At 47.8% G+C, this 71,140-nt stretch overlaps 2 protein-coding genes across 4 annotated transcripts; one reads left to right on the top strand and one right to left on the bottom strand.

The window, feature by feature from the left end:
• Positions 1 to 8,761: 8,761 nt before the first annotated feature.
• On the top strand, positions 8,762 to 20,510 carry AGT (angiotensinogen). The gene is made up of 5 exons (XM_068981729.1): positions 8,762 to 8,865; positions 13,576 to 14,432; positions 17,304 to 17,571; positions 18,971 to 19,115; positions 19,848 to 20,510. Exons 2-5 carry the CDS (start codon positions 13,604 to 13,606, stop codon positions 20,034 to 20,036), a joined length of 1,431 nt encoding a protein of 476 aa, XP_068837830.1. The 5' UTR covers positions 8,762 to 8,865; positions 13,576 to 13,603; the 3' UTR covers positions 20,037 to 20,510.
• Positions 20,511 to 24,029: 3,519 nt separating this feature from the next.
• Positions 24,030 to 67,273, bottom strand: COG2 (component of oligomeric golgi complex 2). 3 transcript variants are annotated; one of them, XM_068982041.1, is made up of 18 exons: positions 67,107 to 67,273; positions 57,395 to 57,556; positions 56,241 to 56,306; positions 52,320 to 52,400; positions 50,437 to 50,540; positions 48,821 to 48,929; positions 47,628 to 47,807; positions 45,853 to 45,977; positions 42,209 to 42,335; positions 38,158 to 38,297; positions 33,837 to 33,898; positions 32,485 to 32,636; positions 30,706 to 30,903; positions 29,842 to 29,914; positions 29,441 to 29,583; positions 27,797 to 27,936; positions 26,432 to 26,615; positions 24,030 to 24,669 (listed from the first exon to the last, which is right to left on the bottom strand). In XM_068982041.1, exons 1-18 carry the CDS (start codon positions 67,176 to 67,178, stop codon positions 24,568 to 24,570), a joined length of 2,220 nt encoding a protein of 739 aa, XP_068838142.1. In that variant the 5' UTR covers positions 67,179 to 67,273; the 3' UTR covers positions 24,030 to 24,567. The 3 variants fall into 3 exon arrangements, with proteins under 3 accessions (XP_068838142.1, XP_068838143.1, XP_068838144.1); XM_068982042.1 differs by having other exon boundaries at positions 29,441 to 29,580; XM_068982043.1 differs by lacking the exons at positions 24,030 to 24,669; positions 26,432 to 26,615; positions 27,797 to 27,936 and adding an exon at positions 27,955 to 28,798.
• Positions 67,274 to 71,140: the final 3,867 nt, after the last annotated feature.

Genomic DNA, 71,140 nt, shown 5'->3' with positions numbered 1-71,140 from the left:
CCAAGGATAATTTACATTCTTGATAAAATGCTGATAAGGTGCTCTAGCGGCTTTCTGACTTATTTTAATGAGTTTAAAAGCCTCGCATAGGAAACCCATCCAGCTGATAGTCACCCTTAAAAGCTGACCGAGGAACTTGGACCAATCCTGCAGAAAATGTGAGCAAATACAGTTTACTCTGTTCTACCTGACAGCGACATCTCCTTATTTTTCCCCGAGAACATATCGTCACCAAGACAGAAACTTCTTCATTGGTTTAGAGCCTCTCTCGTCACGACGAAGCTGAAATGAACTTTGGTATGAGTTGCGATCCCTGAGAAGCTGCTTCAAATATACTAAAAGATGTATGATCGTGGGCAGGCTCCCTCCCAGCTGAGAGTGAGCGGGACTCTCCAAGGAGAATTACGCAAGCGTAGGGTTTGCAGAAGCTCCCAGAGGAGGTGGAGGAAAGCTGGGTCTGGTGAACATGGACAAGGCTAGAGATGGGAGGAGAGCCTTTGAGCTGAGCCCAGAAAGGAGCGGCCATCCAGCAGAGTCAGGGGCTAACCTGGGCATGAACTGGGGAACCACTGAGTCCCCAGGAAGATGGGTAGAAGAGGTCAGGACCAGCAATTCCTGGGCTCAGGGAAAGACTGGAGGACAGAGGAAGGAACTGGATATTTATTGGGAGTAAACATGGTGTTTCTTCCCCTCCAGTTTACAGAGTGCTGGGGGAAAAGCCAGGAGCCAAACACCTGGGTGAGGCATCCGGGGAGGAGTGGGCTCACAGAAGAGCCGCGTGATGTTCGTGTGGGTGGGGAACTATCAGTCCACACGCCCAGCTCCCCACCCCTGCACAGAGCCCACCACATGCATACAGACACACACCAGAGCACACACAAACCCTTTACTGCGGATGTACATCCATACACCACATCACACACACACACACTGCCCACCACACATGTACAAACACACAAAAACATACACACACATATACAACACAAACAAGCACACTGCCTGCCACACATAAACACACGCAGAACACACCACAGACACACACACACATACAACAGAAACAAGCACACTGCCCGCCACACACGTACAAACACACAAACACACACACACACACACAACAGAAACAAGCACACTGCCCGCCACACATAAACACACACAGAACACACCACACACACACACACACATACAACAGAAACAAGCACGCTGCCCGCCACACATAAACACACACAGACCACACCACAGACACACACACCCTAGCACACCCTGCAGGGCTTCCCTCACAGCTCAGGCGGTACAGAATCTGCCTGCAGTGAGGGGACCTGTTCGATCGTTTGATCCCTGGGTCAGGAAGATCCCCTGGAGAAGGAAATGGCAATCCACTCCAGTATTCTTGCCTGGAGAATCCCATGTATACAGGAGCCTGGCAGGCTACAGTCCATGAGGTCGCAAGAGTCGGACATGACCTGGTGACATAACCGCCACCACCGCCACCGCATACATAGATATATTACACACGTGCACACACATGCCACCACACACACATGTACACACACCCCATATGAATATGCATATGCCCTGTGCACACACATACATGCCGCACACACACATCACACCCTACCACACAATTACACACACAGACCATCAGTCAGTAAGTTCAGTTGCTCAGCTGTGCACCGCATACCCTCTCTGCAATCCCATAGACTGCAGCACACCAGGCTTCCTTGTCCATCACCAAATCCCGGAGCTTGCTCAAATTGATGTCCATTGAGTTGGTGATGCCATCCAACCATCTCATCCCCTGTCATCCCCTTCTCCTACTGCCTTCAATCTTTCCCAGCATCAAGGTCTTTTCCAATGAGCCAGTTCTTCTCACCAGGTGGTCAAAGTATTGGAGCTTCAGCTTTAGCATCAATCCTTCCAGTGGATATTCAGGACTGATTTCCTTCAGGATTCACTGGTTTGATCTCCTTGCAGTCCAAGGGACTCTCAAGAGTCCAACACCACAGTTTAAAAGCATCAGTTCTTCAGCGCTCAGCCTCCTCTACAGGCCAACTCTCACATCCATACATGACTACTGGAAAAACCATAGCTTTGACTACATAGACATTTGTCAGCAAAGTAATGTCTCTACTTTTTAATATGCTGTCTAGGTTGGTCATAGCTTTTCTTCCAAGGAGCAAGCATCTTTTAATTTCATGGCTGCAGTCACCATCTGCAGTGATTTTGGAGGCCCCCCCCAAATTAAATCTCTGACTGTTTCCATTATTTCCGCATCTATCTGTCATGAAGTGATGGGACAGGATGCCATGATCTTAATTTTCTGAATGTTGAGTTCTAAGCCAGCTTTCTCACTCTCTCTCCTCTTTCACTTTCATCAAGAGTGTCTTTAATTCTTCTTCACTTTCTGTCATCTGGGTGGTGTCACCTGCCTATCATAGGTTATTGATATTTCTCCCTGCAATCTTGATTTCAGCTTGTGCTTCAACCAGCCGAGCGTTTCACTTGATGTCCTCTGCATAGAAGTTACATAAGCAGTGTAATAATATACAGCCTTGACATACTCCTTCGCCAATTTGGAACCAGTCCATTGTTCCACGTCTGGTTCTAACTGTTGCTTCTTGACCTGCATACAGATTTCTCAGGAGACAGGTAAGGTGCTCTCATATTCCCATCTCTTTAAGAATTTCCCACGATTTGTTGTGATCCACGCAGTCAAAGACTTTGGCACAGACAATAGAGCATCAGTAGATGTTTTTCTGAAAATCTCTTGCTTTTTCTATGATCTGACAGATGTCGGCAATTTGATCTCTGGTTCCTCTGCCTTTTCTAAATCCAGTTTGAATATCTGGAAGTTCACAGTTCACGTACTGTTGAAGCTGAGCTTGGAGAATTTTCAGCATTATTTTGCAAGCATGTGAGATGAATGCAATTGTGCAGTAGTTTGAACATTTCTTGGCATTGCCTTTCTTTGGGATTGGAATGAAAACTGACCTTTTCCAGGCTGTGGCCACTGTAGAGTTTTCCAAATTTGCTGGCATATTGAATGCAGCACTTTCACAGCATCCTCTTTTAGAATTTGAAACAGCTTAACTGGAATTCTGTCACCTCCACTAGCTTTGTTCGTAGTGATGCTTTGTAAGGCCCACTTGACTTCTCATTCCAGAATGTCTGGCTCTAGGTGAGTGATCACGCCATCGAGGTTATCTGGGTCATGAAGATCTTTTCTGTACAGTCCTTCTGTTTATTCTCGCCACCTCTTCCTAATATCGTCTGCTTCTACACATCCCATACCACACACATATACACATGCACACCACGCCACACGGACATACACGTGCCATGGACACATGGGCGCATACCACACACATATACACATGCACACCACGCCACACGGACATACACGTGCCATGGACACATGGGCACACACCACACACATATACACATGCACACCACGCCACACGGACATACACGTGCCATGGACACATGGGCACACACCACACACATATACACATGCACACCACGCCACACGGACATACACGTGCCATGGACACATGGGCACACACCACACACATATACACATGCACACCATGCCACACGGACATACACGTGCCATGGACACATGGGCACACACCACACACATATACACATGCACACCATGCCACACGGACATACACGTGCCATGGACACATGGGCACATACCACACACATATACACATGCACACCACACCACACGGACATACATGTGCCATGAACACATGGGCACATACCACACACACGGCACTTCCCCTCACACACACAGATGCACACACCATGTCATGCCATACACACACACACACACACCACATACACACACCCACCTCATCACTCATATCACACACCACATCACACACATAAACCATCGCACACCACACTACACCCACACCCAAACATGAATACACGCATCACACCATACATACCACTCGTCTGTACACACACCACGGAAGTCTGCACACACACACGCATCCCACATCCTGCTACACACAGACAGTGAAACCAATCTTGCGCCAGCCAGCCAGAGTGATCTCATTAGTAGACAGCCTCCCTCTAACTGAAATGCTCTATAGGCACAAGTCTCAGAGCTACTTGGACATGTGACCAATCCCCGGCACCATCTGAAGAGTGAGTGCCCTGCAGGGGAGAAACGGGAACCAGGGACGAGACAGGCTATGGTCCACCCACTCCACTGGTCCCAGGAGTCAGAGAACGTAGAACATTTAGAGGAACGTGCCTGGAGAGTGGCTTGTGGGATCCAAGGGTGGAACTTTCGGGAGGCCTTTTCTAGTTCTGGTCCCAAGATTCCAGTCTGCGGGACTCAGTTTCCCCACTGCTGCTGAGCCAGTTTGAAATGATGCAGCAAAATCTGGTTACAAGCATATTTGGGGTTCAAGGCAGTTCCCCGAATTCACTAGTTCAATAAACGTGCACATTATGACTCGTCTAGATGGCAGATATCCCCCCACAACTCAATACTGTCATTTTGGTGAAACATTCTGGTGCTTTTGAGAGCTAGGCTAAGACCCATTTATTTCAATTCTACATTGATGAGCACAATCTACATTTTATTTGTGATGCCGAAACCAAGTGCCTGAAGGGAAAGCGGACTGCCAAGGGGGAGAGCACCTTTCTCAGCCAAGACCCTCCCCTGGGCTGAGCGCATCTTTTTCTTGGTGCCCCTGCAGGGCCAGGTGAGTTTACTAAACAGATAGTAAGCGAGTCCTAGGGCTAGAAGGGCGCTCCTGGTCACTCAGGGCAGAGAGAGGATGAGAAAACACTCACAGCCCAGCAGGATAGAGACCAGCCCAGGCTGGTGTGGGACTATGTCATCCCTTAGTCTGTCCCATCTCTGCAAGAATCACAGACTGTTACCGCAGACTTGGAGAACAAACTGATGGTTCCAGGGCGGGAAGGACGGGGGAGGGGTAGTTGAGGAGTTTGGATAAGTATACAGTGCTGTATTTAAAATGGGTGACCAACAAGGACCTATCATTTAGCACATGGGACTCTGCTCAATGTTATGCGGCAGCCTGAATGGGAGGAGGGTACGGGGGAGAATGGGTACACGTGCACGAATGGCTGAGTCCCTTCACTGTTCACCTGAAACTGTCACAGCATTGTTAACCGACTATACCCCAATACAAAGCAAAACCTTAAAACCAATCATTGACTGTTAGATGTGGGTCCAGGTTGACCTGGGCAGTGTGGGCCCAGCCCCAGCAGCCCTGCTCCTGGGACCACTCCACTCATCCTCAAGGTCTTGTCCTGACTGTACGGGCTAGACCAGGCTTACTGTTACATCCTCAGGCTGCTCGCGATTCTTTTTCTTCCTAACATTTATCCAAGCTGCAAATAAGTCATTATTTATGTGACAATTGATTAATCTTGACACCTTGCCAAACTGTAGGTTTCATGAGGGTGGTGATCATCCCTGGTTTGCCTCCAGCTGTCACCCCAGAGGTGAATTCCAATCTTGGCATGTCACGGGTTTTCAATAAACGGTGGATGGACAAATGCACAAAAGTGCTATGAAAAGAATGGGTGTTGGTTTCGGATAAACCTGTCACTCATTTAGGGTGACATTTAGAAAATAGCTGAGCCTTTTTGGATCTCAGTTTTCTCTCCCTGGAAAGTGGGTATGTTGCAGGAAGGGGGACCCCCTTCCAGGGCCCGAAAGTGGGCTCTTGCCTAACACTCAGAAATGAATTGTTGGAGGAGACACACGTGCTGACAAAGCAAGAGAGTTTATTGGGAAAGGGCACCCGGGTGGAGAGCAGGAGGGGAAGGGAACCAGGAGAACAGCTCTGTCACGTGGCTCGCAGTCTTGGGTTTTATGGTAATAGGGTTGGTTTCCGGGTTGTCCTTAGCCAATCATTCTGACTCAGAGTCCTTTCTGGTGGTGCAAGCCTTGTTCAGCCAAGATGGACGCCAGCAGGAAGGGTTCTGGGAGGTGGCAGTGTTAGACACACAGTGTTAGACCTTTCCTGAACTCCCCTGGTGGGTGGTGGCTTATTAGTTCCCTTATCAGGACCTCCTGTCGTAAAACAACTCATGCAAACGGTTACTATGGTGTCTGGCCAGGGTGGGCGGTTTCCATCAGCGTGCTTCCCCTGAGAGGTTAGTAAGATCTCTATCGTAGCCACGTTGAAAGATCTATATACCCAGCATGTAGCAACCGCTGAATAAATGTTAATCCCTTCATCCTTCTACTTTAAAGTTGAAAATGTGGAATAATCCTCTTCTTTCATGATCCCATTTCAATAAAGAGCAGCTCACTGTTCAATCTACCTGCTTCTCTTCGAGGTCTTATCAACCCGTCTCAGCCTGGTCCCTCCCTAACCCTTCCCTGAGGCTGCCTTCCAACTTGCCCGTGATCTCCACTCACCTCCTCCTGGCCTTTGCTGAGCAATAAAATGTTAGTAAATGATGGATCAAAAACAGTTTGGGAGGAGACATCTCAGTAGTAATGACTCTGCCCGAGAGGCCTCTTTCAGGCCCCAAGTCCTCGCCTACCCCAACTGCCCCCGGCCCCTTGAGCACCGCCCCCTGTGCCTGTCGCTGCCCCCTGGGCCCCCCCTGCGGTGGCCGACCCCTCCCCATCCCTCTCTCACTAGGTTTCCCCCTCCCCTCTCCTGTCCTCCCCTTGCTCTGACTCTCCCTGGGTAAAACACCTCCTCCCACAGGCCTCGGGTTGCATGATGGTGCCTTTGCCTTCCACATCTGTGGCCCCAGCCTGGATCTCCCTCTTGAGCATCGGAACCATCCAAGCAAGTATTCAGCACCGAGTTCCAATAGACACCTCGAGAGGATACCGTCCGAACTCAGCTTCGCACGGCCCTTCGCCAGAGCTCTCGTGCCTCCTGTGTCCCCTCGGGGCTCTTGGTTTCCTCACTCTCTCAGGAGCCTGAACTGGGCAATGTGGTGCCCGGGCCCCTCCATCTTTCCTCATGACAGTATCGCTTTCAGAGAACATTTCTTACAGCAGAAGTCAGGCGTCATGCGCCTCGCCTCACCCAGGCGTCTTCAGTCCCTTCCTCAGCAGCGTCTCTCCCCTCCCGCGTGGTGTCTGGCACTAATCAGCGTCCTTGCTTCCCTCACTCACTTTACGCGGCCCAGGCCCAGCCTGACATCTTGTGCAGAAGCTCGACTTCCCTGGGGTCCTCGCTCACCACTGGGGAGGGCGGGGAAGCCCAGAAGCAGGAGCAGCTTCGCTGCTGCCGCCGCACCTCCCTCTCAGCCCCGGGCCTGCTGGCGGCCCCGAGACAAGCCCCATGCTCTCCCACCTCTGTTACTGCCTCATCAGCCTCTACCTCTGAAAAGCCCTTCTTTAACCTCAAAGAAACGAAGATCATTCAGAAAACGAAGATCATGGCATCTGGTTCCATCACTTCATGGGAAATAGATGGGGAAACAGTGGAAACAGTGTCAGACTTTATTTTTGGGGGGCTCCAAAATCACTGCAGATGGTGACTGCAGCCATGAAATTAAAAGACGCTTACTCCTTGGAAGAAAAGTTATGACCAACCTAATTAGCATATTCGAAACCAGAGACATTACTTTGCCGACTAAGGTCCGTGTAGTCAAGGCTGTGGTTTTCCCTGTGGTCATGTATGGATGTGAGAGTTGGACTGTGAAGAAGGCTGAGCGCTGAAGAATTTGATGCTTTTGAACTGTGGTGTTGGAGAAGACTCTTGAGAGTCCCTTGGACTGCAAGGAGATCCAACCAGTCCATTCTGAAGGAGATCAGCCTGGGATTTCTTTGGAAGGATTGATGCTGAAGCTGAAGCTCCAGTACTTTGGCCACCTCGTGAGAAGAGTGGACTCATTGGAAAAGACTCTGATGCTGGGAGCGATTGGGGGCAGGAGGAGAAGGGGACGACCGAGGATGAGATGGCTGGATGGCATCACTGACTCGATGGACGTGAGTCTGAGTGAACTCTGGGAGATGGTGATGGACAGGGAGGCCTGGCGTGCTGCGTTTCATGGGGTCGCAAAGGGTCAGACACGACTGAACGACTGAACTGAAGTGAACCTCAAAGAACCAACTTATTTATCCTTCAAGGTGTGACTCAAATGACAGAGAGAACTTTGAAAGCTTCTCCAGCTCTAACAGACTAAACTGTCTCAGAATCTGAAAGCTCTTGTGAGCACCTTCCCGTCTCCCTACTGTTGGTGTCTAGTGGTGTCCCCAGATAAATCTCTGTTCTCTAGAGTGTGCTTTGCTGGGTTGTGTGTGTCTCCATCAGAGACCTCTCCATGGAGTGGGTACCCAATGGCTATTTGGACAACCGCTGAGCCACTCAAGGCCATGGGGTCAGGTGACCCCCAGGCTACCTGAACAGGGCTTTCTGCTTCCCACTGGGCCCATGAGCCCACATGTTCTTGGGGCCTCTCAGAATCACACCCCAAGGGGGCTCAGTCTCAAGGCTTGGGTGGCTGACCTCAGGCCATCACACCCAGGGGCAGAGATGCATCACAACCCACATGGGATTCTCCTGTGTCCCATAACAGGAGCCCCAGGCCGAGCAAACTTCAGTAAATGTGTAACTTGACTGTGCACCAGTTCACTGTCAGCAGCAACAGTGCATCGATTCCCCTGGATTCCTGGAAGGAGGCCCATCCTGAGAGTTGCCTGGCCTGGCATTTGTCCCTCTAGTTGGGAGGCTGCTGAGGCCCCCACCCCCACGGCCTGGCCAAGTCATGTAAACACCCTCCCCCTGGCCTGAGCACAGGCTGGTCTGGGAACCGCTCCATCCCCACCCCTCAGACATAAATAGGGCCTCGGTGGCCCAGCCAGAGGAAGAGGCCACCCTGTCTTGAGGACAAGAGCGGAAGGTGAGTGGGGGCCCTCTCCACACACACCCCTCCCCAGCTCTCTTCGCACAGCTGTCTTGTTTGCTGGTAAGAGAAATCTGGGCGCTCTGGTGGACAGGTATGGGGGAGAGCTGCTGGAAGCCTGTGGCTAAACTGCACCCAGGAACCAGGGGACAGCGCTGACCCGGGCTGCAGGTGGCATTACCAGACTCGGAGGGTGCCTCTGCCCGAGGCACAGGCTGGCCCTCCCCCGAGCGCCCCGAGGCACAGGCTGGCCCTCCCCCGAGCGCATCATGGGTCTCACCAGAGGAACTGACCCTTTGAGCAGCAGGCAGGCTGGCGGGGTCCTCTGCTCCCCCTGAGCAGGGCTGGGTCCTAGGGGGCTGGCACAGAAGGAGTCCCCTGGGTCCTCCTCCAGCCCAAGGATGAGCAAGGCTTGTGCAGGCAGTGGAGCTGGGGAGAAGGGCAGGCTCAGTGAGCCTGGGGCTGCGCCCCCACAGGGCTCAGGGGAGCAGTGGTCTACTTCCCTGCCACTCTTTGGAGGCAGTGCTGGCTCTGGTCCTGGGTTCAAGGCCCGGGTCTGAGCAGTCAGGCTCGTCACTCTGCCTCCTGAGCCTCGGTTTGCTTGTCTATAAAATGGAACCAGCGGCAATACCTGGTCTCCCTTTCTCCGGAACTATGCTACAAATTAAGAGTGCTAATACCTGATAGTGCTTTCTAAACTTGAGAATAAACTAAAAAGATACAGTCTTGTTCAGAAGCAGTATAGATCAGTGCCTAAGTGTATGGAGTATGGAGTCAGGGGCTCTGGGCTCGACCACTAGCTCTGTCTCTTACCAGCTGTGTGAACTTGAGCAGGTCTCCAAACCTGTCTCTTCATCTGCAGGACAGCATCCTTTAGCCACCACTTGTTGTATTTTTGGGAATGTGGAACACATCAGTAAGCAACACAGAGCAAGAACCTCAGTCCTACAGGTTTTGCATCCGTGTGGGAGGAGACGGCGATACACGCTGACCATAAGACACACATGAGTGACGCAGTGATCAGAGCTGCAGGGGACTAGCGCCATGGGCGGAGGAGGCCCTGGCGCCGCTCCAGGGCTCTTGCCTGGAGCATCCCAGGGACGCGGAGCCTGGTGGGCTGCCGTCTGTGGGGTCGCACAGAGTCGGACACGACTGAGCAACTTCACTTTCACTTTTCACTTTCCTGCATTGGAGAAGGAAATGGCACCCACTCCAGGGCTCTTGCCTGGAGCATCCCAGGGACGCGGAGCCTGGTGGGCTGCCGTCTGTGGGGTCACACAGAGTCGGACACGACTGAGCAACTTCACTTTCACTTTTCACTTTCCTGCATTGGAGAAGGAAATGGCACCCACTCCAGGGCTCTTGCCTGGAGCATCCCAGGGACGGCGGAGCCTGGTGGGCTGCCGTCTGTGGGGTCACACAGAGTTGGACACGACTGAAGTGACTTAGCAGCAGCAGCGCCACAGGGTGAGGAGAGGCGGGCGGGGGGGGGGGGGTGAGTTCTGAGTGCCAGGCGTGGAGGGTCAGTCGAAGGGTGAAATCGGTGGTGGGGAGGCCCAGACCAGAAGGTAGGCTGCTGTGAGGGTTCAGGCTTGGCCCCTGAAGTCACTGAAGCTGTGAGCAGCCTTGCACTTGTGTTTGCTACCATCCTCATCAGCCTTGAGCACAAGCCCTGAGATGTAGGAAGCCGTGCAGGAGAGGCTGGTCAAGGGGGAGGCCAGGTGTAGGCAGGTGGAAGAGAAAAACCCAAGGCGCGGCTGTCAGGCTGGGAAGCTGTGCGCTAACTTGGCACCCAGGCCAGTGAGACAGACCACAACCGAGAGCAAACAACAGCCTCTGTGCTACCTGGTAAATCACCTGAAACGGGGCCTGTGCCTGAAGGAAGCTGGGAGGCGGCTGCAATCACCTGCACGGCCCCAGCCCAGGACCCTTAGGCCTGTTCCTGAAGGATTCTCCACACTCAGGCCCCGCCAGTTTCCCCTGGAGAGGTGTCAATGGGCAACTTAGGCCTGCCTGACAGGAAGGCCTATAAAGAGAGAAGTTTCTGTCCTTTTTTTCCGTGTTGTGTGACTCCTTGTGGGAACAGTGGGTGGAGTCAAACCGCTTGGAAGGAGAGTAGGTGGGAGTTAAGGTCAGAGGTCAGAGTTCCCTTGGCAATTTGACACTTAGAGCAGAGAGGGTGCGCAGCGCATGCCAGCCCTCACCCAGCGGCTGCCGTCGCCGCACCTGCCCAGGCACGCGTGGGTGTGCAGGAACCAGCTAGGCTTCGAGGCGACCTGGAGTTGGTGGTGATGGACCATAGCTCCAAGGAGGCCCAGGCCAGCTCTGGGAGGGCAGGGGAGAGTGAGGGGGGAATGGGAAGGCTGGGCGGCTACCTGGTAGTACAGCACTCGCCTTCCCTCAAAATGAAGGCGGTGTCATATAGAAGCCGCTAGAGCGGAATGAACCCGTAAAGGAATATTCATTCTCTCAGTGAGACCCATCGCGGAGAAAGCCAGCAGAGCCGACCCTGGAGCCTTTCCTCCCAGGAGCTCAGCCCACGCCCATTCTCTTGGCTAGAAGTGAGGCCGAGGCAGAGGTGCTGAGCTCTGTCCCACCTCCCCTGCCCCAGGTGAGGCAGGGAGAGCTGCACTGTGGGGGCACGTCCGCGCCTCCTGGGAGACCTGGGCCCAGACCGGTGAAATCCGGCTGCTGATGAATGGGCTCGGGCACAGACGACTCGGAGCCCCTCGGGGATCTACTCTGCAGGGCGGGTGCGCGCTAGGGAGGGGGTTGAGACAGGCAGGGATGTCTGGGATCCCCAGGTTGAGTCTATGGTGCTTAATTCCAGCTGCAGCTTAGGACTACCGGGAGACTAAAACCCCTTTCTCAGACCCTTCCCAGGGTCACTTAATTAGCATCTCTGGAAGTGAGACCCAGGTTGTAATAGTTTCTCAGGCTTTCTGGGTGAGTCCTGTGGGCACCGGGGTGGAGGATAACCTGTGAGAGTAATGTAGGTTGGAATCGGATCTCTGTTACATCCTGGCTGTAACATGAGCTTGGGGATGTTTCTCTGTATCCCAGAACCCCCCTTTCTGTGTCTGCAAAGAAGTGGAACAATCTTAGCTCACGTGACACGTTAGATTGGATAATCTATGGGAAAGAGCCAAACAAATACGAGATCTCCATTCTAAATTACACAACTTGGCTGGGGAAATAGGGGAACATTTCCCACAGAGCTGGATTATTTTCTTGTCAGGCTAATTTGTAACACAGGAGAAACCTCTGGTGAGTGGGTCTTGTATTCCAAAATGGTTCACCACCTACCCTAGGGCTTGGAGCCCCACAAAGACCCTTGCTGCCACACATTTTGTTCTTGGGGGAAAATTTATAGCCTTGAACAGGTGGGCATATGGGCGTTATAGGCTGCCACCGCAGAGCCACAGACTGGAGTCTTACACAGAAGAAATCTGTATTCTCTTGATTCTGGAGGCCGGGAGTTGACAGGGTTGATTTCTTCCGAGGCTTCTTTTCTGGGCTTGCAGGTGGTCTCCTGGCCATCTGCCCCTAATGTTTTCATGTGGTTCTCCCTGTGTCCTGATCTCTTATAGGGACACCGGTCAGACCAGATTAATGCCCACCCTAAAGGCCTCATTAAACCTAAATTACCTCTTTAAAGACTGTCTCCAAATACAGTCGCATTTTGAGGCACTAGGGATCAGGACTTTGTTAACAAAAATAATCAATAAATAATCTATAATAAGAATAGACAACTGTTCTATTTGAGCCAAACTGAGGCCTATCGCAGAGAGACACAGATTCAGGCAGCACTTGAGTTGTGTTCTACCAGACGAAAAAACAGAGGAGGCTTATAAAGGCAGGAACTGCAAAATTACGTACGTTGTTGTCAAGAGTTAGGACTGGAACTGGCAAGTAAGGGTATTTGTTAAGCAAGGATTGTTTGGGATTCAAAATGGTTGCATAGTCACAAGGGGAGACCTTGAGACCAGAAGGTTGCAGCTGGCAGCTACGGCTATGGTCTGTTATCGTTCAGAAAACTCAAGTTCTCAGTGATATATGAACATGTCTGAGACAACATCCACAATGGCCACCAGCTCCATTTTGGATAAACCAGAATGACTTCTCCATACTTCAGTATGTAAAAATTTCTTCCATCAACTTTGACATATGAATTTTTAAATTTTTGCATAACAACTATCATGATACTTTTTTCACTCAAAGTATTCCTTTAAAAATAAATTAAGATGCTTCCATATTATTCTTTTGTTAAACATGTAATTATTGACTGAAGCATCATACCACTAATTAACAAAGGTAAAAATATATCAGCCGCTTACATATTCTTGACAAAAAATACCTGCAGTACTTTGTGAAAACATGTGTTTACATTAAAAATAACCCCATTTCGTATTTTTCTTTAAAATCCACAAATGTCTTAATATTCAGACATGCTTACCACTTTAAAATTTAAACAAAACAAAACCCAAACCCACCCCTGAAATAAAGCCCCACAAAAGCACAGCTCAGCCCACGATAGCGTGCTTGCAGCTGGAGCGCCTCTGCAGATGTCTTTCAGAGAGCCTTGAGCCACTCCTTCTCCTTGAAATGTATGAGACAGGGATAGGTGTCTCATGTGCTGACTGGCTGCAGGGAATATTGCTGGAAGACACGTAATAATCCCCTTTAACTCTTCACAAAATATTTCAGGATAGCAGAAGCAAGTGCCCGGTCAGAGATGGCTCCCGCTGGCCTGAGCCTAGGAGCCGCCGTCCTTTGCCTCTTGGCCTGGGCTGGCCTGGCTGCTGGTGACCGGGTGTATATACACCCCTTCCACCTCCTCGTCCATAGCAAGAGCAACTGTGACCAGCTGGAGAAGCCTGATGTGGAGACACCTGCAGACCCGACTTTCACACCTGTGCCCATTCAGACCAAGTCATCCCCAGTGGATGAAGAGGCCCTGTGGGAACAGCTGGTTCGAGCCACTGAGAAGCTAGAGGCTGAAGACCGGCTGCGGGCCTCCGAGGTGGGGCTGCTGCTCAACTTCATGGGCTTCCACGTGTACAAGACACTGAGCGAGACATGGAGCGTGGCCAGTGGGCTTGTGTTCTCCCCAGTGGCCCTCTTCAGCACCCTGACCTCTTTCTACATGGGGGCCTTAGACCCCACGGCCAGCAGACTACAGGCATTCCTGGGTGTCCCTGGGGAGGGTCAGGGCTGCACCTCCCGGCTGGACGGCCGCAAGGTCCTGTCCTCCCTGCAGACCATCCAGGGCCTTCTGGTCGCCCCGGGTGGGGCCGGCAGTCAGGCCAGGCTGCTCCTGTCCACGGTGGTTGGCCTGTTCACAGCCCCTGGCCTGCACCTGAAGCAGCCCTTTGTGCAGGGCCTCTCTTCCTTCGCCCCCATCACTCTCCCACGCTCACTAGACTTGTCCACGGACCCAAATCTCGCTGCTGAGAAGATCAACAGGTTCATGCAGGCAGCGACGGGGTGGAATATGGGCAGGCCCCTGGCAGCGGCCAGCCCAGACAGCACCCTGCTCTTCAACGCCTATGTCCACTTCCAAGGTAAGGCCGGCCCTCGGCAGGGCTCTGCCCCTGGCCAGCGCAGGAGGGTGGAAGTCTTCTTTCTGTGTGAACTCAGTGTCCAGCATCTCAGTTCCACTGAGCAGGGCCACGCCTAAAGATGGGCACGGGGGCAGATGAGCAAGTACCAAGTGGCTGCCCCACGGGGCTCCTTGGACGAGCATCATCTGAGCATTGGCCTCCCCATCTGCCACCCTACTCTGTGCCCCTGCCGTGCGGAACCCTTTTACTTTCGTCATCGGACCCCCTAGAGATGTGGTGAGGAGGTATGACTGCCTTTGTTTATCAGTGACGAAGAAGACTCAGCAGACAAAGTGACCGCTCCTGATGCCACACCCACAAGCACGGGCCTAGTTTCTAAACACATAGCTCGTGGCCCAGCTCCACACACAGAAGGGCTGGGCTCATGTCTGTTGAGGTCAAGGGATCTTGTCCTTGAGAAGTTCACTGTCCCATGCAAAAATACCCAGTTTGTTTGCTGGGATCATTTTCATATTGGGAGAAGGTTATTACCAAAATAATGCGTCACACACAAATTGTTCATTCGGAAATGATGATTGGGGAAGTATTACTTGCAAGAGTCTGAGCTGGTGTTTCAGAGGGGAGAACAGGGTGACAGCACAAGCCCCGACTCAGCTTGCTGACTGTGGTTAACCAGAAGGCTGGATCCCACAGGCCAATGCCTCAGCCCCAGAGCTGAAGGTAAGGTGCTTTGTGCAGGTGCCCGGGGCTCAGGGTGCTCGGGGAAGGCTGTCGCCTGGGAGAGGACAGAAGGAAGGCTGGGAAATGGTGCAAGACTGCAAAGGGCAGCGCGAGGAACCAGAACAGGCGCGATTTTGTTTGGCCTGAGCTCAGAGGAAGAGAATGGGATCAGTGTTAGGCAAGGCCAGAGAGATGGGTCAAGGCCAGATTTTGAGACTTTGAATGTGCTAATGGGAGGTTGGAGTTGTGGGTGGCTGGGAGCTGGGCGCCAGGCATTCTGCTCAGAGGTCCCTGGCCTGTGCTATGGGGACTGGAGGCAGGGAGAGTGCTTGGAAGGTTATGCAATTGCTCAGCAAACGGTTCCAGGAACAAGACTCTGAAGCTCTGTGAATGGATGAGTGGGCCAGGGAAGCTGTGTGTGAGGTCCCATCAATATATGCAACAAGTAGGACTGAGAGACAAGGACGTCGGCGGCCGGAAGGCAGAACTGTGGGGACGGAGGAAGGTTGACCAAAACACCGTTGTTTTCTTACTCTGACAATAACCTGGAAGTCTGAAAAGCTGCCGAGAAGAGGCAGCAGGCTGCCCCCGGGAGCAGGAGGAAGGTGACAGCCCAGGATGGTACAGATCCCGGCACTGACAGGTCTTGGGAGCAGCGTCCAGTCAGGGACCACATAGCTGAGGGTGGCTGCACCCCATGTAGGACCGAGGGGGCCCCTGGGCTGAGCCAAGAGTCGCTAACAGGTGCCCAGCAGGAGAGCTCATTGAGAAAGGCCTGCTTCCCAAAAGGCAAAGTCAGAGAGAGCCACTGGCCCAGAAACGGGCCACACCTGTTGTCCTAACCTGGCGAGATGTTCTTAATCTCTGGACGAGGACAGGATGCTGCCCGATGGGATGAGCAGAGGAGGCAGCAGCCACCCTCGTTTCAGACACCCGTATCTTTTTGGAGGTAGTGTCCTTTTTCCCCCATAAACTAACTAACAAGCCTCCTCTCAGTCCCATGGGCCAGCTTCTTGTGTGCAACCCCCCTGCAAGCTGAACTTGCCTGAAGACACAGGGATCCCAGGCTAGAGGACAAGGCAGGGCTGGGGACCCTGCCACTCCTGTCTCACAACACCTGGGCGCCCCCCCCAGCTCCCTACTCCCGCTCCTCCGAGGACTCACAGCCCTGACTTATTTAGTCACCTCTGTTCAGACCTCCAAGTGCCAGACATCCGGGGCCACTCCATGATGGGCTCATCCTCAGCTTCACAGTGTTCTCCCAGGAACCACCACAAAACTGGACCTTTCAAGGGGCTAGGAAGACTGCAGAGGGAGGGCTGTGCTGGTGTGCCCAGCTGCTGCTACGGAGACAGCCCAAGTGTCAGTGCTTTCAACAGTTTGCTCAACAGCAGCTGAGTCAGCTGGCAGCTCAGCTCCTCAAGCCCAAGGCCACAGCCTACTGGCAGGGGTGCTAGCAGAGGGCTTGCCCGTCCCCTCTGGGCCCAGCACAAAGGTTTACACAGCTCACATCCACTGGTCATCCTGGGTCTCTAGCAGCAAGCGGTACCAAGAAATGTGAAGGAATTCTGTACAACGGCACAATGGTGGATACGTCATTGTGTGTCTGTCTAAACCTGTGAAATGTCCAAGAGTGACCTCTGATGTGAACCATGGACTCTGGGTGATGATGATGTTCGTCAGTGTTAACAAACGTACCATCTAATGGGGCTGGTCGGGGGGGGACGCTGTGTGTTGCTGGGGAGTAGGGGGTATACGGGAAATATCTGCACTTTCCTCCTAATTTTGCTGTGAATCTAAAGCTTCTCTAAAAAATAGTGGTTTTGTTTTCTAAAGTGAGCAGGGCAGAGCCCAGGCTTGGGGCCAGGACAGCTCTGGGCCTGAGTTTACCTGGTCTGTGAATAGCGGGGTAGGATTTTCCTCTGTGGGCCTCAGGTTGGGGTCTGGCGTGCTCCACGTTTTCAACACTGGCCGCCGGTGGATTTTGCAGGAGGAAGGCTTTGCTGGGTGCCCTGGGGCTGGTGAAGCTGTGGGGCCAGGAAGGAGGCTTTGGCGGTGCTGGAGGCTTTAGAGGCATCCCTGCCCCTCTGCTCCACCGGAGCCCCGTGCTCTCCCTTACTCTCCCCTTCCTGTCTCCTGCTGGGTCCCCAGGAAAGATGAAGGGGTTCTCCCTGCTGCCAGGGCTCACGGAGTTCTGGGTGGACAACACCACCTCAGTGTCAGTGCCCATGCTCTCCGGCACCGGCACCTTCCACTACTGGAGCGACAACCAGAACCACCTCTCCATGACCCGCGTGCCCCTGAGTGCCAACGGCTACCTGCTGCTCATCCAGCCGCACCACACCGTCGACCTGCGAAAGGTGGAGGCCCTCATCTTCCAGCACAACTTCCTGACCCGAATGAAGAATCTCTCTCCTCGGTATGGCTCCAGAAACTGCTTGGACCCTCCTGGGCTGCCCCCCAACCCCGGAGAATGGGGATCTGCGTGGGCTATTCTGCCCAGGGAGTCGGGGGGCATGGGTGGGCAAGGGCATGGTGTCGGCTGAGTCTTGGGGGCCCAGCAGGCAAGGGGTGGGGGCGGGTGCGAAAGGTGAGTAGAGGCCTGGGCACCCCCACACAAGCACCCTCTCCAGGCACAGACTCAGCTCTTCTCATCTTCTCTCTCTGGGCACAGAAGAGGCAGGGGAGGAGGAATCCCCTTCCCCGTGTGCTGACACTTAGCTGCAGGGTTGGGAGGCCCACATCCAACAGGCCCTCTGCTCTGAGACAGGCACTAAGGGGCACAGGGGGCCTCCTGTGGTCAACACTTTCTAAGTCATTTTAAAAAACTGTGAAAGACACTAACATAAAACCGATCACCTGAGCAATTTCTAAGTGTTTATCAACATGACATCAGTGCCTTCACGTTTTTGTGCTACATCCGCCATCTTCAGAAACGTTTGCTCTTCCCAGACGGGAACTCTGTGCCCAGTGAGCACTGACTCCTATTTCCCCTCCCCCAGCCCGACAACCGCCCTTCTGCTCCCTGTCTCCGTGTGCCAACTCCTCTGTGTGCCTCCAGCAAGTGGCACGCCATGTAGTGTTTGGCCTCTCGTGTTGGGTTGTTTCTCTTAGCACTGCGTCCTCAAGGCTCATCCATATTGCATCATGTGTCAGCGTTCCCTTCCTTTTAAGGCTCGACAGTACTCCATTGTGTGTATCGCCACCTTCCGTGTGTCCATCTGTCCCCTGCGGGGACACTTGGGTCCCGTCTAGCTCTTGGCTCCTGTGGATAGACTGCTACAGACACGGCGTGCTGACGGCCATGTACAGTCCCTGGAGACTTCGATGGGCTCTCAGGGACGCCCAAGGAGGCAGGGCTTCTGTGTGGGGGCGAACTGGCCTAAGTGACATGCCCACACAGAGGCTGGCCTTGTGCCTGCCCCTCCCCTTTCCCTCCCACAGGGAGCTCACCACTGCACCGGAAGGTAATGAGACATGGCACTATTTTAGAGGACACCATTTGAGAATTATCCACTGAGCACACTTTCAATGCAGCCAACCGAGAGAAGGGACAGAAGACAGAAGTGACAACTGTGCACACCAGTCCCTCAGAGAGCCCACCGCTGAATTCAGTGCCTCCCTTTCGCAGTGTTTCAAAGAACATGGAAGCTTGCCAGTGTACTTACTGCTGAGCGTTTTCCCGAGACACCCTAGCTGAGTGAGCATGGCGACACTTCCTCGTTTGGGAGCACACGCTTCCGGGTCTTCTGTGAGCCCAGCGTGCCCAGGGCCTCACGCTGTGAGACACCCTTGGTAACCATGTGTCGTCTCCCCAGGGCCATCCACCTGACCGTGCCCCAGCTGACACTGAAAGCATCCTATGACCTGCAGGACCTGCTTGCCCAGGCCAAGCTGCCTACCCTGCTGGGCGCCGAGGCAAACCTGGGCAAAATCAGCGATGCCAACCTTAGAGTTGGAAAGGTACTGGGCGGGTGGCATCCATGCCTGCCGTAGGCTGTGTGCTCGTGGAGTGGGAGGCACCCGCGAGAGGGACACAGCGGAGGCTTCAGCGAGGGGGTGGGGTGCGGGGTTGGGTAGGGGCAGTTGGGATGGAGAGGAGTGAGCAGGTGGCCAGGAGGCTGTTGGCCCAGGGTGGGGAAGTGGCCAGCACTCTCTGGGTCTCCCCAAGGACAGCTGCAGAGCAGGGCACCCCTCCCCTGCATGTGTTCATGGCTCTGCCCAGCCAGGCCTCACCTTGGGTCCTCTCCAGATCCCACAGCAGGGTCAGGATTAGGGCCTGGAGAGCAGAGCCTTTAGGCTGGCCGCCGGCCCTGGCACTCAGCTCCTGGCTTCAGGGAAGCACACAGCAGTGGACGGACTGTCCCAGGAGCACAGGGGTGATGCAACCCCATAGCTGAGAAGTGCCTTAATGCGGTGAGGGTGAGACGTGGGGGTGGCTCACAGTCCTGGCCTCGGAGCTCTCTGTGGTGTTAGCAGAGAGGGGAAGCAAGCCCTGGCACGCCAGGGGCCAGGGGCCAGACTCCACCTGCCCGGGACAGCAGGGCAGAGTGGAGATGGGTGGGTTTGAGGGACACTTTGGAGAGGAGCCGCCATGTCCCGTGAGTTGGGTCAAGTGAAGGTGGGCAGGCTGGAGAATGGGCCCCCCTGGGGCCCAGGCCTTCGGGAGTGACGCCTAGGCTCACTGCTTTGCAGGTGCTGAACAGCGTTCTTTTCGAACTGAAAGCAGATGGAGAGCAGGCCCCAGGGTCCGTCCCACAGCCGGCCGGGCCAGAGGCCTTGGAGGTGACCTTGAACAGCCCGTTCCTGTTGGCTGTCCTGGAGAGAAGCTCGGCCGCCCTGCACTTCCTGGGCCGCGTGTCCCGCCCGCTGAGCGCTGAGTGAGGTCGCCACCCGTGTCGGTGCACGCCCCTGCTCGCTTCCACGCGTCCACCTGGAGCTGAGAGCAGCCGCTCCTCAGGAAACGCACACTGTGTACAGTGAGCAGCCTTCGGGTGGTGGTGGTGGACACCGGGCCTCGAGCCCACGTTTTGCACGGGCCATTGCTTCTGATAGAGTTGGATCATGTCAGCTTGACTGTGAAACCAAAAATGGTTTCCTTTTTCACTGATAATAAAATTGGGCATTAAAATTAAAACACCCCTTTCTCATTGCCGCAGGCTTACCTTTGGCTTATTGACGGTGACGATGACCTGCAAGTGGTCCCCCAATGCCTTCCTTTCTCTGGGTTTCTGTTTTCCCTTCCCCTGATACTTGCGGTTTCTGAAAAACACATTATGAAAACAACACAAGTGTCTGCATGTATGTTAATCCGTAATCCCTGGCTGATTATCCCTGTGTTACTAATAAATGTCTTGCAACAATAAACAAAAAAGAAAAATCCTTTCACTTGGCGGCAGCAGGACAAATATGTGTGGCAGTAGCAGGCTGTAGTGTAGCAACATAAGGGCTTTTTAGGGCCTGGGGCCCTGTTGCATGGGGCTTTCATGAGGCACAGGCTGTCCTCAGCCTTGTCTGGAGAAGTTCTTGGCGGTGGTGAGCAGCTGCACAGAACTCGCTTGGCAAAACTGGGCAGGGGACAGCTGTCACTCGTCCTCCTGGACCCCGCTGGAGTGCTGTTCACCCTGTGCCTGGAATCGGAAGATGGAGAAAGAAATCTTCACCCATGAACATGGGCGCATGTCCCCCTCAGCGGGGTCCCCACCTTCTAAATCCTGGGAAGGAGGTGGGCCCATGCTGTTTCCCCCTAACTGTGAAATGGACAGAAAGCACATTCTCTCCCTCGCATCCATGAATACTCGGAGGACCAAGTGGGCTTGCAGTGTAGCCACTATCCCAGGGGTCAAGGAGCAGGGTGGGGGACAGGGGAGCTGGGAGGCTGCAGGGTGGAAATGGGTGGTGTCTGCGGTCTGCTTGTAGGAGCTGCCCAGTCTGCCCTGGCTGGGCCATGGCAGCTATTCCAAGGGTCTGGCTCACCCAGAGGGAGCTGTGAGGATGGAGGCAGGGTCTGCACCTGGTCCAAGGCCAGCACAGGCCAGCATCTCAGGCTCTCCACCCACACACCCAAGTGCCCCTTCTGCAGCTGAAAACCCTCTGCCTAGTTGCGACATCAGGGGAGATGGCTGTCCTTCCCAGCTCTGTGGGCCTCAGAGGCTTCTACTCTGCTGTGCCGGGCACACGAGGCACCATGCGATTGCTTAGGAGCAGGGGTTCCAGAGACAGCGGCTGGCAGCAGTCCAGATACTAACCCAGAGCCACTTATTTCAGCTCTCTGGGCCTCCCCATCCTTATTTGTAAAATGGGAAACGCTTGGGTGAATAAATGAATAATAATCAACTTAGTCCATACAGAGTTCATGACCTCCACCCTGTCTAGAAGCCCTGTTCCACAGAACTACAGCGGGGATTGGGGCGCCTACCTGTGGGCAGCTGTAGCAAGCTGAGTAATGGCACCCAGAGCCAGCCAGGTCCCAGTCCCTAGCATCCATGAGCATGAGCTTAGATGGCAAAGGGGGCTCTGCAGACGTGATTAAAGGTCTTGAGATGAGGTAACCCGGGATTGCTGGTGAGCTCTCAGCGCTGTCACAGCTATCACTGTCAGAGGGAGGAACAGAGAGACTGGAAGAGAAGAAAGCATACGTGACTCGGGGCCACAGTGCAAGTTGGGAGCACAGCCCCAAGAAGCTTGAAAGGCAAGGACAGGACCCTCCCATAGAGCCTCGTGGGAGCACTGCCCTGGGAGCCTGTGAGAGGCAGGCCCTCAGGCCCCACCTAGACCTCCTGGGTCACGATGCGCACCTTTACGGGAGGCCCAGGGGTCACACCAGAGTTTAGGGGGCACTGCTCTAAGTGATGCTCAAAGGCTCCCCTCCAAACACAGGCTCCTAAAGGGAATGTGGCTACAGCCGGTCAGGGCTCACCTCTCCTCCAAACACAGGCCCCCAGAAGGGAACGTGGCCACAGCCGGTCAGGGCTTGCCTCTCGGATTTAGGGTCTCAAAGGGGTTCAAATCAGGAGCAGAACCTTTTCAGTGTCTTCTGTAATTCCTAAGACAACTTCAAACAAAAAATGGTCATTTTCAAAATATGTGATTACTGGATTCAGAGCTGCCTGTCAAAAAATAGCCTCCCAGGAAATGCCTTTCTTCATTTGACATATATTTGTGAGGGGCCCACTGAAAACCCAGCTTTGTGCTGGGTGAGGGGACCCAGCCGGACGAGTTGTCCTGAGTCATAACTGGGGTCTGAAGTTGTCTGCACAGGCCGGGGACAGCACTGCCACGGCACCAGGAGGAAGAGGAAGGCTGGTGTTTCTGACTTTATTTCAGGAAGCAGCTGGCAGCAGACTGATGCACTCGCTGTCCTTGAGGAGCTTTTATACTGACAACACGAAAGTCGGGTCAGGACACCCAATAGCAGCATGTTCTAGATTATTCAACACACAAATATTAACTGTAGAGATTTCTCCTCAATATTTCCGCAGCAAATCCTGTATCTTCCTGGGGTTGCAGATGCTTACCCAGTCGATACGGTCACCATCCAGCAGCCAGTCACCTCCGATCTGGTATTCCTGGTGGGCGCGAGCCCTGGCCTGGGGCCAGCCAGGCGCAGCCAGCTCAAGGCCCCATGAAGAACGCCATCAGATCCCAAATCTCTTACTCATTTCACGCCTTAATTTCTGCCCCCTCTTCTGCAGATTGGGAAGAGCAGTGCTGGCGACGAGGGGCGGTACACCTGACTGCTGTCCGCCACATTCAGAAACAATCAAGAGAGGTAGAGTGGCTGGAGACAGTGCTGGAGCCCACCTCCAAGGCTGGACGGCACAGTTGCCGGGGCGGCTGCGCTGCTGCAGAGAGCTCGGCGGGGCCTCAGGGAACAGGTGTGACTCGGAGATGAGGCGGCGCAGGGTGTGCCACGCACCCTGTTATGCTGTTACAGGCTCACCCTGGAGCATGAGGCTGTGGGCGCCGCAGGCCTTTTCCCTTAGCTTCTTCAGATCCTACGTGTGTGTGCCAGGCACCCCAGCACTGAACATGGAGTCCCAGGGTGACCAGCATCCCACTCAGCCTGCAGGTGCCGGCTCAGCAGCTCTCCACTGTACACCCAGCTCTCTTCCCTGTCCTGCCCCTGCTGCCCATGTGCCCAGCACCACAGCCTAGCCTGGCGAGCTGGCTCCTCGGACGAGGGCTCAGGCCCTCAGGGTGGGTCCCTCCTGCCGTCTCACTCAGTGTTGCTCCTCTCACCAGCTTCCTGAAACTCAGACACACATCTGTCCCAGGGCAGGGCCCTCCCTGCTAAGATGAGGGTACCTGTTCTCCAACAGAGAGCAGAGATGCCAGAGCACGCCCGGCTGGAGGCTGGCAGCCTGGACCGGGCCCGTGCCCCGACTGCAGTGCGCAGTGCTCACTGCTCTCTGGGGCCCTGCTCCGCTCCCTCCCGCTCCTCCAGTTCCATCTTGTCTCTCCCGCCAGCTCCCAGGCCTGCTCGCTTCCTTCCCTGTCACTGATTCCTTCGCTCCCCCTACAGGTAACCCAGAGGAGGAGGTGCACCTGCCCTCAAGTCAGTGTGGGGCTGAAGGGGCAGAGCCGAAGCCAGGCCAAGTGCTCTGCACTCGAGTGTGAATATGGGGGCGAACGAAGCGACCACATGCTTCCAGTGCCGCCTCCCAACACGCCCAGCTCGCCCGCTTCTCCCACACGCAGGGGCAGGTTGCTAGGAGGGGTCCTGCTGACTTCAGCGGGAAGGTGTGCTGGGCTGCAGGAGGGCGGAAGGGCACCCCATGATGGACAGGACCCTGCAGGTGCGAAGGAGACGGGACGTGGCATCTGACTGCGGAATTCACACATAAGAGGTGCACACGCTTTGGCAGACTCTTTTATTTAGGAAACTGACCCCCCTGCTGCTTCTTGCTGCTGACAGAGGTCTAGGCGATGAGCACTGTTCTGAACACCTAGCGGGAGAATGGAAAGCCACCAGTATAGCTCCGTCTAGAAAGGCAGTGAGTCATCACAGAGAAGGGTGCTGGTATAGTGTAGGCACCCCTCTGCAGCCAGTCACTTCTAACTGCAGGACCAGAAAGATGACTTTCTATATTCACACCTACATGTATTTACTTCAATCATATTTTAGAAATCATCTCTTCCACGCTAAGATTTACAATAAGAATAAAATAATTTGCTCTGTAAACTATAGTAGAAAGGGTCAAACATCTTAAAATGATCTTCCATACAACGGAATAGGCTTCTGCATTCATTCTGGGTGAAAGAAGACCCAAGGGCGCTGAGGGAAGCTGCCCTGGCGCACTTTCGGGGCCCAGCGGATGTGTGCCCCCGCCGCAGCCTGAGAGAGAACAGAGCCGCTTTCTTCCCTGCAGGCGCGAGGTCCAACTTTCTATTCCCCTGGGCTCTTCCAAGATGCTTAAGGCTGCTCCGCCGTTGCCTGGTCCTTGGCAGCAGCAACGAGCTCTGCAAGAGCTGGAAAGCTTCTTATGTCCTTTGTTTGCAGGCCCATCTTTTCTATCTGTAAAGGCCACGAGAATGAATCAAGTTAGCTGAATGTGGAAGAGACCCTTACAAAGCAGAAAACAAGAAATCCACCCTTACCTCACCCTCCACTAAACCAGAAAAAGGCAGTTTCCTGAAGACTGGTACAATAATTTTTTACTTTCAAATAAATGAAGTAAAAAAGTGTACTTATAACATTTATTTCTGAAGGTCATTCTAAGAAGTCAGTGTCAATGTATCTCCATTCACTAAATCATACTCTCACCAGGATAAGAGCCTCTCTTATAGGCTGAAAGAAAATTCACATTAAGAAAAGGAACTTTTCAAGTGCAGAATTCTCAAAAAACGACTCGTCTGAGGTCTTAATCTCTGAGCATATCATTAACAACTTTTTCTTAGAAACAACTCTGGCACAGCAGGCATACGGCAACAGAGCCGCAGCACGGCGTGCGTCACCCTTTATTCCACGCTACCACCAAGCACACGTGCGCCCACGCACAGCAGAGTCTGGAAAACTCCAGACCGACTATGTCGCCTCTGCTGGCATGCTGTGGCTTGTCTGGGGGCTGGGAGGAACCCACCTCCCTGTTCTTTTGCTTATTTGCTCTTCATTTGTCTATGACCAACTTTTCTGCCTATAAAAAGACTTTAAGTTTCTCTGTGAAATAGAGTAAGTAAACAGAAGAAGGTAATAGACTTTCTGCCAGGATGTCCCTGTAAATCCACCTGAAAAGGGACAAATCTGGATTTTCAGTGGTGACACTGAGCCATAAGAAAGACGGACTAGAAACCTAAGCATCTTGTGATGGGAATGTTACGACGCCACTTCTCCAGCAAAAAGGTCTTCCTGACGGCCCGGTGGTCAAGGATCTGCCTGCCAATGCGAGGGATGTGGGTTCAGTCTCTGATCCAGGAAGACCCCACATGCCTCAGAGCAACTGAGCCCACAAGCTATGACCACCGAAGCACCACGGGCCTCAGAACCTGTGCTCTGCACCAGGAGGAGCCGCTGTCTGAGAAGTGTGTGCTACAGCCAGGAGCAGCTCCGCTTGCCACAACGAGGGAAAGCCCATGAGCAGCAGCACAGACCCACTGCAGCCAAAAATGAATGAATAAACCATTTTTAAAAAGGTCTTTCTTGAGGATTTATTGCTACAGAAAACCTAAGCAGTTGAGAAAGCCAGTTTCTGAACATTCAAAAGGTTGACACTCAGTAAGGATGGAAGGCCCTGCGTAGGATCCACACTTGCCCACAGGTGATGGTACCTACATGAATGTGCACCCATCCACTGCGTGAGACCAAAATTTATGTTTTATAGAAAACCTAAAAACCGCAGGCAGGGAGGCAAAGAAACCGTGCTGAGATGATTTCTCAAGCACCACACGGAGAAATCAGTGGCCTAATGCTTCTCTAGTTATTCTAAAGCCAAACTAACAAATACCTCAAAGGAGCCTCAGCACCCAGCACCAAGGCCATATCAGGCGCGTTTCTGGCACTGGACCGAAAGGACACCACCTCTGCCTACGGGCTCACGTCCCAGCAGCTCTGGGGACAGGAGCACCAGCGAGCCAACAGAAGGCCAGTTCACTGGGCTCACGGAGTCTGCCTTTCCCTTCTCATATCGCTGGGCGCACAGCCTCTTCCTTAAGTGTCTGGGGCCCTGGTCCTCTCTTCCAGCACCGGAACGGACTTCTGGTCTCTCCCAGTCATCGCCTGGTGCCTGCTGGGCCCCTGGAATGCAGCCAGGCCCCTGGAAGGGCAGCGGCGCGCGAGTCACCTGCTCTCCTAAATACGCAACGTCCAAGGCCAGCTGCAGTCGGATCTTGTCATCATCGCTCATGCCACCACCACTGAGCCCAGCCGGGCTGGCGGGAGTGGCTCTCCTGGCTTGCTTGAGCCTCTTCAGGCTTTCCTCCATCTTCCTCACAGAGTTCAGGACGTCCGACACGGTCTCATAGTACCTTGAACACAAGACAGAGCGGTCAAAGAGAGGTGGCACCAAACACACCCACGAGCTTGGAGGGCCAGGAAAGGGATTTGTCCAGTGAAGAATTCAACTCCAATAAGAGATCAGCCACGGCAAGTGCTGCTTAAGACTGAAAGGAAAACAGGGTTTTGACTCTCTAGCATTGTATTCCCTCAGAATTTAACAACTATGTATATGAATTTTGTCTAAAATGTCTGTCCTGAACACTAAGAGAAATCACAGGCCAAAGTCTTTCCTATATCAAGGCTGAACAGCAGCTCACTTCACAAATGTAATTAGCAAACTCATTTACAATCAGTTCCAGGAACAGCTTATCTTTTTTAAAGAGTAAAAAGCATTTCAAAAATTTTAAAGAAAACTAATTGCCTTCAAAATGATTTCCAAATTATAAATGAGATATATTTCAAAATTTTAGTTACAAGCTGGTTACCTGGCATTTAGAATACATTTGCCCACAGAAACTGCATTGTAACTCGTTGCTGTGTTCTAAATTAACTCACAAATGCTGCTTAATTCATAAGCAGTAGAAAGAAACAAAGTATTATTGCAAAATTAATAATTAAAATTGAACAACAAAATCAAATAATATATTTTGATGTAACTCAATGCTGGATTTGGGGAAAATAGTTGGCTGAACTAGAACTGAAGAGACCAGACAGAAGACCTGCTCTGGCCTCATCAGTTTGAGGATTTGACAGCAGTCCTGTAAGAGTTATAACTGCGCTTCAACGTTTGCTCCCTTGATCACCCTGGTTGTCCCAGGGCAAGTCTGCTGACCATCGGCAGGACTGGGGCCACGATGGACCGCCAGAGTTGAGGAGAAAGGACCTGAAAGGAGAAAGTGTGCCTAGATTTGCAGAGCACTCCTACATGAAGTGACATCAAGGGCAGCCAAAGGCAGCGCGCTCAGGGGGACTGTGGCATATGCCTGGGTCCCGCAAGGTGTGAGAGCTGTGGGAGGTGGGGCTGGCGGGGCTGCAGGCCAGGCAGAGCCTTGGCTGGGGTCGCGTGAGCACAGATGGGAAGCGGCTGGGTGCCCACATCCGGCCTTGTCCAGTGATGAGGCCACAGACAGCAACTTGTGATGGCCCCAGTGATCTCTGACTTAGAACTTTTCTAAGAAAGTCCAGAATAGTCTACTTGTAAGTTACTTACTTATGCGTGCTCTCAGAGAGGGTGGCTTCTAACCACTGCTGAATCGTGGCTTGCTTGAGCTTGTCCTTGTGCCCGCTCTGAAGCTGGTACAATGGCTTCAGAGCGCTGTCCACGTAAGAGGAGGCTGTCACGGGCACCTCCTGGGACAATGTTGGTAGAGGTTAAAGATGAACAGAAAAAGAGAAAGCAAGTTACTCAAAAACCTCATGTTCCAAAGGACATTACTCAGGTACCAGTTTTGAGACATCTACAAGTGCTATCTACAGCAAGACCCTGGGGACCAAGAGGGAGCCACGGAGGGCGGTGTCCAGAGCGGCTGCACTCAGGCGCCCTGACCTTGTGTCCACACGGATCGCCTGGCCACTTCAGTAATTCCAGGTCTGATTTTGTGTGTGTGTGTTCTGGGCAGGAGGTGAGTGGGGCCGAATTTTGAGATCATGCATTTATAACAAGCTCCGACCAGTGACCACTTGCTGCTGCTTAACAGACCACCATTTAAGAAGTGAGGATCTAAGACTTTTCTTAATTTTGGTTTCTTCATCTGTAAATAAGGGCACTGGATCTCACTTCACAGGACGGATGACAGTATGAAGTGTTTAGTACAGTGCCTGACCCAGAGGCAAGCACTTGGTAAATATAATAACACCCTGCTGATGAAGAAGGGAAAGCTGGTAGATTCCTAAAGAAGAAGTGATGAACTTGGAAACTAACATAGGTCTGTCTCTCCCACTTCAGACCAGAACATCAGGAGATTAGATACTCTTGCTGATGTTCCCAGAAGTGGGAATTCTGCTATATGCCCTAGGTTTTAAAAGGAAAAGGAGAACAGCCACAGAGATGAGCTCGTCTCGTCTCAGGACCCAGCCCAGCCACTCCTGCATCCAGAGCGGGGGCTGCGTGGGAGACGCTACACCAGCAGCAGCCAGGCCCCACACCGGTGTGCGTGTGCAAACGGCAGGGATGCTCCAGAATGGCGCAGCGCTGAGGACGCTTTCACAGCTCCTGAGAATGAGTTTAGTTGCAAATTAAAGTCCAACTTTACAACCAGGAGAAGAGAAATTTAGAAGGGAAATAAGAACTAGCAAGAATGAGATGAGTATAAACAGCTGAAAATGAGAGTTCTAGAGAAAGACTGAAACACTCTGAAAACAAATCCCCAATTCCTATTCCACAAAGTGAAGACAAAGGAGAATCTGACTTTGGATACCAGTATAAGCTCAATTTTTCACTTTATAAATACCTTTAATATCTTTTAATGTAACTTTTTTATACCATATCCAGTAAAAGACAGAAGCAGGTACTTCCAATGGCAATATAAAGGAAATAAGGTAAATTCAGATCTTCTCAAACATAGAATATGAAGCCCAAAAGAAGTACAGGACTTAAAATATTTTACTAAAACGCTTTCTTTGAAAATACTATTTTTCCTTAAGGCCCGAAGTCCATACTGCCTAAGTCCAGCTACCTAAATTATGTTTGTGCCCAGGCCCTGGCCATCTACTGAGGAGCCTCCTTCTCACAATTGAATGAGATGGAGTCTCCCCTGGAGAACCTATTTCTATTCTCACTTAACCATTTCTTCCCTCCTGGCCTTCCTGATACATATTTCCCCACCTCAAAATTCTTTTCAGTGAGTGCACTGACCTTATTGGTTCTTCGGTACAGCCTGGGAACCTCCAGGGCACTTTTCAGATGACTGAAGCAAGACTCACTTAAGTCCTGGGTGATTTTCTCACTCAAGGCGGGCACACAGGCAGACAAAGACAGCTGGGAGTCCTCCAGAGCTGCTGCGGAGATGGGAAGACGCGTTTCATCACTCTATTCAGGCTCAGGCCTAAAGAGAGTGTACAATAAACCAAATCGAATCAAGTTATTAGAAATTAAGTATCTCATTCAGAGAAGTTACAAACCACAGAACAGAAAACAGAAACAACCAAGAATTACGACCAGAAAAAACTGTTAATTAAATATATCTCAGTCTCTAAAATTCTATTCTAAGTTATTTCTTATTCAAAGATTTGCTGAATCTGAAGATTCATTTTTACCTGAGATGGAAGAAAAATTCTTAAAGCCCATCACTTCAAGTTTTGGCTTGATTGTTTCTAAGAGTTCTGGAAGCTGAAATAAATATGTACTTTATATATTCAGTTACTTTTTATTAATCAAAGGAAGAGGCAATTCTATATGCACCTACAACTCTAGAATGTTATTAATTAATGATAAAACTCAGAACTTTCAATAACTTTCATCAGAAGAAAACAAAATTCTTAATTAATGCTTTCACTAGACAATAATTCAACCACAAAGAAAATCAAATTTTCACAGCTATTAACACTATTCTGTAGCTCCCCTCAATACCAAAAAACCTTATGATAAAGACCATGTTTTTGCTCAACACATACAGCATTTGTCCAAGCACCACAAAACACTTAAGCCTGAAAACAGCAGAATTATGTATCACAGCACTTAAACACATTCTGTTCTTAAACCAAGTCCTGTTAATGGTAAAAGCAAGAACATGAAACCTATGTGGATGAAACAGGAAGACGTTGTAATAGTTTAGCACTTTCAAAGTATAAGTACTGGGTAAGCAGACTAGAAATAATTAGAATCCAACCCATTAAAGACCATGGCGCCACAGAGCAAGCTGAGCTAACGAGGGCCTGGCTTGCTCCTGGCCTGTGGCGTCACTGCTCAGGGGAAGCCAGGGCTCCAGGCAGGCATGCTGTAGACAGGCTGCTACCCAAGGAGGAGAGCACGCCAGTCGGGGGTGGAGGCAACACCAGAAGGGAGGTAAATGGATGCTCCCTCTCAGGGGCCCTGGGCCCACAAGTCTAAACCCCATGAGGCCAGACAGTGAGAACACGGAACCCCACATTTAGAATCCTCTGCGACAGAGGCTCGCCCACCTGCTCCTGAAGCCTGTCCAGGTCTGTGACCACATAGACAAGTTGAGTGCTGGAAATGGAGACGATGGGCTTTGTTTCAGACGGGCCACTTGCTTGGTCTTCGCAATTTCCTTGGGTGATAGAAAGCTCTTTGCTGCCAGTTACCAAAGGCTTTTTAATATCCTTAGCACTTTCATTAGAGATGGGCCTGAGTAAAAGCTGAAAAAAGACTTCAGTGATAAAATGTTTCCACCTGCGAGATACATGAGCATGTAACTCAACACAAAATGCCAGCTGTCCACAAAGTATTTAGTGAAAGTTGACTCAGGCAAGGACACCACATCCTGTCTCTCCAGGTAGGTGTGAAACCAGGAGCAGGGCACACCTGGACCCTACGTGCATTTCCCCTCCTTGACTGAAGTAACAGTCAGAAGCAGAGCAAGAGGTCCCAAACTAAAGGAAAATTAAGACCTGGAACCTCATAGGTTTTAAAAAGCAAACAATTTACTGTATTTACTTGATAAATTATTAGCATAAGGGTAAAAAACAAGTCTCAACCTCAGTTATGCTTCCAATAATGCAGACGACATACGTGTTCTCTGCATATGAACACGTATGTCATCTGCATTGCTGCAAGGGAAAAAACCTGAGGAGAGCACTTGCATCGAGGAAAGGACGGAGTATTCTAGGTGTAAGAATGATCGCTGGCTGGCAGCTTGCTGGGGATGCTGAGGCAAGCCCAGGCCTCACAGAATCGTATCGAGTCCACGGTGTCCCAGGAACTGCACGATCTTCGTGAACAGGTTCACAGGGCAGGGTGCTCTACTGAGACCCCTCTGAGCAGAGGGAGGCAGAGGAGGAAGAGGAGAGGAACTTGGATGGAGCACCATTATCTGCTGGGCACCTTCGTTATCACTTTGCTGGGCAAGAAATCTCCTTACTCCTCACAACAAGCACACGTAGAAGCTGTTTTCCTATGTTACAGATGAAGAATCTGAGATTCAGCCAATTTCCCTAAGACCACGAAATTAAAGAGCAGCAGCGCCAAGGTCTGACTTTGACTTGAAGCTGCGCTTTTTCCACTGAAATGCTTCCTCCAGCTGACAGAGGGCCTCCGTGTCCGCGGATGATGGCTTGTCCGTGTCATCTTTCCTAAACTGCTCACCCGTCACCTTGCACTGGCCGGGGTGTGTGTCTGTCACTGAGCTGTCTGTGCAGCAGGCATCTCTGAGACCTGTAGCGGACCAGCTGGGGCCGGGCGCTCAGCACTGGACCACACGAATGCGCCTGTGGCTTTATGCACAGAAACTAATCAATCATCACAGGCATGTGAATACCTAACACATCCAAGCTGAAAAGGGTTTCTGAAACAAAGGGAAGATTAATCAATTCTACGACCTTCTAATCTCAGCCATTTGGTGTTTTTAAATTTCCAAATATTAAGGGAAAAATATGCATATTTTTATCATCTTCATTAAAACGATCATCTCTGTTTTATGGTGCCTCTCTATTGGAGGCACCATACAAAGATTCTGGTTTTCCTAAGGGAAAATAAGGTCAATGCGGTGCTTTTCAAAAAGACAAAGCAATGAATATGTGACAACTGACGCCCCTAAAGGTCACGTAAACAAGACTGAAAAGGAAATCCAGTGAAAAGGATAGAAACTTCGGAAGTTGGACTATAGCCCTTGCATCAACCTCTCATGACCACATGGGCTTTAAAAATCTTGGCACGTTTAGCTTAACCTATCTGTAACTCATTTCAGTCTTGATTAGGGATGAGCACCAGCCAGCCCTCACCTCCTTGACAAATATGGAGTACCGCGCCAGAATCTGCAGCGTCAGTCTCCACAGACGATGCGCCAGCAGCGGCAAGAACATCTTGTCAGACCAGCACCTCTGAAGGCTGCTCCACGTCCTATGAGAAGCCAAAAGGCGATACGAGCTCCCAGCTAGAGGTAAAAACGCACAGTTAAGGAGCCGCAGCAGAAGGGCTAACAGCTAAAATCTTCAATGGACACGCCAAGAGTGGAGCCGATGACATTCTGAGGAATCCTATGAGGTCAGCAAAGCTCTAGGGAGGTGGCGTGCACAGCCAAGAGGCCATAACGTGGACACACCCCTGCCTCTCTCCCGTAACGCTGTCTTCCAATCTTATATGACTCCTTCTCCCAGGCATTTGACACATATTAAACATACATAACAATCAGAAATAATCAGTTAACAGGTACTTTATGATAAATCAGCACATGCGAATTGGAGTGGCAATCACTTGCAAGGGTTTAATCTTTGGTCTTGAATTTGTCCTGTCTTCTCTTCCACTCCTGAATATGCTATTTAAACACAGGAAGTCAATTACACATGGCTACTTTTGCAAAGACAGCTGAACCTAAGCTTTTGAGGCTTAAAGAGCGCAGCTTAGATGGAGCTTGGTGCTCCAGGAACAGACACCTAGGTGAGCAGTCACCAGGGCGCCTAAGGCATGACTAGACGCAGACATGTCTGCAAAGCGCAGGCTGAGCCCAGTCGCCTGCCCACTGTCCCAGGGCTGGGCCAAGGGCTCTGGAGGCCTGAGGCAACAGTCCGGGCTGAGCCGTCCTCTGCAGGGAAAGGGTCATTCTGATCCTTTACCTCAGCTTGAGAGGGGAGCGGAGGGTGGCCACATGGCTACAAAAAAGGCTGTCACTTAAGCATAGCAGGGGTTATATCCCCTTGACACATTATATTCAGAAACGAAAATGTGGCCTCCTTCCCGTGTTCTTAAAGCACCCTTTACATCGTCTCTATACAGCCGGAAGCTCCATAAACCTTTTTTTAAAAAAAGAAGTTAAACCCTATCTTCAGGGCCTAACTCTCTCCCCTGGTGGCTCTGATGGTAAATAACCTGCACGCAAGGCAGCAGACCTGGGTTTGATCCCTGGGTCAGGGACGTCTGCCCACTCCAGCAATCTTGCGTGGAGAATTTCATGGACAGAGGAGCCTGGCAGGCTACAACCCATGGGGTTGCAAAGAGTCGGACACAACTGAGCGAGCAACGCTATTGGAAGACAGCAAAAGGTCAAGGTGCTCCCAGGGCGCTCAGGCCGCCAAGAAGACTTGGCGAATGGAATTAACCCACCTAATGCTGGCCTTCGTCACTGTGAGGATGTTACCTGGTGCCTCTTCCAGGACATCTGTAAGTGCTGCTTCTAAGGATCCCGCTATTTCTCTAAATCTGAGAGAAAAACAAGAGTGTAGACGGCTGTCTTTTCTGCTCCAGGTGCCCGTCCCCCAGCCTCCCCCGCCCCAGGCAACAGGACCCTTCTCCTGCTCGTGCGTGGGGCTAGGGCCTCAGAGACGTCCCAGCAGCCCTGATGCCTGGCCTCCAGGCTTTTTTTCTTAACTGAGCAGGAAATAAACTTATCTGAATTACTTCACCGGGAAACCATTTCTGGTAAGTCCCACCACCTATAATCAGGTAATCATGACTTCAGGACCATAAGACTGGTTTTTCCAGTCCTCTTACCTCCACACTATCAGAAGAAAGCAAATGTCCCTCAAACTAAGAAATGGAGAAGCTCTATTCTGTATCTTTGTTTGCAGCTTGAGACATGTCACTGAAAGCAGGCAGTTAGCTAGAACAAGTCTCTGCCTGGCGCTCACCAAGCACCTGCTGCCCGTCTCTCGTGCTGCCACTGGGAACTGCGTGCCCACCCTGAGGCTCAGGGTCTGCTCCTCGATGCGCTTCCTGTTTTCTCTGCTGAGCCATTTGTCATTTCATACCATCTTCTCACAGACTTCTGTTTTAGTATCTGATGTGGACACGTTGTTATGACTGTGAACTGAACCTGTGTGTGTCTCTATTTCCTTACTTAGCTGCCTGTGTAGCACCCCCCTTCCTACCTATATACCCTTCCATGTCCACACTTTCCTTACCGTACATTCTCCTGTCACCCACTAGCTCCCTAGCTACCAAGAAATTCTCACACATACTTAACATCAATTTACCTAATCCATAATCTTGGCTCTTTTTAGTACTTATACGCTTTTTAAAAGGGGTTCAGAGACTGATCTTCAGGAAACTGGAGCGTAAACGGAGCAGCGCTTCATACAAAGAGCAGCAGCCCTGCCCGCAAAGGCACGGGTGGCCGAGAGCAGCGGGCTCTGGGCCACCCTGACTGCTGGAGTGGGCCGCTCCCCACGCGGAGGAAAGAACTCAGCAACTGCCCTGTGCAGCTTGCGAAAGGCGGGTCTCTCCAGGCAGCAGGCAGAGGCATGGAGGGAACAAGTGACAGAAAAGAAAGTGGAGGGAGAGAAGAGAGCGCTGGAGAGCCGCAAAGAACACGGCGCCCCTGAGCACGGCGGGGAGGAGAGGGCAGAGGCTGCCCTGCGGTGAAGAGAGCAGACCAGCTCCTGCATTAGCCTCAGACCCTAATTCCACCTTTTGCCTAAATCTATTAATACATAAAACACAGGAAGTAAGCTTCAACACAGAAAAGGCCCGACACTAACACAGCACTGTTCAGAGCACGGAAAACCAGAAGCAACCTTCGCAGCCCCAGGAAGGGAAGGCTGCTGTAACGTGCGGCACAGTTCCGACTGAACGCAGCGTGAAGAGAGGTCAGCCTGGAGTTCTGTGGCCATCAGAGGAACAGGTATAATCCAGTGTAAGTAAAGACACAGGATAAAACTACACGTATGCTACAACAACCTGAAAACCAGACAAACGAGAAAGTGCAAGAAACAAACGCAGCAGACCCCCAACATTAATGCCTCTTACACAGACGTGCAGGTTATGTGTGACCAGGCCTGAGACCCTTAAAACTAAACTGTCCGTGTCATGTGACCCAGGTGCCCTCTCGCCCTGCCCTCCAGGAGCCCAGCACCAGCCCCTCAAGTAGCTTTGCTGGCCAGTAACTTCCAGGATTGAAGTGTTAGGTTGTACTTCTTCTTAGAAAATAAACAAATTCATCGAGATGTTGCTTTGGTGAAATTTGAAAAGTTATGCTGTAGTTTCACATGTATATGGGGTGCCATCCTACTCTTGATAGAGGATCTGTAAGAAAGGCCACCCCAAGTACAAACACTCCTGAAGCCTCACATTTGGGTATGGGGATGATCTGGAGACACACACCCCCTTCCCCAAGCACGGGTCTACTGACGCATGGACACAACGTGAGGAGGGTGGAGGGGAAGGAAGGCAGGTTAGCACCACACAGACTCCATGCTGTGACGGAGCTACACCCTGCTAAGCACGTGCTGAATGGAACAGAGCACACACGTGACCATCCTGGAGGCACAGAACACTCCAGCGAGAGTTCAATTTAAAAAGAGATAACACTGCCTGTAGCATTTAAGGGGCTAACACCCAGCTTCCAGGCAGCCACTGATCTACTACCATTTGAGACTGTTGGGGGCCCATGTGTATTTAATCTCTTTCTACGAAAACTAATTCCTAACCCTACTTTCCAAAACTCGCGTAAGAACAAATGAAGTGTTGACACAACAGGGTGCCAGAGACGGAAGGGGTGCCCGTGGCTCACAGAACGGTGGTGGCGGGAGGCGGGCCTTCTTTCCTGAAGATGATGGGGACGCAGGCAGAGTCAGACCCGGGACTATCTGATCGCTACTGAGAGTGCAGTATTAGTACTGATATTCCTTCCTAGAAACTTGTTGAAACATCACCACCCTACTGGCGTTCAGGCTGACTTTAAATGACCCTGAAGCAAATCAGAGAGCAATACAGCTTTGACACTAGCCATGTTTGCAAAACATTCTGTTATCCCAGAGAATAAATAACCCAACCACTGACGAAAATCAACAGAGTGGCGTTCTATAAAGTATTACTTGAATTTCTTTTTAAGTGGAAGAGCAACTGTACTGAAAACAGGTTCCACACCTCATAACTCAAATGTAACTTTTCTAATTTCATAAATTTTGAATAAAACTATTTACAAAGAAAAGTTAAGCAATTCCTTTGAATGCTTATGGTAAACTCTGGTGAAGATTAAAAATGTTTTTCATGGGACTGGCTGAGTTTCAGCATAGTTTAAGACTCAATTACCAGCTTTGAGAGAACTTATGATGAGAGGAGAACGGGCTGAGGCCAGGCTGTGCTACCCTGCAGGGCCCAGAACTCCAGAAGGCGGAACGATGAGAGAGTGCAAGATGACCAAGTGTGGGGGTGTGGGGCCTGGGGAAGTGACTGGATAAGAGGCGTCTGGAGGCAGTGAGCAGGGGTATGGGCTGTGATGGTTATTAGGGATCTAAAGCAACCTAACCCAAAACGTAGACTACAGGAGACACGGAAAGTCTAAGTATTATTTCTCTATGGCACTCTTACACTATAAAAGGATGCTTCACCATTTTAAATTTTTCTCATGAACCGAAAGGGCTTCTTGCCCTGGCTACACCTTGATCATCACATAACGATTACTTCCCATGCGGTCCATGAGTATCTCCGACAAACAAATCCTTAATTTCTTAGCTACATGATAATATAACCTTGAAAAATTAAGTATAAAGCTCAGTATTATATGTAAAAGAGCACCATACTAACAGTCTGACAGCTTTGACTTCATCATCGAAAGGTGACTATACACATTCCCAATCATGGCAAGTGATTACAAGTCAAGGTATCTATATATTTCCCTCTCTGTCAGTTACTCCTCAGAACTCTAGGGAAGCGCTCCACCATGATTAATGGAAGCATCCACAATTTAAACACAGAGCTTGCAAGTCTTTAAGACCATCCTACCTAAAATGCTCTAGTTAACACCATTTTATGGAGGAACTTACTGCAACCTCATTCAAGAGAATCTGCAAAAATGGCTATATTATCATCTATTTTTCTAGAGGAACATACATCGTTAAGAATTTATCTTAAATTGCCCCAAACTGTCTACAGGACCACTTAACAGACACTGGTGATATCACTATGCTATCTGGAAGGAAAGTGTCACCATTTTCCAGAATACTCACCAAGATTATAAAGGAAGCCAAAATAATAACTACAATTCTTATAAATTGATGGATGGAATCAGCTACAAAAAATATTTCACGACGGGATACTTTTCATGATTCCCTCTGAGGATAAACTGTCACAGCTGGGCAGAGCTACAGATGGAGGGCAGGGCTGCCACGCGGAGCTGGCGCTGGTGGAGGGGAAGGGGGAGGGGAGCTGCCAGGCGGCCAGCTCCCGCGGTCTCTTCATGGCGAGTGAGGCGCAGCCCCTGGGAAGGAAGCCGGCCGGGCTCGCTCCCCTGGACTAGCGCTCTCAGCTTGCCAAGGACACAGGAGTGAAGCGCAACCCTTCTGTCATAGAAGCCAGAACTTTGGCAATCACGATACTTCTGTGCACTTCTGCTCTAAGTTGTTTCCCAGGAATAATATGATGATCTCCAGGAAGGGGCTGTGAGACAGAGTTCAGTCCATCTGAACTGGTGTTCACATTCTATTTCAGAAGGGTGGAGGCGATGGGAATAAATTACTGACCTTATTTGAAAATAAACAGGCAGGTTCCACTTATTATTGAAGCTGTGATAGGCAGGATGCGCTCTTAATCTTTTGACACTGGCCTGTGATCCACACTGCCGTTCAAACGCTCTTACAAAATTCATACTTATGGTATATTTCTAAAATAAGAACAAACAGGTGGAGTTTTCATTTTAAGTAAACTAACCAGAATCAGGATCAAATACTGAAAAACGGAAATCAAGATGAAGATCAACACACAGAATCCCAAGTTTAGGATCTCATTAGGGCCTTACAGGATCTTCCTTTGAAGGTCCCCACACTGAGTAACGCCCGAAGTGGTTCTACGACTTGTTCAAGGTCTTAGGTGGCAAGCCCCTCAAGAGACCCAGGCATTCTAAGTCCAGCGGTCTTTAAGGGATAGCTCTCACTCGTTTTCTAGGGCACCCCTAACTGTCCACTGGAACCACAAGAGATCATAGATTAAGTGGTATAATTTTCACTGCCTTTTGAGAAGAAGTAGAAAATTTAAAAAAAGGAAAGAAATTACTGAAACCATGTGAGTAATCACATCATTTTTATAGATGGGCCACCATGAAGACTGACAAGGGCCATCCAACAACACCACTAAGAGCGGCAGCAACACTGACTTAACATGGACCATTTGGACACCGTGCTCACAACTGTAGTATCTAATTTAACCCAGAAAACCACACTACTAGGTTAACTGCTCTTATTATCATCTCCCACAGAGATGACACCTCCTCTTCTGCTCAGGCTCAGAGAGAATTTACTCAGACACAAAGCAAGGACATAGAGGAACCAGGAGCCCAGTCAGTCAGCAGCGCAAAACTGCAGCTGCACACCCTCTGGCGAGGGCTCTGAATCCCCAGGCTCTCGGGAGAACACTGCAGGATTTCCATGCACTTCCCATTTAAGAGAAGCTCTATTCTGGGTCACCAAACCAGTCACCTAGATATGGCGCCTGTGATTGCACGGGAATTGTACTCGTAAACACTACTATAGTGTTAAATTCCTTTCAGCCGGTTTTGAGCTGCTGCTGCTAAGTCGCTTCAGTCGTGTCCGACTCTGTGAGACCCCACAGGTGGCAGCTCACCAGGCTCCCTCATCCCTGGGATTCTCCAGGCAAGAACACTGGAGTGGGTTGCCATTTCCTTCCCCAGTGCATGAAAATGAAAAGTGAAAGTGAAGTTGCTCAGTCGTGTCAGACTCTTAGCTACACTTACTGAATTTCCTAAGTGTGGTCTAGATGTGAGGAGCCGAGACAAAGAAAAGTATTACTCATCCCTTTTGGGATAAAACTACACCCCTGCATATAATGGATGTTAAAGAAATGTAAAAATACTTCTCTCTTCTCAAAAGCATGTCCCATTAACACTGAAAACTGAAAGCATTTCTTGCAAGAAATGTTTAACCATGAACATTAAGTATTGGTTTAGAATTTTAAAGTCAACATTTCACCAGAAAGCTTCATTTCTGAGCTGAAAAATCTCCTGAGCCTAACATGATCAATATGATTCTCAAAGAGGGATGTAAAGGGTCTAAACTGCTAATGCTTAAGACCATTACTTCATTGTGCTTATGGTATCTATTTTTAAAAGCCCTACTTTATTTATTTATAAAGGTTTATTTTATAAACTCACAAAACTCAGTGTCACACTACTTGTTGAAAATCGTATTACCTAATTATATGGTTCAACACACTGTAACGGGCCAAGAGAACAGATAAGTGGTCTTTCTGGGATAATAAAGCTCCAAATTTGGTGTCTTATCTGTTGTGGAGTTATTAGGCCCAGGCTCACCACACTCAACTTCTGCCTCTCTACACTTTAAAAAATTAGTGAGCAAAGCGACCAAGCACAATTGGAAAAAGAGGCAAACAGAGCTTCTAGAAATGAAAATAATGATAAATTTGAAACAGGTGAAAAAGAATTTAGACACAACTGAAGAAGGAATTCTTGAACTAGAAGAAAAGTCCCAAGAAATTACCCAGAACGTAGCACAAAGAGATAAAAATGAAGTAAATTCAGGAAACATGAAGGATAAAGTGAAGATAATTAATTAAGAGTTCTAAAAGCAAATAATAAAGGAATGAGACAGAAGCACAATTCAGTTAATGAATAAAAATGATATAGAAATGATTTAAAAAACCACCAATCCTCAGATTCAGAAAACCCAACAAATCTTAAATTCAGCAAATAAAAAGAAGTCCGCACTAGATATATCATAATGAAACAGCACACCCAAGTCACTGGGAAAATTTTAAAAGGAGCCAGGGGAAAAGCGGAGAAGGCACTGGCACCCCTCTCCAGTCCTCTTGCCTGGAAAATCCCATGGACGGAGGAGCCTGGTGGGCTGCAGTCCATGGGGTCGCTAAGAGTCGGACACAACTGAGCGACTTCACTTTCACTTTTCACTGTCATGCACTGGAGAAGGAAATGGCAACCCACTCCAGTGTTCTTGCCTGGAGAGTCCCAGGGACGGGGGAGCCTGGTGGGATGCCGCCTGTGGGGTCGCACAGAGTTGGGCACGACTGAGCGGCTATGCGCCAGCGGCAGCAGCTGGGGGAGAAGCCGCTGTGACCCCCAAGAGACAGCAGCAACTATTGCCTTCAGGTGACAAAGTTCAAAGTGCAGAGAACTCTGCTTCCAGCAAAATCACCTTTCAAACAAAAAAGGTACAAAGTTATTTTCAAACAAATATTAACTGAGGGTTTATCATAAAAAAGTGAAATTTATTACCAACAGAAATTGGTAACAGATGGATTTCAGGAGGAAGGAAAATGATCCAAGAGAAAAGGCCTGGCACCCAAGACGCAGCAGTGAGCAGAGCACACGATGAACATGCGGAGGGACTTTCAGAGGAGGATGACGGCCGTGTCAGAGCAATGAAAAAACGCCCAATTGGGGGCGTAAAAAATCAAAATAGAAATAAGACCCTGGTAACTAACATACACTACGGAATGGCATGATTGGTGTCTGAGATCCTTGTGCTGTTTGGGAGGCTGAAGGACACCAGCAACTTTAAATTCTGTTAAGTAACCACTAAGGTTACTTAATACACAAATAAATAGAGGGCAGAACTTCTAAATTAGTGGAGGGGTAAAAGAGACTAAATGAGAGAAACAAATTCCCAAAAGTGAAAAATACAAAGAAGGTGGAAAAGAAAAAAAAAAGAAGAGAGAAAGGAAAAGGAGGAAGAAAAATGGGACAGATAGTAAGAACTAAAAAATCCCCAAGTCTATCGATCACTACGGTCACATAGAGTTAATGAGCTACCTGACTGCAAGGCAGAGATGGTCACACTGAATGAAAGAATGAAAAGCAAGAATCAAAGTCCAGAGCAGGAAGAGGAGGAGAGGCACCAAGAGGCTGAGCAGCAGCGTGCTGAGCAGGAGAGCGGGGTGCAGACTCAGGCCGTGTGGCCTAGAGTCTTCATTCTTCTGCAGGACACTACATAACATCTTTAAAAAATGGAAAATCAACATATGTGTTCACTTTTGATATATGAGCCATATCAAGGCCTCCTAATCTTTCAAATTACATAGGATACTTTTATACTACGTTAATAATTATAATTTTAACTATATAAATCTCTTTACAGTTGCTTTCCATGAAAATCAAGTTTGTAGAACTCTGCTGTCTCACTTTGAAGGAAGACAAGAAGCAGTGATTGGATGTAACATAGACTGCAATCCAATCACTACTTCCTGTTTTCCTTCAAACTGATACAGCAGAGTTCTACAAGCTTAATGTTTCATCGAAAATAACTGCGAAGAGATTTGTTTTCAATGGTCCTTAAGATCTTTTTTAAAATTTAGATAAAAAACATCCATATCTAGTCATAATTGCTTCTCGACTGAATTCTACCTTACATCCTAAAAAATATTCTTAGTCCCCAAAATATCAGAGACTATGACTTGAATAAAACAATGTCTGTATTTTTAAGGTAAATGCTGGCTCCATGAACCACAGAACCAAGACTGTGCAAAAAAGACATAAGTATCTCAGGTCAGCACCATCAAAAGTCCAGACAGCAGAGGAAAAGGTACCTGGTGAAATGCATCAGGGTCCCCAGGATTAAACAGCGAGGGCAATTTTTCTTCTAATCCTCGTACTATTTCTGGCCAGACAGAATTCACCAAAAAATCATAGCCGGGAACAGTATTCCCCTTTTCACTGTGAGATAAGAGAAAAATTTCAGTCAAATACACCAGAAACACCTACTTACAAAAAGCAAAATTCCATTGTGGTGTTTTATTAAAATAAAAGTTCCTCAGCCTAAAATTTACTTTGACCTGTTGAAAACAACTGTATTTGTCAATTATTTTGTTTTAGGCCCAAACTTCTCTCTCACTCCTTGATCTCATTCTCACCTAGAACCTGACACACCCTCTGTGTCCCGACTCCTACAATTATCACAGAGCAGACAGCTGGGGTTGAAGGTAACGGAAAACTATGCCGATGTGCCGTGGCACAGCTTTCTCCCCTAAAATGGGCTACCATGTTTACACACTATCTTGAAAAAGCAGCAATCTAGTACCACAAGAAAAGCAATCTTTGTATTCAATCTTAACACTGCTCAACTCTGCTGCTGTTGCTGCTGCTAAGTCGCTTCAGCCGTGCCCGACACTGTGCAACCCCATAGATGGCAGCCCACCAGGCTCCTCTGTCCCTGGGATTCTCCAGGCAAGAACACTGGAGTGGGTTGCCATTGCCTTCTCCAATGCATGAAAGTGAAAAGTGAAAGTGAAGTCGCTCAGTCGTGCTGGACTCTTCGCGACCCCATGGACTGCAGCCCACCAGGCTCCTCCGTCCATGGGATTCTCCAGGCAAGAGTGCTGGAGTGGGTGCCATTGCCTTCTCCACACTCAACTCTAAAACACTATAAATCACACTAATTTACCAATCACTAACAGCTCTGTGACTCAGCTTCCTCTGATCATCTTCAGGTCTAATGTAAAATTTCATTCCATGTAGAATCTGGATCACAAACCTTAACAAAGAAAACTGCTAACATTCATGGTTTCATATGCACATGCTCTATTTTGCACTGTCAGCAAAAAGGCCGAATTCTGAGTCTCTAATTCACACGCTTAGGTGAGAGAGAACACTGAGATAAAATCACGCTTTCAGGAGCCACAGTACCTCAGTTCAAATCTCGGGTCACTGAACTTCTCTGTGCTTTGGTTTCCTCTTCTTTAAAATCATAGGGTCATTATATGAAATAAGATTTGTAAAGCATTTAGAACTTACTACCATATAGTAGGGAGAAGGCAATGGCACCCCACTCCAGTCCTCTTGCCTGGAAAATCCCATGGACGGAGTAGCCTGGTGGGCTGCAGTCCATGGGGTCGCTAGGAGTCAGGTGCGACTGAGTGACTTCAGTTTCACTTTTCACTTTCATGCATTGGAGAAGGAAATGGCAACCACTCCAGTGTTCTTGCCTGGAGAATCCCAGGGACGGGGGAGCCTGGTGGGCTGCCGTCTATGGGGTCGCACAGAGTCGGACACGGCTGAAGCGACTCAGCAGCAGCAAGAGCAGCGGCATATAGTAAGTACTACGTTAACAGTGTGAAATACACAGTACGTGAACAAAAGAGGTGGGCTCCCTAAGTTTCTCTGCGCTTAAAAATCTGTAAATATCTTTAGGCAACACCACCTCACGGACCTGCCCACTTTGGTGCACTGCTAACGTGCTCTGTATTAAGGTAACCTTCTTTACATTCAGTGAGGGGAAGGAGATGCCTATGTCCCACACACCCAATTCCACGTATCATATCATGCTTTTAATCACAGTAAGAACTAGCTCTAATCAGGTATAGGAAGAGAGAACAAAATTGAAGATTTTATAATAAAAATGCACGTAATATGAGCAACAATGAATGACAAGATCACCTCATTTCCAAACTAAATATACAGTTAAAGCCTCAAAAAGAAAATTTAAATCTGCAGGATCAACAATTAGAAAGGCTAATTTACGTTCTCTGGAAAATAACTCCTGAACATCACTGGTGTTGCCAAGTATACAAAGCACCCAAAGGCAGATGCTGAGCAAGGGAGGGTCCAGGGCAACAAGACGATGGGGCGTGAAGCAAAGGCAGATGACCTACCAAGGCACAGTCTAGACACTCAAATTTCTGAGCTTTCTACATGAGTTCTGCCACACTGAAAACTGTGGAAAAGAACAAACGTGAGGCATGAGACTTGACATTTCAGGACCAAGACTAGGCTTGTCAAATCTAATGACTGGCTGTTTCGTTACTGTGGCCTCTTTAATTTCACATGATGACTTCTGTTAAATTCTTACCCCAAATCCAAATCCAACTAAATCTTCATGATTATTAAACAAAAGTGGCAAAACAAAGCTTCATCTGAAATCATCTAGTGGAAACAGAGAGGGCACTTCACCGTCTATCGGCACATTTATTCCCCAGGTTTCTCCTTTCAAAGAAAAAATTCAAGACTAAAAATAATTTTTACTCTGTGAAGAAAGGGACTTTATTTGCCTTTCTAATGCTGCACATTGACTGAGTCTTTCATTTCAAAAACATTGGATAGTTGCTGTCTTAAGACACTGTGCCAAGGGTGGGGAGTATGCGTTGTGCAGGATGGGAGCAAGCTGTTAAGATGGAAATTAGTCCTCAACAGAAGTAAAAGCAACATGCAATCGGCTGCAGAGAACAGGATTAAAGCTAGACTGCAGGATGAAAGGTGGTCTCTTGAAGGAAGTGGCATCTGAGTTGGGGCTTCACACGGAATGACAGATCAACAAAGAGAAAGGGAAAGGCAGCGGACTCGGAGGGAAACCCAGGCCCACGGGATGTATGCTGGGGGCCGGCGGAGCAAGGGGAGCCTGCAGAGTGCCACGTGCAAGGACCGCCGAGGCCAGAGCACGCAGGGCCTCGTGTGCCGCGTCAAGAGCCTAGACTTTCCCCGACAAGCAGCAAGAGGCCACTGCAGGCTTAGGGAGAAGGCAGTGCCCTGTCAAGAGCCTAGACTCCCTGATGAGAAGCAAGAGGCCACTGCAGGCTTAGGGAGAGGGCAGTGCCACGTCAAGAAGCCTAAACTCTCCCCGACAAGCAGCAAGAAGCCACTGAAGACCTAGGAAGAAGGCAGTGCCTAAATATCAGAACTGCGGGTAAATCCGACAGCCGAAGGGCAGAGGGAGAGGGTGAGAAGGGAGAGGGTGGAGGCAGGGAGAGGAGGTGGGCAGATCCTGTTATTCGGGATAAAACTATGACAAAGGCCCGGATCAGGCCAGTGGTGATGGTGAAAGGCAGTCGGGTATTTATGAAACAAAGCTAAAAGTATGGAAATTAGGCAAGAGGAGGGAACACTGAAGATGACTTTAACCACAATTAATGTAAAACTTGTTGAATTAAACTGAACTGATATTTATAAACAGATTACAACATTAGAATAATGTAAGGAAACCAACTTTTATTTCACAAGTAATTTAGAAAAAAGTATAGAAAAGGGGAAAGTATGGGTCGTGAATTCAGAAAGATGCTCCCTTCACCTCTGCCCTGCTCATTACAGCTCCCTTCTAAGACGATGACCTTCTGAGGGGATGACCCACACCCACCTCGCAGTGCCACGTTAACAATTCACTAGGGAAGTACAGAGGAACCCGCCTCAAACAAGGCAGCAGTAATTAGCCGGCGCAAGCTCTAAGTACAGCTGCTTAAACTACCTTGAGATGGCTCCTCCTGTGACCTCTCGAAGAAGGCGGCAGTGATGGGGAACGAACTCCAAGAGCTTATCATACATGAGCTGGAGATCACTCAGATGACTGTCAACAATCTGCTCTAGAATCACCTATTGAATGAACAGCATTTTTTAAAAAGCATCTAAAAGAGGTATGAATTACACACTACAGGAAAAATAGAGAAAACCTCAAAAGTATGCTTCCTCATGCCCCTCCTCCCCAGCTAACATGCTTCTAACAGTAACAGCTATACTCAGAGCTAGTTTCAGGATCTGGAAGCACAACTCTGACCCAGGGGAGACACAGGCTGGGTGACAGAGACTGGCCTGAAGCTGGGAAGCCAAGCACATTTGCCTCCTTCCCTCCTGAGATCGAAAACAAAATAAAATGACGATTTCCCATAACAACAGCCCCTCCCTGTACCGACCTTGGCCTTTTCTTCTACCGTAATTTAGATCAGGGGAAGGCGTGAGACAGAGGAAGATGGAAATACATGTTTTAGTTTACTTTATTATTTTATCTTTTGTGTTAAGGTTGAGAGTTAAAAGGTTAATGACAAGATAAGCATATGAATTAAAAAAAATTAAAATGTGGCCTTAGTTTATTTAATATGCCACTGAAACATCAAATGTTTCTCTAAGTTAGCACATTAGGTTCAGTTCAATGAAAAACAAAGGCATAAGTTAGTAACGATTTTCACTTACTGATAAAGAAATAATGTAGGTAATTTGTCTTTTTCATTCTTATCAAGTTAGATATGAAACATAACAGGATAGGAAGAGAGGAGTCTGACAGATCATTTATTTTTAGTAAAAGCTGAGAGGATTACTGACGTTAATCCTCAAATTTCATTTTTATCAGTGAGATTCAATTTCCCCCATTTATAGATGGGAGCCTTTCACCCAAAGTCACGGAGAGCAGGGCTTTTGCTTACTGGGCAGAAAGAGCGTCCGCACCGACGGAGGACTGGAGAAGCCCGCAGACACTGAGGGCGGGCTTGCGACTCTCACCAGTTTGGACCAGATGCAGCTGCCATTTTTGTGTGTCAGAAAATGTTGAGTATTGGCAGCTTCATGTGGTACAGTTTATATTCTGGCTGCTCAAAGGAAGAATATGCTCACTTTCCAAAGTTTAACTGTATCCTTGCAGATAAGGACACTGGATAGGCAAGCTCTGGACTTAGGGTATTGTGCCGCTCATCTGCCTATGAAAGGCCTGCGTCAGTGACTGTTTCCTCCCTCCCACCTTCCTGGCTAAGAGACTCCTCAGTATTCAAGACTCAGGCCACAGCTCTGTGAAGACGCCCTTCAGCACAGGCTTTCCATGGTCGGGGTTCAGCAGGCTCCTTTACCAGCAACACTGCAGTTTTGGTATCTGCTTACTCGTTCCATTTTACCCACTAGACCAGTAGTTAAAAATTCATTTTAAGAATTTAGTGGCAAATAATTTACATTCCATAAAACTGACCTAAAAATGTTTTGATACATTCCTTCTCCCTAGGCAAGACCCTCCTCCCACTAAATTAACATGATCCCTGGGCTATAGCATCACTAAAAACACTTGAGAAGGTGCCTGACTCCGGCATGCTGGTTGTAACCACCAGGGACCAACCTTTTCTCACAACTGATGGTACTACAGGAACTGAGAATCTTTACAGAAAGGCCTCTAAGCCACCCCTTACACCCAGTAAAGCATCCAAGACAGAGCAGATGCTCCACGAACACCTGCTGAATGAAGGCCTTATCCAACAGTACACAAACCTCATCTACGTATGGTTTCACGAGGACTTGACCAACTAAGGCCTCTGCATCCCGGGTCTTGTCAATTGTGGCGTAAGTCCGTAAGCAGTGCCGAATAATATCGACACTGGAAGTCTGAAGACCTTCTAGTAGGAGGCCTTCCAGTGACTGTTGTAACATGGCTGTAATACCAGCTATACGCTGCAAGAAAGGCAGGTTAAAAAGCTCCAGTTGTAATAATTTCTAAAGATCCAAACACATACATAACACATTTCTTATTCCAACAGAAGATATGTAAAATTAAATATTAACATTTTCTGGAGAGTAACAATGAATCTCTCCTCCTCCTCGCATCTCTTTGTAAGTTAATCTTGTCTGTATCAAAGGAGGATTTAGATATCACTTCAGAATGAGGTTCCTTTAAGTTACAGAGTAAATCTGACAAACATCATGATTCTAAAGTCCAGTCAAGAGTTTTGGATAAATTAATTCTGACTAAATCATACAGCGTGTCAATTACATGAAATTTAGAGTTAATTTGACCCTTATAATTCAGAGAATATGCCTGTGTCTTTACACAAAATCTATAAAGTGTGACACATTAGGAGGCAGGGGCCTAAAAACAAAAACTGAAAGAGAAAATTCAAAGCTAATTTCAAAATCTTGCAGACCACAACGGTCAGAACAATACAGGCGCGCCCTGGCAATACTGCAGGGGCGGCTCCAGGCCACCGCAGTGAGCCGACTACTACCTCAATAGAGCCAGTTACGGGGCTTCTTGGATTCCAAGCAGATATAAAGGGGATGTTTATACTGTACTACAGGTAGCATACCGAGTCTGCAAAAGCATTATATGTAGAAAAACAAGATACAGACCTTACCTTAATTAAGAAACGCTTTATTGCTAAAAAATGCAATCGTCATGTGAACCTTCAGTAAGCTATAATCATTTTGCTGGTGGAGGTTTGAAATACTGTGAAAACTACCAGAATGAGATACAGAGATAACAGCCCGTGAAGTGAGCAAGTGCTGTTAAAAGGGTACTGGCATGGTGATAGATCTCCTTGACGCAGAGCTGAAAAAACCTTCAATTGTTTAAAAAAAGCGCAATATCTGTGAAACACAATAAATCTAAGGGCAATAAAACAAGGTCTGCCTGTGCCATTTAGCAAATCCCTAAATACTGAAGTGTGAAAATCTAAAGTGACACTTACTGGTCTTATTTTGTCCAGAAGAGGCAAGCCTTTGCTTTGAACAGCGTGAAACTGTAACTGATTAAATTCTGTGGCAATTCTCTCCAAAATTTGTCCAGTCAAAAGTGGGCTAGTGGAGACAATTGAAAAGAGTTAATTCCTAAAGGTTTTTAATTTCCAAGAATACATCACATGATCAGCAATGCTGATGCTTTCACTGTGCTTTTCCGTAGCCCCCCTGTTATAAGGCAGAAGCTATAGCATCCTTTGTGCCATGAGCTTTTACAGCTTGTTCTAGGGCAGCGGAAAACTCTAACAGTTAAGCATACGCCCGCCACTGCCAGCCCCACCACAGGTCCAGCCGAGAAGCAAGAGTGGCCAGGCCAGCGTGGGTGTCTACGTCTCCTGCCCCAGCCTCTCCTGCTCGGGCCTTCTTCACTCTAACTTCCTCCCCTCTAGCTCTGCCCTGTTATCCTCATCACACTGCCCTGGTTTCCTTCCTCTACAACCCAAAGCTGCTGATCTGAATTTTTAAAAAGTCCTCGAAGGTGATTCTGAGCAAGAACCAGCATGGTATCTATTACATTAAAGATGGAGTATCACTAAGGGACAGTATTACAGAAAAAGACTTTGTGACGCACTTCTATCAAAGGAAGAGTAGGAATGGGCAAAAACGGAAAGAAAACAGGAAGGCAGGCATGGCGGACGCCGAGTGAGGATAAGCCGGCAGGAGCTGCCAACGCAGCTGAGGGCGAGAGACCTGGAACAGTTTGAGACCAACAGCGTCCCTGGATGGGCCAGGAGGGATGACCCATCAAATGGGGTCACAAACAGCCGACCATGACTGGGCAACGACACTGAACTGAGGGCCTACTGCATGCCAGGTAGGGGCTGGCGGTATCTCAGTGTTACAGCCCTGCCAGAGGAGCTCCCATTGGCCTCCCACTGTCAACGACACCAGGAGCTGGGCTCCACGGCTCAGGCTGCCCAGTGGAATACTCAGCACAGACCTGTCCACGGCACCACGGCGCTTCCCATGGCGCTGGTGTGAGCTGCTCATTTTCCGAGTCACTCACCTACCTGGCTGATTTAAAATTCAGACTAGAAAGATAAGACAGTTGCAGTATATAACAAAAAGAAAATGGTCATCTTTTTCTAATTTCACAAGCTTTTTTTTCTTGTTGACAAATGCTAACTAAACGTGCCTATCCTGCTTCTTAATGATGTAATGCTAGGGTTAGACACTTAAGTGGCAACACTGTGGGCATTACTCTGGTCTAAATGAATTTAGGAAGGATGAAAGCTATTTCATACCTTGAAGATCAACAAAATTTTGCCAGTGCTTCTACAAGGCAATTCCAAAGATAAAATTATTGCAATAAAACACACTCCTCTGATTCCCTGTGAAGTGATGTATTGGAACTGTGGCCCATAACCATAAAGGCTTTATAAGGATGTATTACAAACTTTACCATCTCACACCCTCCACTTTCCACAAGCTACACTCAAAAACACTGAACCACAGACTTGGCTTTTCTTCTTTTTCAGAAATGAATTTTAACTGAAAAAAAAAAAAGAAGAATTAGGCTAGATGTGAAGTATTAATTTATGTAATATTTAGTAAAGAAAATACTTACCTGCTTGCTTCTAGAGCAGATGTTTCTTTAGAATGTTGAGAATTTAAGATTTTTTCAATTTTCTCAACTGATCGAATAACCTGTATAAGCCGCAATACACATATCTATAAAATAGTAATTAAGCAAAAAAAAAGTTGTCACGATATTTAATCTTAATCATCTTATTTCCCCATTCTAAATACAGGGAAATACAAAGCAAAAAGTCAACTTAGGGTATGTAGGGCATTCTATATTTTGAATACTTCTACATAAAACTGAATTCCCAAGAATGCAAATCTTAATTTTAGGTGTCAAGAAGAAGCACATTTTCAATATTCTGCTGCAAGTTTATAGTTAAAAAAAGAAGAAAACCAGACTGTTTCTTTTCTCATTTCCCACACTTTTATTCCTTTCTTTTCCTGTCTTAAACGAACCTCTCTATAGGTACTACATTTTTCTTCTTATGAGCCTTTTTCACGTTATAACTGTAGCTTCTGATCATCTTTACCCTGTTTACATGTATATGACACAATTATATGCTTAAGCACCAATTCATTAATGACATTATTACACAACATTATCGAAGAAGTTGAGCATTATAAAAACATCCCATCCTTAGAAGAACAGAAAGATATGAAGTCACTCATTAGACAGACAGTTGCCAGCACCTACTGCAGAGCACAGGGGACTCTAGTCAGTGCTCTGCGGTGGCCCGAATGGGGAGAGACCTAGAGACGAGGGGACATATGCGGCACACTGTGTGACTGATTCACTTTGCTGTGCAGCAGAAACTAAAACATGGTAAAGCAAGCATACGCCAATAGAAATTAATTTTAAAAAAGACAAAATAAAATATGTAAATAGTTACTGAGCACCTATTGTGCACCAGACATTGTTCCAGACAGGGAGGACACGACGGAATGGAACAGTCAGAGAGTCCCTGCTCTCATAGAGCTTACAGCCTTTCTAGAAAGGCACTACATGCTTGACATCTCTGGACAAAAGTTGATAATTGTCTCAAATTCTAATCCTATTATATCCAATAATAATGGATATATATGATATATATTATATATTATTATAATATATAGAATAATGGATATATAATGTTATATGTCCATTAAAGTCAGAAAATAAAACCAAAACGTAAGACTGCTAAAAATTAAAAGCGGTGCATGCAGAGGCGCAGTTACGAAGTGGAAACAAAAGCAGCGAACGTGGCAGAAAGAGAGAGCGACTCACTAGCCTTTCAACCTGCAGCAGAACACCGGGAGAGCTGGCCGTAGAGGCCTACTTGCTCCCTAATCACTGAAATTGCTGAGGGTGCTGAGAAATTAGTTTCATGCCTGTTAAACTGTAAAATGCTTCACTGATACCAGTTATTACTGTTTCTTACTCTGGAAAAATTGAGGAATGTTAATTTTGTGCCCATTTGGGTACCTCTGAAATTCTGCTTTATTTCAAACAGTTAACATGACATTAGAAGCATAGAAACAGTTTTGGGAAGAAAAAAAAAAGTTTCATATGGTGAGAAGTTGAGAAGACATGAGGTTTTTAGCTGGCATGTAGCATGAGAAATCTACATTTAAATCTTAACGCTATCATTAATAAAGCACAAGAAGAATATGCAATGTTCTGTGTCTTTTTCTTCAATTAGTCACCTCACCACACCCTTCTGATTAATAGGACTTTAATCAGCCAAGGAATGAGGAGACCTGGGCTCCAGCTCTGGCTGAACCCCTCAGGAGCCTGGCTGAATGCTGATGCCTAAAGAGAAAGGAAGATCCCACACTCCTCTCTGCAAAGGTACCAAGAGGAGTATATCACACCGCATCCATGACAGTGCCGTTAGCGCCAAGGTGCTACCATAGGCCCATGTTCACCAGTCTGACGCTCAAGGATACCTTCTTTTTCCTAATGTCCTCTTGCTTAGACAGTCGTTCGTCTACTGCCCGAATTCCTTCACTGACAGATGACCGAAGACTCTAAAAGAATAAAGAAAACGTACTGCAGAAATTGTTTTGTGGCATTACGAAACTTATACATTAACTTCCAAGTGACTTAATTATCTTTGGGCCAGTATTATGTAGATATTGACAAAAATACATAATATCAAATACAACTGCTGTTGAGGGTACTCATGAATTGAGGGCAAAATGACATATAAAGCTAGGATTAACGGCCAAAAGAATAATAATATTGGGTTGGCAAAAAAGTTAGTTTACTTTTTATCATACGATGGCTCTAGTAGTGCTTGGCTGTCTTTAATTTCATTAGAAATAATTTTGTTAAGACTGTATTGTGACAGCTGTCATATCAGTGTGCACTAAAAAAAAATCAAGACTACTGAATTTTTGTGTAGTCATTTTAATATCAAAGGAGGAAAAAAATCAACATTTTCTGCGCATCATGCTTTATTATTTCAAGAAAGGTAAAAACGCAACTGAAATGCAAGGAAGGTTTGTGCAGCGTATGGAGAAGCCGCTGTGACTGACTCAAGTGCCAGAATGCCTTTTGCCAAGTTCTGTGCTGGAGACTTCTAACTGGATAGATTTCGCCACAGTTGAGATGAGCAGTTGAAGTTGACAGCAATCAAATTGAGACCTTAACTGAGAACACTCAATATTATACCATGCAGGAGATGGCCAACATACTCAAAACATTCAAATCAACTGCTGAACACCATTTGTACCAGTTTGGTTATGTGAATCATTTTGATGTTTGGGTTCCACATAAGTGAAGTGAAAAAAGAACCTTCTTGACCGTATTTCCACAGGTAATTCTCTACTTAAAAGTAACAAAAAAAATTTTTAAAAACAAATTGTGAGGTGGGAGGGGGGTTCAGGATGGGGAACACGAGTATACCTGTGGCGGATTCATGTTGATGTATGGCAAACCAATACAATATTGTAAAGTAATTAACCTCCAATTAAAATAAATATTTAAAAAAATAAAATACAACACATTGTGACAAGAGAGAGAAAACTGGACTGCTGTTGTTGCTCAGTAGCTCAGTTGTGTCCGTCTTTGCGACCCCGTGGACTGCAGCACGCCAGGCTTCCCTGTCCTTCACTATCTCCCAGAGTTTGCTCAAACTCATGTCCCTTGAGTCGATGATGCCATCCAACCATCTCTTCCCCTGTGGATACTGTACAATTATGCGGAATGGAAGCGCTCGTGGGGCAAGCAAAACGAACCACCACAATCATACGAAAGGCTGCTCTTCATCCAAAAGTGATGCTGTGTACATGGTGGGATTGGAAGGGAACTCTCTATTATAAGCTCCTTCTGGAAAACCAAATGATTAATTCTAACAAGTACTTGCTCCCAATTAGACAAACTGAAGGCAGCACTAGATGACAAGCATCTGGAATTAGTCAACAGAAAACGCACAATCTTGCATCAGGATAACTCAAGACCACGTTTCTTTGATGACCAGGCAAAAACTGTTACAGCTTGGCTGGGAAGTTCTGATTCATCCATCACAGTCATCAGACATTGCACCTTCAGATTTTCACTTATTTTGGTCTTTACAAAATTCTCTTAATGGAAAAATTTCAATTCCCTGGAAGACCATAAGAGACACTCGCAACATTCTTTGCTCAAAAATATGAAAAGTTTTGGGAAGGTGGAATTATGAAGCTGCCTGAAAAAAACTGCAGAAGGTAGTAGAACAAAACTGTGAATACACTGTTCAATAAAGTTCTTGGTCAAAATGAAAACTGTGCTTTTATTTTTACCTAAAAACCAGTGGAACTTGCTCGCCAACCCAATACATACACGATCACCGTCATACTTGGTCAGAGAACAGAAAGAATCATCTGAATCAAAGAACAGGAGGATCTGGCACAGGGGATGGAACTTGAGTCTGCCGTGGAGAGCTGAGGAGGCCGACGGTGGAGGGGAGGAGTCGCTAGAAGACAGAGGGTGAAGGGGCAGAGCTTCCAGGGCACATGCGGGGCTGGAGGGCACACCCGCGTGCACAGCAGGCTTCCTTTAGGAGAGAAGCAGAAATAAACGGGTGGGGGGCTGATTTAGGAGAATGTTAGACTAGATTCCATCAGGAATTAAGCAATCCTTAAGCACTGATACACCACGATGCCATGCTGTTCTAAGGATATTAAGAATCAAGGAGTAAGGGACAGAAGGGCCAGGAAAAGGCAGCTCACAGGTGGAGAAACATGTCCAGAAGCTAATAAATTAAACAATATATGAAGAATCAGGCCAAAACAAAGGTAAAAAAAACCAATTAGAATAAACTAGACATGGCAGCCCCTCCAGTACTCTTGCCTGGAGAATGCCATGGACAGAGGAGCCTGGCGGCTACAGTCCACGGGGTCGCAAGTCAGACACGACTTAGTGGCTAAACCACCACCACCAGCCAAATCACAAAGATTTTACAGAAAAGTGAATTAATTCATTCAGCAACCATGAAATGTCTACCAACTGTCAGCCAATGAGGATACACGATGAATTGGACAGAAACAGTCTTATCCCTCAATGATTTCAGAATCCCAGAGAAGCTTCTTGAGTTGAGAATAAAAAGGCAGGTGAGGTCTATGGGTGATGAGGAGAAGGAAGGTTATAAAGACAGCTGCAGAGTAAGGGACGGGAGGTGGGGCTGGCAGCTGGCAGTGTAGGACAAGAGCCTGAAGGTATGAGAGCCGTCGAGGAAGTTCAAGCACAGGTCAGCAGAGTGGAGAGAGTTCAGAGAAGAGTGGAAGGTTAATAACGGACAGGGTTCGGGAACTGTCATGGCTACAGGTTGGGAGAAGGAAGAGGAGTCCTGAAAAGGAGGCAGGAAGGCCACACAGAGGCTGGTGTGGAATCCAGCAGCAGGCCAAGAACTTCTTTCTTTCCCATTCCAACAAAACGCACTCTAATAAGCTCTGTAAACTTCAAACAAGACACAAACTCTCAAGCAACCTGCTAGTTCAAGGCACAGCTCACAACTTAACCTCTTTTACGAATTTTTTCTTGCCTAGCCTCCTCGGGACTTCTCAGCCCTGACATTCCCATTGTCCTGCATTTCCTGCAGCTTTATCCAAGCAGAACCTCTTTATCACACTATCTGCTGAGAGCCTTGCATGTGCCAGCTGCTGTCTCGAGGCAAGGTGCGTAAGGCCATTTGGTCCAGCATGGTCCAGCGCTGACACACACAGGAAGCGACGGCGCAGCGCTTCACAGCTAAGGGAGGATGGAGGTCCAGGTGCCCAGCACAGCTCAGAGGGTGAGGGGGACAGGGCGGCACAGTTTTCTGTCGGAGGTGATACCAAAACTCCCTCTCCACTGTTCATCTGGATGAAGTCCTTGTTCTCACGGCTTAGAGGCAGACAGTTCCATTCCCAAGGGAGAGATTTTCTCAGAGAAACTAGGTATTACATGACATTTATATTATCCTTCAGTTACATCAGGGGTTAAATGGCTGGTATAAACTGGTCCACGAATCTAACTACATATAAAATATTGTCTGGGAAAATACTTGTAAAATGACAAATTTTAAAATATAAGTAAGCCAGTTCTAAGCTGGAGACCACTGGGTGAGGTGGTATTAACAAATTTAAATTTTGAAATACCCTTCTCCTCCTCCTCGACATTTAAAAGTGTCTACTCTTGAGAATTTGCCTTCTTCAAACCAAGTATGTTTCTTAGGTTGTAATATCACATGCAAATCATTTACATTTTGAAAGTATCATACTATAATCATGGAACATTAGAAAACACCAACGACAACAATCTAACAGATTAATAAAAGAATTCTTGGAGAAGGCAAACAAGTGTAATACGCCTTATGGTAGATTGTTTACTGGTATTTGGGGACTTACCAGAACCTCTTCTCGTAACTGTCCCAAAGGCACAGAAAGCTGATTGAGGGCCTTGTCCATGCCGACCTAAAGGCAAGTTGGCACAAACACATCAGGGCCAGGATTAACAGTGAAGCCTACGCTTAACGATCAAAGCCGTATCAGACTTAGGCTATTCTTTCTGTACAATTATATGCTGCTAGCAACCACGGTTACTTTGCCATAAATATTGTTCATTGAATGTGAAAAACCTGTTGATAAATAAGAACTATAAAAATAAGGAAAGTCATAATAAATCAAAAATTCCTATGCACAATCTGCCTTTGGATGAAATTTTAAATGACTAACAAGAAAAATAGCTATATCTGTTGTTTATGATATTCAACCAACTGATATGAAAGTCTGATGGACTACATTTTTCCTAAGCATTATTACAACCCTTCAGAAAAACCCAAATTAAACAGGATGGAAATAAAATTTTCAGGGTTTCTAATGCTACTGGAACGTTTATCTTAGTGGTGTATTTCCCAAAAGCAACTATGGCTCGTTATTCTCAATGCTTCTTGAAATTCCCATAGAGATGGCTATTTTCCATTTGTCTTTTGACAAACAGACTTAAAATATGAGGAAGACTTTCACAACCATGAGAACTCAAGTATTTCTAAGCAACTTTTCCAAGTAATTGATATGCTTCTTATAAACAATTCCTTCACTTTTATAAAATGTGTAAAAATAGGCTTCTTAATGATTAATATTGGCCAATGTCTTCTCCACCTACCTCTGGCTAGCACATGTACCTGAAAGTAAATTAAACATTTCCTTAAGAAGAGTTGATATCTGCTCTCGGAAATTAGTCTAAACTGGTGAGATTTCATGGTAATCAATTAGCAACTAACAAGAACAAACATTCTTGGTATTGCTATCCTTTACTTTTAACACTTCTTAATAAGTCATTCAAAAAATAATCAAACTAAACTAAAAACAAGAAATGTGTATCAAGAAAGTTTAGTTCCTTTATTAATAAGATTAGCAATCCCTTCAAGTTTCTGGGGAAAAAAAATAACTAAAAGGTTTCTAAAACGACTCAGCTGCTAAGAATAGACAAGACTGAGGAAGGAAGTGTGCAGCGCCTGTGTAAGCACACTGACAGGCAGGGCTGCGCATGCCAGGGTTACCAGGTTCGTTGACAGGTTGACAAAGTCTGCGTAGTCCTTGTTGATGAGCTCGACCATGGCTGCTTTGAGCAGCTTATAGTAGAGCTCCAGGTCATCTCTAAGCGCTTCCAGCTGGACTCGCTTCCGACAGTCAGACACAAAGTGATCGACGTCGAAGTCTTCCTGAAAATAAAGCCAGAAAAAAAGAATTCTCGCAACAACATCACATCTCACATATAAAAATAAAAGGAGAGAGAATAACAGAGAAACACCATTCTGTTCATTTGAAAGGTTAACTGCTGTCAGGATAAAGCCCTTTAAACACACAGGACATAAAGGCGCTTGCACACGATCAAGGTGCCCAGAGGGAGGCCCCTGACCAAGAGCATTCTGTCCTGCTGCCTAAATCCTAAAAGGGATTTCATTCGTTTTTAACTACACACATTAAATAGGCTCTTCTCAAAACAGAAATAGTTTCTTTTCCCTCAAGTTTTAAAAGTAACAAATATTCACTGTGACAATTTCAACCTATAAATAAAGCCATCCCTCAGCATCCACGGGGGCCTGTTTACAGGACCGCCGAGGACACCAAAATCTAGTATGTCCTAGTCTCTAATATAAAATGGCACAGTACTTACGTGCACTTTAAATCATCTCTAGATTACATAACACCTAATAAAATGTAAATGTCATATAGATAATGGAAAATACTGTGTAAATAGTTGCCAACTATTTGTTGCAGCAAATTCAAATTTTGTGTTTTGAAACTTTCTGGAATTTTTTTCCCAAATATTTTCATTGTGAGGATCGATGAGGTAACATCTATCACACAGTTACAAATTTCCTTTTCTTGCTATGATAAATTTTAAGATTTACTCTCTTACACTTTCAAATATACAGTACAGTATTCTTAACTCAGTCACCATGCTTCGCATCTCGTCCCCATGAGTCATTTAACCAATGGACTGTAAGTCTGTGCCATTTGACCCCTGCACCCATTTCGTCCATTCCCCAACCCCTGCTCTGGCAACCACCAATCTGTCCTCAGTACCTCTGAGTTAACGTTTGTTTTGTTTTTTATATTTCACATGAAAGTGAGATCATGATCACCTTTCCCTAACTTATGTCACGTAGCATTAATGCCCTCGAGGTCCATCCACGTTGCCACAAATGGCAAGATTCCTTTCTTGTTTAAAAACACCTTTGTTTACTGTTCCTGACGGTGCTGCACCTTCAGTGCCGCGGGCGGCTTTCTCTAGCTGCGGCAAGCAGGGGCTGCTCTGCGTTGCCGTCCGCAGACTCCTCACTGTGCTGGGTTTCCCTTGTTGTGGGCAATGGACTCCAGCGCACAGGCATAGCCGCTGTGGCTCAGAGGCTCCTGTGCTCCGTGGCAGGCGGAATCTTCCCCGACCAGGGGTCAAACCTGCGTCCCTGCATTGGCAGGCAGATTCTTAGCCACTGGACTGTTGCAGAAACCAGTCATCGAGACACCAAGCAGCACACTCAGAGAGCTGAGAACTCAGCTTTATGACGCCAGCGGGCCCAGAGCAGTTAACACTCCAAGCTCTGGGCCCCAAACAAAGGGGTTACACAGTTTCCACAGACAGACTACAGCGGGCTACACTAGCTGCTAATAGGCTGGTTTAAACTAAGCAGTTCCGTGTGCACGGGAACAGCAGTCAAGATGGGGGGGGGCGGGGAATGCCTGACCTTTACATGGACAGGCATGATTAAGCAGGTTTACAGGGGCTGGGGAATTGCAGAGAGCAGGGCAAGGGTGGCGAGATAAGCTCCAGTTCCTAGTGTTTTGAGTCCCCACTTTCTGAGACTACGTGACCTACGTGATTGACTTTGCAAGGAGCAAGCTGAGTTACACAGGCAGCACGAGCAGGAGGTTATGTAAAATTTTTACTTTTCCTTTTCAGTACTACCAGGGGAGTCTAGGTTTATCTCCTTTTCATGGCTGAATGATATTCCTCTGTGTGTGCGGAGTGTATAGACCATGGTTTCTTTATCTATTCATCTGTCAATGGATGCTAAGCCTGCTTCCATGTCTTGACTATTGCAAATAATCCTGCAGTGAACACTGGGGACCTACAAGTGTGAGCCTCATTGGCCACCAAAGCCAGGTGACCTAGAGTTGTCTCCGGGCAGCAACTGCAAACATCAGGGCACCAGACAAGTACTCAAGTTCCTTTCTAGGAGATACTGTCCAGCTGGAACAAGACAGAGAGAGCAAAGATGGCTCCTGCCCGCCGCCAAGCCCCTAGAGAGTGTTAAATTAGAGGTCAGGCCCTCAGGCTGATGATGCTTTGAGATAAACAAGCCTCTTTCACAGAAAGTCTGGGGCCTTTTCAGCTGCCGTCCCCGTGCCAGGCCCCAGGAGGGTGACCAAATTCACGCTGCCCTTCAAAAGCGGTTTCTCCGACCATGAGCCTGGTGGGTCCTGCAGATGCCAGTTCCACTGACTTTCAAAGGTAGACGTCTGGGGGCTTAGCTCCCAGATGCAAGTCTTTACAGGAGGGGTGCCAAGCTTAGGGTTCACACCCTCAATTGTGGGTCACCATGCTGAGAGTTGGGTGGACGGTGAGACCATGTCTCAGCCTTTCCTATCCACTTTGATGTGGGCTGTTGGCCAGATGTGCAGGAGTTGCTCAGAGGAGGAAACTATTCCAGGTTTAGCTACTGATTTCATGTGTCCACGGGAGGAGCTAAGTGTCGTAGGATCCTCCTTGAATGAAACCCTTGACCTTTATCTATGTTCACACACACACGCACAAACATACACATACAAAGAATCTTAATAAACCTTTTCTAAGCTATTTTTCTCCTTTTACATATAACTCCAATGTCTTTTCATAATACATATTAATTGGTATTGACATTTTATATGGATGTTGAGTATTCAACTGAACAGATGTTCAAAATCTTTCAAAACCAACTTCCAAGCATTGTTCACAGAATCATTATGCCCGGTTTCCCTTTATAATATTCTGATGCCCCTGGTAGGCACACAGGCATACAGACAGCAAATCACTGTCTACTTATGACTTCGGTACTAACTGAGCTGTTTGGTTATCAAGTATCAGGTATGATGATTCCCAAACTTGTTAAGGCCACTTATACTTATCACCAAAATTACATAATTTTATTAAACATTGTATAAACCAACAAAATATAAGTACAAAATGATAACTGTTTTCATGAAAACTAAGGCAGATGCTTTGCAAAGACCTGATGCTGAGAAACTGATAAGACAGTCTTTGCTGAATCACATTAGATATACGAGATGACCACGAGCCAGGCAGCACTGTGGGAAGGAGGATCACAAGGATCTTGAAGGATTCTCCGCCAGATTCTCTGCAAATGCCTTAGGGTTCTCATTCAACTTGAAGCACAACAAAAAAAGTCCAATTGACCGACAAATTTTCAGAGAAAAGACTTTCACGCCACATCAATGTAGAACAGATGTACGCATATGTTAAGGACAACACGCACCATTCTGTAAGAGTACTTATAAAAACGGACTTTCTTAACTAATCACCCAAACACTTGCTGTAACAGTGTCAGATAAGCAATTTCTTACCAAACTATAATTTCACAGCCACCTAGTGAAAAACCATCTGTTTCTTTTACTTCCTGAGACTACCTCAGATAACACCTTAGACTCACAGTTACACAACAATCACAGAAAGAATGTGGGGGCAGGGCTCAGCCTGACATCTCGGCCTAGGTACTGACCCGCCGCATGACTGCGCGGAGCACTCGGCCTGTTACTCTGAAAGCATGAACTCCGAATGGATGGAGTTCAGATCTGAGCTTCATGGCGGCATTCTAGATCACAGAACCTGAGCTCTAACACATGCTACTAGCCAATATCAGTGCTCGATTTGCCATTTATCTGTTTGTTCCTGGATAGACAAATGTTGCACTACACAGGAGAAAATGACTTAGAACACGTGTGGATATTGGATGAGGCAGCTTTTGCTATGAAAGCAAACAACTTCAAACTCACAGTGGCATATAATAACTGCCGCATTTCATTTACCAGAAAGTTTCACTTTATACTGTAGATTTACTAAACATCCAGCAATTGATATTATTATCCAGAAAATATCCTTACGGAAGAGTGGATTTAGATACTAACCTCACACTATACACAAAAATTCAACTCAAGATAGATTAAAAGGCAAATAGAAGAGCTAAAACAATAAAACTCTAAGAAGAAAACAGGTGAGAATATGTGTGACCTTGAATTAGGCAATCATTGACACAAAAAGCATCAAGATAACAGATAAACTGAATGCAATCAAAATTAAAACTTGTGTGTCGAAACACATTATTTAAAAAGTGAAAAGACAACCCAGTGAAAGGGAGAAAATATTTGCAAATCATGTATCTGACACGGGTCTAATATCCAGAGTATAAAAACTCTTACAACTCAACAGTTAAAAGACAAACAGACCAATTAAAAAATGAGCGAAGGATCTGAATAGACATTTCTCCAAAGAAGATATACAAATAGCCAATCAGCATATAGGAAATTAAAAACTACTCAAGAGTTTGGCTGTGAAGCGGAAGAGAGTGATATGGAAGTGACTAGAGGCCGGAGGGCCAAGAGGAAGAGACCAAAGCAGGAGCGTGTTTAAAAGCCCCTGGGGGTGAGGTCAGAGGAGAGCACCAGGGGGTCTGGGCTGCAAGCACGGGGAGGAGTGGGGTGGGAAGGACCAACCTTAGGAAGGAAACCCCTTCCTAAACAGGTGAGGAGGAGAAAGGGGATTGGCACACACACAGGAATGGAGCTGTCATCAGTTAAGATGAAGACGTTCCCACCCGATGGCACTATTTTTTCTATAAAATAGAAATCATATGCTGGGATAGAAGGATAGATTTCAACAGCACCCCTAGGTGAATGGGCCTAACTTGTCTTTGTTAGCAGCCTCTTCTCTCCTGTACTACTAGTATCTTAGGTCCTATTTCATGTATTAGTTGGCTATCAATTCTCGCTAAGGACTTTTGCATTTTTTAAGCTGACAGAACTAATGCTGTGATGTCATCACCACCTCTATCACCAAGCGGTAGAAGTCCACCACCATCTGCCACTCTCGTCCTTTGACCCCTACATCTTTCACAAACCTGTCCTCTGCTCTGTTTCTCATTAGATCTTACAAGGACCACTGAAGCATTTTCAGCAGCCTCTTTTTCCTGAGTTCAGAAAGGTAGTTGGTTGTTTCTTAAGCTTTTATTAAATAACTTCCTAAAAGTCTGAGATACCACTATGACATTGAGTTAGGGCTGAAATACATGTGCAAGAATGGCCCAAACCAAAATACTAGCTCATCAGTTCAAATGCACCATAATTTCCCCTTGAAACAGAACCCTATATTAACTTGAAGTAACCAGTGGCACGGCATCCTCTAACACGGCTTCAATGCAGCAGACATGACTACATCATTCCCTGCTTCACACCTGAGTGCAGCTCATCCAGCGCAAGCCCCTCAGTGCAGCACACAAGAGCAACTCGCGGCCCACCCAGCTGTCCTTCAACTTTTCCCGTCTCAATTCTGGTCATCCTCCCAGCTTCTCTGGACTAAGTCCAGTTTCTCAGCACACACTGTGGTCTTTCTGTGACCATACTCAAAAGCCTAAATCTTATCTGAAGTGAAGTCAAGTGAAGTGAAGTCGCTCAGTCGTCTCCAACTCTTTCGACTCGGTGGACTGTAGCCCACCAGGCTCCTCCGTCCATGGGATTCTCCAGGCAAGAATACTGGAATGGGCTGCCATTTCCTTCTCCAAGGTGATCAATGAGTGCCTGTTTATTAAATGAATGATTGCTGCCATTGTCCTAACAGGGCCTCATCACGTGTGTGACAAAGTTTCCTTTGACTGGAAACGAAGTTTCCAATGACTGGATTTTTTTTTGAGTAAACTCCACTCTGCTAATGCAAATCGGACATTCTCTAACTTTCTCACAGACACAAATTACAATATGCTTTGAATCAGACAGACTTAAGAAATATAACCCCGAAGGCATGCTCTCTATCATTTCTGCCATGTGACCAAAACTTTTAAAATGTCTCTCTGAAGGAAACATAAACTGCAAGTAACCTTTATCTCCAAGTCTTACCTAGGAAACGAACATTTAACACAAGGCAGCTGTCCTGTGTATTTTTCTCTTACATGTGAAGTGGTCACATTTATTAGCACTACAAATTACAGAGCATGCTCAGAGGCATGAAAGAATGTGAAACTGCTGCCATTTCAGCCACCTCCCCAGTCTGCTCTCTCCTTCATCAGGATCTACTTTCAAACTTATTCTGAGGTTTCTACTTTCTGAAGCCTCTCTTCCCAAAGGCATTCTATCAGTTCAGAGCAAGAAACATGGTGGGGCTAGCAAGTCAGAAAGAATGCTGGTGCTGAGCCTGAAGGAAGCCTTGAAGGAGGCAACAGTTGGTCACGTTAAGCTCTCTGTGTTTCGAGATTCTTGAACAGGCCAAACCCCTAATCGCTGCTTGTGCCTCGGCTTCGTCCATCACACCTCTCCTCATCACGCTCTCCTTCTACCCCTTGCTCCAGGACAGCTCTCAGCCAGGACATGGAACAAAGTGTTTCTAGATCAGCAAGTTCACTCTGCACTCCCTTTCAAATTATGCCCTTCGTTACAGAGGCTAAGCAGGAACATCACTGTACAAGAACAAGAGCACGTCATTCCTGGGTCTAGAGCCAGATGGAAACGCTTTTTTTAAAAAACACTACATCACTTAATTTTTTTTATTCTAGTTGACACACAACGTTGTGCTAGTTCCAGAAGTACTGCAAAGTAGGTCGTTTCTATGCAGACACGTATCCACTCTTTCTTGGGTTCTTCCCCATGTAGGTCACTACAGAGTGTGGAGTAGGGTCCCCTGTGCTATATAGAAAGCCTCTGCTAATCTGTTTTATATATAGTAATGTGTATATGTTAATCCCAATCTCCTAATCTATCACCTCTCCCCTTTGTTAACCATAAAGGTCTGTCTAGTCGAGGCTATGGTTTCTCCAGTAGTCATGTATGGATGTGAGAGTAGGACCATAAAGAAAGCCGAGAACTGAAGAACTGATGCATTTGAACTGTGGTGTTGGAGAAGACTGTTGAGAGTCCCTTGGACTGCAAGGAGATCCAACCAGTCCATCCTAAAGGAGATTGGTCCTGAATATTCTCTGGAAGGACTGATGCTGAAACTGAAACTCCAATACTTTGGCCACCTCATGCAAAGAACTAACTCGTTGGAAAAGACCCTGATGCTGGGAAAGATTGAAGGTGGGAGGAGAAGGGGACGACAGAGGATGAGATGGTTGGATGGCATCACCGACTCAATGGACATGACTTTGAGTAAACTCTGGGACAGGGAGGCCTGGTGTGCTGCACTCCATTGGGTTGCAGAGTCAGACACGACAGAGCGACTGAACTGAACTGGACCATACATCTAATGCTGAGATCTGCACGTCTGCTTCGTGAATAAGTTCCTTTGTTATCACTTCTCAGGCTTCCCAGGTGGCTCTGTAGTAAATCAACTACCTGCCAAAGCAAGGAAACATGGGAGACGTGAGTGTCACCCCTGGGTTAAGAATATCCCCTGGATAAAGAAATGGCAAACTACCCCAGGGTTCCTTCCTGGAGAATCCCATGGACAGAGGAGCCTGGCGGGCAACAGTGCATGAGGTTGCAAAGCGTCGCTTACGACTGGGCATGCACGCGCGCACGCGTCGCCTTTATTAGAGCCCGGACGTCAATGGCGTGCTTGTCTTTCTCTTACTTCACTTAGTATGATGATCTCCAGGTCCATCCACGTAGCTGCAAATGGCACCATCCTGCTCTTTTTCATGAACAACATGGAAGCTCCTTTAAAAACTAAATACAGAACTACCACATCATTCAGCAACCCCACTCCTGGGCATGTATCTGAAGAAACTCATCATTTGAAAAGATACACACACCCTAATATTCACTGCAACACTATTTGAGATGCCAAGACATGGAAACAACCTAAAAGTTCACAGGAATGGATAAAGAAGATGCGGTGTTGTTCAGTCCCCAAGTCACACCTGACTCTTTGCGACCCCATGGAGTGCAGCACCGCCGGCTTCCCTGGCCTTCACCGTCTCCCCAGGTTTGCCCAAGCTCATGTCCATGTGGTACATACTGCTGCTGCTAAGTCGCTTCAGTCGTGTCTGACTCTATGCGACCCCATAGATGGCAGCCCACCAAGCTCCCCCGTCCCTGGGATTCTCCAGGCAAGAACACTGGAGTGGGTTGCCATTTCCTTCTCCAATTCATGAAAGTGAAAAGTGAAAGTGAAGTCGCTCAGTTGTGTCTGACTCTTCATGACCCCATGGACTGCAGCCCAATAGGCTTCTCCATCCATGGGATTTTCCAGGCAAGAGCACTGGATTGGGGTGCCATCGCCTTCTCTGGTGGTACATACTACTCAGCTATAAAAAAGAACAGATGTAAATACTTTTTAAAACCAGATACTGTGAACTGAATGCAAGTATCAAAAAGATAAACTCATGAAGCTAAAAAGAAAAAAACATACTATGACTTGAAGTCATCAAAAAAACAAGAAAAGTAAGACTTAAATTCAGTTGCTCAAAAGTTTAAGTGTCTACTGAGCCAAAACATTTAACTTCTTAACACTGAAAGCAGCCACTAAGTGGTATCAAAAACCTCAGTCCTTAGAAATAAAGCATAACTGTATTTCTTGATGGTGTATGTACAGTCCCAGAGCATTACACCAAAAAAATATGCAAAGTTCCACCCAGCTCTGATTCAAATCTTGGACATTTTCAAGGCTGTGCCTGATACACCTTTAATATCCATAATATTTCAATTCTGTTTATGTAAGCTTATGTCCTATATTTACCTGCAGACCAACTTCAAGTTCACCTTATAAACAGTACAAACTCCTAGATACAGAGATTAGATTAGTGGTTACCAGAGGGGAAGGGGGCCAACTGTATGGTGATGACTGGTAACTAAATTCGTGATGGCGCTCACTTTGTAGGTATACAGATGTTGAAGGATAATGCTATACTCCTTAAGTGTATATACCTTTTAAAAAATAGGCCTACCATCCGACCCAGCAATTCTGTTTCTGGGGTTTGTTTTGTTGCACTGCAACAAAATCAGTAATAAGATTCTAATCTTTTAAATATCCCATTCAGAAACTTTAGGCAAACGTTAAGGAAAAACTTTCGATTGCCTTTTCCACCCACCTAATCTCATGGGGTCGCAAAGAGTCGGACACGACTGAGCGACTGAACTTAACTGAACTGAATCCCTGGGTAGCGACGTGGGTCCAGAGATTTGGTCAATCCATTCGTACTGAGCTTCTAGGTGCAAGGCGGCGGTCGACAAACTTCTGTCTGCCCAGGATCTGGCAATTCCGACTGCACTGCGTGGTAACGGGCTCGGGTAATAACAGGAGCTTTTACACCTAGCTCGAAACCACTTGCTCACAACTTCAGGCCTTTTCGTCACTATGCACAATTTCACAGAAGTGCCTTCTCACAGAAGGCTGCCCCGGCCACACCTGAGGCCCAAAGACTCACTGCGAAGGCAGCGAGGTCCCGCCGGGAGCTGATCCGAGGTGTGCGCGGCCCAGGACCCAGCAAGAGCAGCCCGAGGAGGCCCCGGAGGGAAAGGAAGGCAGGCCACCCGCCTCGGCTCCGAGAGCGCAGCCCCGGCGCGCACCTTCATGAACTCGTCCTTGTCGAAGCACAGCGTGTCCGGCCCCTTGGGCAGGTTCATCCTACTTTTCTCCATCCCGCCGGACGCCGCCTCTCAGCGCCAACCCCGGGCGAGGGGAAGAAGGAAGACCCTGTGCGCCCTGACTCGGCAGCCGCAGCCGCAGCCGCAGCCGCAGCCAGGTGCCGCGGCCCGGAGAGCGCCACTTCCGCCAACATGGCAGCGGCCGCGCCGGGGCCAATCAGCGAGGGCTCCGCGGGCCGGCCTCCGCCCGCCGCCGCCAAGAGGGGCGAGGGCATCGCCGCTGCCGCCGCGCCGCAGGTCACGCTGCCTCCGTTCGGCGGAGGGCGGCACTGCAGCTCAGGCAAGCTGGGTTGGGCAGTCTGGCTCCCAGTGAGGTAGGTCTGAGGCTGAAGGGCACTGGCTGGAGGAGTCTGGGGCTTCCTCTCCAGCCTCCGTTTCCACTGGGAAAAATGTACCTGCAGCATTCTTCCAGGATCTTCTCCCTGATCTTGCTCCAGGTCTGGCTCAGACGCAGCTGGGAGGTCGGAGTACCCTTGGGTCTTCACTCTTCTTAAGGGAGCACCTTTGAATAACTTTGGTCTTCACTCTTCTTAAAGAGCATCTCATCACCTACCTAGTCAGAACATAGCACACAAAAACATGTGCATACATATTTATTTTTAATCTAAGCCAGTGTCTACTTAAAACCATTCACAACCTTAACGTTGAGAGTTATGTTTTATTCGGTGAGAATTTTTAGGACTTCAAGTCCGGGAGATAGCAGCTCAAGTGACCGTGAGAGAACTGCTGTGAGGAGGCAGGGAGGTGGGGGACAGGTTACACAGAAGTTTTGCAACCAAGTGTAGGTAGTCTGAACGTCAAAAATGTTTTGTAACTTAAAGAAAACCAGATGTCCCAAGTTGAGAAATTTAGTGCTTTTCTACGTAAAGGAGGATGCAAGAGACTAGGCTTACTGAGGTTATTCCTTTGATACGCCCCTCAACTACCTGGGGCCAGCAGTCTGTTTACACGTCTGCGCTCCCTCAGGACTCAGCATAGGGAAAGGCTGCAGTTTGATGGCTGCTAGACGGCAGGCACTATTTCCATCCTGACTACCCTCAGGGATCACTAGCTCACCTTCCATGGTGGCTGCAATTGCTGATGACTGCGATATCCTTTGTTTATTGATATGGCAGAAACTATTCCATATCTCCTTCCTCAGTGATCAAATTAAAAAAGAAAGAAAGAAAGCCTTCCTTAGTGATCAATGCAAAGAAATAGAGGAAAACAATACAATGGGAAAGACTAGAGATCTCTTCGAGAAAATTAGGGATACCAAGGGAACATTTCATGCAACAATGGGCACAACAAAGTACAGAAATGGTATGGACCTAACAGAAGCAGAAGATATTAAGAAGAGGTGGCAAGAATACACAGAACTATACAAAAAAGATCTTCACAACTCAGATAATCACGATGGTGTGATCACTCACCTAGAGCCAGACATCCTGGAATGTGAAGTCAAGTGGGCCTTAGGAAGCACCACTACAAACAAAGCTACTGGAGGTGATGGAATTCTAGTTGAGCTGTTTCAAATCCTCAAAAATGATGCTATGAAAGTGCTGCACTCAACATGTCAGCAAAATTGGAAAACTCAGCAGTGGCCACAGAACTGGAAAAGGTCAGTTTTCCTTTCAATTCTTAAGAAAGGCAATGGCAAAGAATGCTCAAACTACTGCACAATTGCACTCATCTCACACACTAGTAAAGTAATGCTCAAAATTCTCCAAGCCAGGCTTCAACAGTACATGAACCATGAACTGTCAGATGTTCAAGCTGGTTTTACAAAAGGCAGAGGAACCAGAGATCAAATTGTCAACATCCACTGGCTCATTGGAAGGACTGATGCTAAAGCTGAAGCTCCAGTATTTTGGCCACCTCATGCGAAGAGTTGACTCATTGGAAAAGACTCTGATGCTGGGAGGGATTGGGGGCAGGAGGAAGAGGGGACGACAGAGGATGAGATGGCTGGATGGCATCACAGACTCGATGGACGTGAATCTGAGTGAACTCCAGGAGTTGTGATGGACAGGGAGGCCTGGCGTGCTGCGATTCGTGGGGTTGCAAAGAGTCGGACATGACTGAGTGACTGAACTGAACTGAGAGAGCTCATTGAGAAAACTGGAGACATGCACAATGTGATAGCTGCCAAGCTAAGTTTTATTCGGGGCAGAATGAGGCCTGCAGCCCGGGAGACAGTGCCTCAGCTTCCTCTGAGAGTCTGCTCCGAAGAGGCAGTGCGGAAGGTGAATATATAGGGTGTTGGTGAATGGGGAGCTCAGTGCAATCAAGCGCTGATTTTACAAAAGGGTTTCTGCTGGTCACAATGTCACCACGAAGGGATTTAGTGATTTTCTAGATATGAAGAAATGTAAGAATTGGGATCAAGAAATCAGTTCCTGAAAATATCTGACTATCTAACAGGCCTGTTCCACCAGTTTCCCTGGAGCAGAGTGCCTGCTTCTCCACCCTCAGTCCCCCTCAGCGGATGCTGAAGGTCGGCAGCGTCGGCAGCACAGTGTTCAGTCTCCGCTGAGGCAGCTGGCAAATCCCCTGTTGTAGTTTAGCCTCTGGCAAATGCTCTTTACAAGTGCCGATTTGTAGCTGACAGTGACATCATGTGGAAGTAGTTGAGAAACTATTGAAAAGGTAGAACTGAGCTGTATTAAAATGCACTAGGTTAGGTTTGTCAACCGCGAATTGGCACTTGCAATGGTCACTTGCCTTCTGCCTCTGCAAGGATTAAATAATGTGCTGCTGCAGCTGCTGATTTTCAACACCCCCTGAAAGGAGTTCAGGGTGGAGAGCAGAAATGAAGCCCTCTCTGCTGTGGGAGAAGCTGGTGGAACAAGTCTTCAGATAGATATTTTCAGAAGTCAACTTTATAAGGCCAATTCTTTATCTCCTGGTATCTAGAAAAGTGCTAAAATCCTTCATGGTGGTTGAGTCAGCAGGTTTTATATTTTAAGGAATCAGAATTTATTATACTTTTGCTTTCCCATTGAGAAATGGAATATTTCCTGCCATATCAGTAACAAATGATTTCACAGTCATCAGTGCTGCAGCCGCCAGCCAAAGCTGAGCTGGTGACGCCCTGAGGGGACTCGGGAGGGAAAGGCTATCTGCCCTTTGGCAGCCTTCAGACTGCAGCTGTGCCCCATGGCGAGCCCCGAGGGAACTCAAGATGGGAAAATGCGGTAGCATAGAGATGGGTCCCAGGCTGGACACCTGGTGATTGTCACGGGGAGTCAAGTTGAAGCTTTGCTCTCACCCAGACACTCCAAGGACAAAGCTAGTGGCAAACACCGAGCTCTGCTGAGGTAAAGAGATATAGTGCCCACTCCTTAAGAGGACGTCTCTGTCCACGCATGTGCAGGAAGGCTTGTTGAGGGTCAGAAAGGGAAGGGAGTCCGGCACCATAAGTGTGGACATACACCTACTGGCTTGTGTGGTGGAATCCATATTAGCAAAAATGTGCACAAGCATCTTAGGGTCGAAGGACCAGCCAGGTGTGAGAAAAGAAAAAATAATTGGCCAAATGTGAACAAAGGCCCCATAGAAGGGCACTCCTGTGTAAGTGCTTTAAATCGCTCCTGACTGCGCTCCCCGTTCAGCACACCCGTGCCCCTCTCCCAGTCTGTGTTGCCGTCGTGCTTCTGACGTAATCAATTACTTCTCTGTGTGCTCTCCTGTATGTTGCGCTGTGTCTCTATCTAAAATCTTTGCACCTGCTCTGCAGTCTTTCCTTCCTTGAAACACTTTTGCTTTCAAATGGAGTAAGAATCAAGGAACTTAGCCTGTAGCCTCTAGCCACTGGTGGACTGGCAGCTAGGTTCATTTCCTAGGTGGGGAAATAAGATCCTACTTCAAGACCAAGACTGTGCCCCCCAGTGCAGGGGGCCCAGGTTCCGTCCCTGGTCAGGAAATTAGGTCCCACATGCCACAACTAAAATGTCCCACATGCCACAGCCAAGTCT

This window comes from Capricornis sumatraensis, chromosome 10 (genome assembly GCF_032405125.1).
Source record: "Capricornis sumatraensis isolate serow.1 chromosome 10, serow.2, whole genome shotgun sequence".
Lineage (NCBI taxonomy): Eukaryota > Metazoa > Chordata > Mammalia > Artiodactyla > Bovidae > Capricornis > Capricornis sumatraensis.
Note: the sequence above shows the minus strand (reverse complement) of the source record. Positions and strands in the feature narration are given on the sequence as shown.

Coding starts and splice junctions, on each gene's coding strand:
- AGT (XM_068981729.1), top strand. CDS start 13,604: ATGGCTCCCGCTGGCCTGAGCCTAGGAGCCGCCGTCCTTTGCCTCTTG. Junction 14,433..17,303: donor CGCCTATGTCCACTTCCAAG/GTAAGGCCGGCC, acceptor CTGGGTCCCCAG/GAAAGATGAAGGGGTTCTCC. Junction 17,572..18,970: donor ATGAAGAATCTCTCTCCTCG/GTATGGCTCCAG, acceptor TCGTCTCCCCAG/GGCCATCCACCTGACCGTGC.
- COG2 (XM_068982041.1), bottom strand. CDS start 67,178: ATGGAGAAAAGTAGGATGAACCTGCCCAAGGGGCCGGACACGCTGTGC. Junction 48,930..50,436: donor TCTGCTCTAGAAGCAAGCAG/GTAAGTATTTTC, acceptor TGTCTCCACTAG/CCCACTTTTGACTGGACAAA. Junction 33,899..38,157: donor CCTGTTTATTTTCAAATAAG/GTCAGTAATTTA, acceptor TTTTTCTCTCAG/ATTTAGAGAAATAGCGGGAT.